Source organism: Melospiza georgiana, chromosome 1 (genome assembly GCF_028018845.1).
Source record: "Melospiza georgiana isolate bMelGeo1 chromosome 1, bMelGeo1.pri, whole genome shotgun sequence".
Taxonomy (NCBI): Eukaryota; Metazoa; Chordata; class Aves; order Passeriformes; family Passerellidae; genus Melospiza; species Melospiza georgiana.
In genome coordinates, this window is record NC_080430.1 from 32,008,974 (window position 1) to 32,072,126 (window position 63,153).

Sequence of the window (63,153 nt, forward strand, 5' to 3'; positions counted from 1 at the left end):
ATGAGCCATATGGTCCCCTAAATTACTAATTCTGCTCACTAAAGAGAAAAGCAGAAGCAGTGCTGAGGACTCTGGGTGAAAGTCCCTTACCTTCTGCCGTCGTCTGTGTAGAAGTGAGAGCGATGTTCTCGTTCCGCGGCCCTGACCCAGCAGCGCTGCCGAGCCTTCAGTGCAGGACCCTGGAGAGCGCCACCCCCGTCCCCGCGGGACCGCCCGCTGCTCCCGGGGCTCGGGGGAAAAGACTGCGAGAAAACATGTCTTCTGACAGGAGGGGAAAAGTGTATGGTCATGTCTTGTGAGAGGAGGGGAAAAGTGTATGGTTTCAGCTATCCATCCTGTTAAGCGGGAGACAAGGCAGATATGCGTGCTGGTGATTTATGTGAGAAATTTCCCTCAGGGAATGTTTTCTTTGTTCACTATACATTCCACGCTTCCTGCCTGTTCTTTGCCTGAATGGGAAAATAGTTTGTTGAAGGAGATTTTGTATAGACAGTCCTTTTTTTTTTTTTTTTTTTAAGTTGTATGTTGAAATAGGACTTTTAAATCTTTTGATAGCATAGAAATATCTCTGAGTCCTTCCTTCCTCCCTCTGAGGACCGCATAGAGACATTTTACCTGTCACTTACCTTTGCTTGCATTGTTTACATCCCTCAACCACGGTCACACAACTTTCTTGTGACAACAATAACAGCTGCACACATGGACAGAGTTTTACAGAAGGTACAATGGCAGCTACACTGGAGAAGGTGTTTTTACAGAACTACAGTTACTACAGAAGCTGTTTTTACCTGGCAGCTACACTGGAGAACGCTCCTCTCTGAGGATTGTTTGCCACACTCTGCAGATAACAGTGTGAATGAAACTTTGACATTGAGTTTAATTGTCTCTGAAGATGTACTCTAGACCCTATTCTGGTTTTGGAGTTTCTTTCCCTGAACGATTTTCCTGATAGGCATTTTACTAAAAATCTCATCTTTGGAATGACTTGATAGAATCCTAAAAATAGGTAACTGAGTGGATGTTAGCATACATGTTTGAAAATATGTGCTCAGTTTTTAAATTGAAAAGCATAATTCAGATCACTTTGCATCTCACAGTTTCATTGTGATGATCAGCTGGGAGAACTGAAGTGTCTCCTGCTTTTTAATGTCTTAGGAGAATAAACTATACAGAGAAAAGAATGCACAATGGGATTCCTTTTATTACTTAATCAGAAAACAAACCCACACTATTCCCTACGAGAGGTGTTATTCTTCACCAACACAAAGCACAGAAATTGCTTTAGGCATTCTCATAAAAGCAATTTCAGTTATAAAGAGAAACACAAGGTAAGGAGGAAATGTTCAAGAGCTAATGTTTTCTCTTATTTAACTGACAAGTTTCTTGAATACTTGGCTGGCTTTTTATTTCATATCTGTCAGAAAATTTATATTCCAGCAGGTAAGATTCCCGAATAAAAAGAACTTTGAGTAGAATATTTGTTTATTAATTAGGTACCAAATGGCTGACTCTTTATTCTTGCACATGCATTACATACACCAATACAGTGCACATGAAAACACGCATATTATACATATCAGTAAGCATGTGGGTGGAGGATCAGGTGATCATTTTACATCAGTTCCACCATTCTTTTTTTGTGACTCTGTCTGTGAGAGTGCACACATCCACGCATAAAACTCTTGTGGATGAAGGATAGGACATGACAGGCATTTAGTTACAGGTTATTAGTGATTTGAAAGAGTAGGTGTAAAATAGGGCTCTAAGAACAGCTGCAGAAAAGATTTTTTATTTTTGTAGAGAAAAAAGAGAATGCTTCATAGTATTAGGAAACAACAGATTTGAAAAACTTCCAAAAGAATATCTGAAATTCCAGATCCTTTTCTAAAACCTTGAGCAAAAACCTCTTTGTGGTTGCTGGCATTAAAGACATGCTATACAGCTTGAGCAAACCTAATGCTTCTATTCAAGACTGTCTCAAAGGAATGAAGCCAACTAAAAGATTAGATGGAATCTGAGTTTTAGACCAGAGATTCATTTGTAACAGGATTCCCTTTAATAGCAAACGCTATTTAATATTATTGATGTGGGTGTTACGGTCCCCAGAAGCATGTCATCTCCTTGAAGGGCTCTGTAATTCCTTTGGTAAGATGACTGTACAGAAGTCCCCTTCCCTTTTGATAACTGACCCAGAGGGCATTTACTCAGTTCAAAGAAAAGGCATATTTTTTTTGCCTCGCAAAGGCAATCTATATAGAAGAGAGAGCACAAAGAATATAACATTTTCCCCTCCTATAGACACTTTATTTAATATGTATATTCATGAATAATGTTCCTTTTCTATGCAAGTGATGGCATAACCTTTTATATTATATAGGCTTACCCCAAATAACATTCTTTTTGAGTCAACTGTCCAAGACAACAATAATAATGGCATAACAAAAGATAAAGATGATATGGGTGCCGACTTGAAGGCAAAAATAAATTAATACAACACTGCATGGAACTCAATACAGCAATTTTTTGTGATTCTGTGATTTTAGCCCCAAGAAAAACACAGGACAAAACCCTGGAAAATCAGAATGAATCTGTGATATTTTTATTTCTTTTCCTTGATTCCTGAATATTGGTTAAATCTCTGATGGGTTCAGATGTCCTGCTTTCCACAGGGATAAGGCTGATTTTTTTCCTAATAGCTAGTACAGTGTTGTGGTTTTGATTTAGCTTGAGAATAATGTTGATAGCACTGATGTTTAGCTGTTTCTGGATTTAGCACGAGAATAAAGTTGATAACACACTGATGTTTAGCTGTTTCTGGATTTAGCATGAGAATAATGTTGATAACACACTGGTGTTTAGCTGTTTCTCAGCAGTGCTCCTACTTCTTCAAGGACTTTTCAGTTTCCAGTGCTCTGCCTGAGAGGAGGTGCAAAAGAAGCTGGGAGGGAAAGCAGCCAGGACAGCTGGACCAACCTGGCTGAAGGGATATTCCACACCAAGCCCGGGATATAAACTGGGCAGAAGCTGGGCTGGAGGGTTTAATGAATGCTTAGGACTGGGTTGGGCAGCAGTCAGCTGCAGTGGTGAGCAATTGTATGATGCATTATTTATTTTCCTTGAGTTTTATTCCTGTTTCTCTTTTTGTTGTCTTCTTTTTTGATTACAATCATTATTAATATTATATTTTACTTTATATCAAATATTACACTCTTTAAAAACTTTATTTATTTAACTTTTTAAAAATAATTTAAAATTAAGTAAAAGTATATTGTGATTATTTCTTTTTGAAGGGAAATCTAAACTTTATCCCTTAGTAATAATCCCCCCATGCCTAATGTTTTTACAGCAAATCTAACATTGTGTGGCAAGAACTGCAGCATGTGTTAATCTATTTATGTTTTCCTAATGCTGTCCTGTGGCACATTCATCACATATGCAAGCAGAATTTGAATGGAATTAATTAAATTTAAAGGTGCAAAATTTCTACTTATTATTCAAGAACAGTACTCAATTTCAGAGTATTAATCTTACATTTCAGATTTTCATGTTTAAATTTTCACAGATCTCATTCAAGATTTATGCCAGAGATTAATTGCAAAAAGACAGCATAAGTAATTTTCAGTTAGTTATTAATATATCTTGTTTCTTCTCCTCTTCATAAATACTATATTCAACATATGTAACCCATGAAGGTACACAGGCAGTAAATTTTCCTGGGTCAAAATGCATTAAAACTCTTACTGTATGCCTTTTTTTTACAGGCAAATTAATAAGACTTTTTACTACTAGACTGTCAGATCAAGCACTAAAGCCACTTCAGGAAGAAGACTTTGTTTCAAAAAGTAATATTTGCCATTTTGCTAAATACTACAGATTTTATGGACATTATGTTACCATTCATGAATTTACTATTCATCTGCTTTAAGAGGGACAATTCTCATCTGAGAGATCTCGGCTGCCACTGTGGTTGTGTCAGATTTAATGGGAACTGGTGGTGCTCATCACCATCCTGGGGTAGGATTTGGAGAGAACAAAACACAAACCACTGCATTTTACTATAAACTCTGTAGGATTTTGAATCGGATCCCACATAATCTAAGGTAGGAAAACATCTTAATTATCTTTAAAAAGTAGGTTCTAAACAAAGAACCAAGCAAAAAGGTCACAGTAGTCTCAGTTTCTAAAAGGAGTCTGATGCTCAGCTCCTGGTCTGTGCTTAAGAATGTCCTGAAATGGATCAGCATCTTCCTAGTGTAGAATTTCCTGGAGTAAAATAATCACCTTCTAGAGGTGTTAAATGAGTCTGTACAAGTCTGCAGCTGCACCTTCCCCAGTGCAGACAGAAACATCAAGTACGAAAGAGCAGAGAGCTGTACAGTTAACATAGTTCCTTATCACCTGTCTATCCATAGGTGGAGACATAGATCTTCCAGGAATCTCTATGACTTTGCTGCTGTAACTTGGTTTTTGAAATGCAGAGGTCACACATGTCCTCAGTAAAGTTCATCTTCTACCCTGATGGTCCTTTCCCTGAAGCAATGACAGATCAGGTAAAATGGGGAGCACTGACTAACTTCCCCTACTTCTTCAGAGAATTCAGGCAGATAAGGAAAGTGCAGGTGCTCAGACATGTCTATCACTATCCTGGTCCTGTTTCCCATCCACTATGTGAATTCTCTAGAAAAGAAAAAGGCAATAGATTTTTATCATATCCCTTTCATATCTTCTTCACCTTTGAAAGACTTTCTATGGTTTTCCCAGACTTACTTCACGCTCCTACCCCTTTTTTGCTGTCCCACCTTGACATCAGTGAGCTATTTTCTCAGCAAGATGATATTTATTTCAATATTGGAATCAAATGCCTTAATACAAATTAAGCAATGATACTCAAATTAAAGAGGCATGCTGAAGACAGAAAAAATTTAGATGACTAAACTGAAAGTAATACATGTGGGTGGTTCATGAGTGATATGCCCTCAGACTATAAGGGCAGTTGTTGGAAAGAGCTGTCATTCTCTCCTGCTACAGCCTGAAGCAAGCCAGCTCATTCTTCTGCCTTCAGAGCTTGATTCAGTGACTAAAAGGATGCAGAAAAAGCAACGAGTTTGGGATTCAATGAGGAAAGCAATAGTTTATATTTTCCCAATTTTACAGTCAAATGTAGACTCTTTGATCTAGGCCACTAGAAGATAGTAACACTTTGAAGAAGACATTAGAAATTTATAAAGTATCTCAGAGATTTGATGTCAAATAACAGATAGCATTTATGTAACAATTTTAAAACAAATAATATTTCATTTCCTAACAAGCTTCCTATAGAAATTAACCCCATTGCTACTAAATTTTTAAAGCGCATTTGAGTAGCTTGTGTACCTTCTTGTACATCCATGTTTTCACATTATTCAAATGAAATGTTTGATAAATATTTATCACATAGTAAATACTAGCCAAAAAAGGCCCAAGTAACCTTTCAGTTTTATATATTATGTTTATAAATATATATATATATATTTATATATATATATATATAAATATTATATTCAACCTTCTAGCTTTATATATAGTTGTGCTGTGCTAAGGTTGACATAGATATGAGGCCTATAAAACCATCATCTTTATTATTAATTTTAGTCAAGTTTGCTCTGTTAGGATGAAAATAATGGTAACTGTTAAAAAGAAAATTGTTAAAAGAGAGATCATTATTTCTCTAACTTGTATAAATGTTGTTTGGTTTTGGTTTTTTTTTTTGCATTTTGAAGGGTAAAAATTGAGCTAAAACCTAGTGAAATGTATGCAGAGGTGTCTGTGGCAGACCGTCAGGTATAACACAGCATGCAAAAATTTAGAATAAAATTCTTGCAATGCTTATGCTGCTAACACACATGAAAAATACAGAAAATGGCAAGATTGCTTCTGCAGAAGCAACAAATAGTTGTAGTAATATTAGCAATCATCTTTCATGTATACATCAGCTGTTTGTGACATACAGTTCTCCAGTTGCACCCATGTTAAAATATACATTTATGAAAACCAAATGTTTTGTGTTTTGCCATGAGCTCTTTAGTTCCTCTTTCTGCTGAGACAATTTGTTGCAAAATTTGATTGGGAAGGAGATGTTTTCCTCTGTGGCCTCATGGTGCCTGTGACCATGGAAATTCCAAAGAGTTTCTGATATTCTATGCTACTAAATGGTTATAGAAGAATAATGTATTGTTCATCTGTCTTCAATATATTTTCCTCATCTCCCTGGAGTATACTGTAGAAGACACCTGTTTTCATTCTCTGAAATAGATGGGAATGTTAAGGCACATACTTCCAAGGGGATGCTGTCCTGGTTCTAGGTACTTAAAGGGGTAGAATTAGGTTTTCTTTCACAGAAACACAGAATCACATAATGGGAAAGGTTGGAAGGGTCATCCTAGAGCACACCACACAGAATTGCATCCAGACAGCTCTTGAATACCTCCAGTGAGAGAGGCTCCACAACAGGTCTGGGCAATCTGTTTCAGTGCTTAGTCACTGCACAGTAAAGAAGTTCTTCCTCATGTTCAGGTGGAATTTCCTGTGCAGCAGTTTCTGCCCATCACCTCTTGTCCTATTGCTCAGCACCCCTGAGAACAGCCTGGCTCCATCCTCTTTGCACCCTCCCTTCAGACACTGACAGACATTGGTGAGTGTCTCAGTCGTCACTTCCCAAGGCTGAAGCGGCCCAGCTCCTGCAGCCTTTCCTCACAGCAGAGATGCTCCAGTCCCTTAATGATCTTTGTAGCCCTCTGCTGGACCTGCTCCAGGAGCTCCATGTGTCCCTTGTGGCCCAGAAGCCCAGACCTGGATATATCACAGATGCAGCCTCACCAGGGCTGAGAAGAAGGGCAGGACCACCTCTCTCAGCCTGCTGGAAATCCTCTTCCTGATGCCCCCCAGGATCCTTCTGGGCCACAAGGGCACACTGCTGTCCTTGCAGTGGCAACAGATGCAGAGCTGTGGCTAAGGAAAGGCTGGATAGATCACCTTGCTGGGGGAAAGCTGGAGAGCCCAAGGGCACACTGTGGTTACTAAGAGTCCTGTGATGCATTTGCCTCAATGGGAGTTTCGTAGGGCCACATCATTACGTGCCTCATTTTCTCCTGACCACTTCCTTGTCTTTCAGCTTCTGCCACCTCCATCTCCTCACTCAAGACTACAATTACAACAAATGACTATGACTTCTGGCGCTCCTTTGCATTTGGCCTGAGACAGATTACTAAAGGAAGCTACAAGAAAGCTGTACATACCTACTGACTCTGAACAGCTTTTACTTAAGCAGCAAATCAGAGCCTATCCCAGCATCCAGGCTGTGATTAGAACTAGCTTAAGCCTAGGCTACTTTGGAAAGTATATCCCAGCTTGAATAAAGCAGGGAAGCACTAACAAAACTAAGCATTATTCTACATAAGAAGTCTTCATATTTGCCTTATGCAAAGAGTACAATCTGAAACTAAACATAACTCAAGATTGTGGTTTTTTAACATGGTTAGCTCAATCTCTCTGTGATTAGATGTTGCTTTTATAGCCACTGAAGAAGTGGCTATAACTGAAAGTGGTTTTGATATTCTCTGGAAGCATCTGCCACATAAAATTAAAACATAGTGTTTCCAGAAAACATTGGTAAGTTGGCTTTGCTATCTGTCATTAGAGGATAATCTTTTGTGTTATTTGCAATCTGATATACTTGTAACTTTCCTCTTCTTCATAATAATTGCTCTTCTTTCCACCTGAGTAAGCTAACAGAAGGATCTGGGGTTTGAACTTGTCATTCTCCCTTCATTCACTCTTCCTTTCAACCAGGCACACAGAAAAATACCTCTTGTTCAGTGCCAAAGTACTGGATCCTACCTTTTCAGTGCTGAAAAGAAAAACCACTGACTTTTTTCTTTTAAAAAGCCACACTTGTCATTCCTCCTGTTCAAGCTTCATCACAGATATTTAAGGCTTCTGACAGCCACAAGTGATATTGCTTACAGTCTCTTGAAACATGCACTTCTTAGCTTTAATATCCTTTCAAATAACTGTTACTTGTTACTTTCATTTAAAAGAGAAAAGTGCTCATTTTTCAACAGTACTGCATTAATGCAAAACGATTTTTTTTTAATCTGGATGAGATATCTATTTGTAAACCTAGCCCCTTCTTGTGCCTTCTGTGCAATTGGCAGGGAAGCTAGCTGGAAGGGGCCGAGCAGGTCACCTTTCCACAGCCCGTTGTACAAGGACCCAGTCACACAGATGAGACTCAGATGATCAGCTGCTCCAAACTGGTGCTTTGTTGCACTTATTTTCTACTTCAGTTGGAAAGCACCTACAAAGATCATTCTGTCCAATGGCCTGACCACTTCAGGGCTGAACAAAACTTAGAATATATCATTAATGGCATTGTTTAGATGCCTCATAAACACTGATAGGAATGGGTGATCCACCATGATCTACCACTTCCCCAGGAGGCAATAGAAATAGAAATAGAAATAATAGGAATAGGAATAGAAATAGAAATAGAAATAGAAATAGAAATAGAAATAGAAATAGAAATAGAAATAGAAATAGAAATAGAAATAGAAATAGAAATAGAAATAGAAATAGAAATAGAAATAGAAATAGAAATGGTTTGTGTTGGAAGGGACCTAAAAGATCATGTAATTCCAAACACTCTTCCATGGGCAGGGACACCTTTCACCGGATCAGATTGCTCAGAGGTCCATCCAACCTGGCCTTAAACACTTCTAAAGACAGGGCCTCCTTAACTATCTGGGCAACATTTTCCTGTATCTCATCACTCTCACGGGAAAGATTTCTTTCTCATCTCTAATCTAAACCTGCTCCCTTTCAGTTTGATTCCATTCCCCCTTGTCCTGTCACTATATGTTTTTGTAAATAGTCCCTCTCCATCTCTCTTGTCTGCTCCCTTCAGGTCCTAGGAGGCTGTAATTAGGCCACTATGAAACGCCTTTTCCAGGCTGAATGAAGCAAAACTTTGGCTCTGCTTTAGCTTGTTTTCATGCCTTCACTGATGTATAGCTAACATTTATCACTGCCTGAAGTTACAAACACCTTATCATTCTGAGCAGCAATGAGAGGCTAGTTTGGGAGGAGATGAAGGAGCTGCTGTTTCTAGCACATGGGTTGGAAGGAACAAGCCATGGCATTCTACGTGGAATGGAAGCTAAAGACACTGAAAATTATCTCTGCTTTCTTACAATTTCAATTTCCCAATTGCTGTGAGCACCAGCTATGTAATTAGCTCAGTATTATCCACGGACTAGGGATACAACCTGGTAGGTGCTCACTGTGCTTTGAAGACTACCCTTTGAATAGGTAGTGAGACTACTGGGAGAAGACTTGCTTAATCTTCAAAACTTTGTTAGGCTACTGTGAAAAGCTGATGTTGTCAGTGTGTACATTAACAGAATCCCAGAGAGCTAAAAATCACTTCTGTTAGGAAATGTGGGACAGCCTAATTAAAAAGAAAAAAAAAAAAAGGTGTGACTTGTAAAAAATTCTTCACTAGAGTATCTCCAGCTAAATAATTTCAGAATAAAGCTGATCAAACAATTTCTGAAATTTCTTATTGGGTAATTCAGTACCATATTAAATTCCATATCAACACAATGCCTTAGTTATTACTTAGTTATTAACAACCAATGCCATGGTCGTTATTACCCCGGGAGTCACTCAGAGGCTACAGTCCCTCTAGGGGTTTCCCTATCTGTCTTCACAATAATTGACCTAGCAAAAAACCACTTTCCTTTTTCACTAAATGAACTTGAAGTTACATTAAGCAGGGTGAGCTGATGAAACCACTCCTCACCACGGAAAAGGGAATAACTCTGTAGGAGCCAACAGTGCTTGCAATGAGGCCCTGTGAGCACAGGAGGAGCAAAACCTCCCCTTCTCAAGAGGCAGTGAAATTTTTGAAAAAAGGGATTATGGAAATACATCCCAGAAAATTTTACCCTCAGTTTCTTTCTCAAACATCTCAGTGTTTATTTGTGTGAGTCTTATCAGGAATACTGGTCAGGGAAAGGAAGAAAGATGAAATGCAGTGGAAACAGATAGTTATTTGTAAAATCACTGGAACAGCATTAATGTGGACAATATAAGAATAAAAAACTCAGTGAATAATTCCAATACGGTTTTCCTTTTTTAAAATATATGGGTGCTTTCTGACAATTTTCGTGTATTCAATAATTTTGTTGTTTCAAGTTGATCTAATAATATCTGTCTTTAATTCTAGCATTTAAAACTAGTTTTCAGTCATTAAATCAAATACTACGAACATCCTGAATAGAATAATTTATTATTATAAAACATATAAATAGTACATTTATATAGACAATAGAAGAAAATATTGTGAACAGAAAATACATTACTTGTGGAACTGCTAAAATGACAACACTTGAATACTCATTTTTCTCCATACAACTGTATAAAATCAGTTTTATTAATAAAATGTCATAAAATTAAAACAAAATTAAAATTTGAATACTACAGTATGAAAATATTAAAAGTTAATTGAGTGAAACTATATTCTGGAAATTAAAACTAGTCTGACTAGGTCATGCACAGACCTAAAGTCCAGTCCTGTTACCAATGACACTTAAATCTCCCAGAACAAGGCAGGTCATAATAAAGTATATTCTGTCTATGTCACCTGTTGAGAATTCACCTTCTTTTCTTCCTTTAGGGTGGTCTCTTATATCAAGCATAGGAGATTAAAGGTCCCCAAAAGAATTTCTTTCACGTCATGGCAAGTTCCCTTGGAAAATGTTTGTTCCTTATTTTATGCACTTAAATTTTAAATTTGCTTTCTAAGCCATAAAAACTGCATGCAGGTCCACTAATAATATCTCAACAAAAATGACTTCATATAAAATAGAGGTACAAAATTTAGACACATGATTATACTCATAAATGATCTTAAACACTGAGAAGTAATTTACCATCAATACACCAAAGCAACCCCATTACACAAATGCAGCATCTTATTTCTTCACATTTAAGACATAGGCTTAAAATTGATTATTTTATATTTTTTTCCTATACATTCTGAGTAGGCACACAGGCTATCAGCACAGTGGTTTTCTAAATAACAACATCTTGTTCTAGAGCAATGCAAAATTCTAGTTAATCTATGGAGTACCTCCTTTATTTTTCCAGTGGGATGACTATTCTCTACAGACTTCAATCCCTTGGGGCTTCAGTACAACCCAGTATTCCTTAACTTAAGCTTGGTTTTCATATCATGGATAAAGTTGGGTTTTTTCCCAAAAACATTACAGCTTTCATTTTCCTTGCCCATAAAAGCCATCATGTGCATGAGCAGCTATTTTGTATCCTTTCTGCCCTCCTGCGACCTACATTCAAAACTTACCTTAAAAAGAAAATCTTTCTTCCTACTCAACAAAGTACTCTAAACTCAGCTTTAAAGAACCCTTTATTGCAACCTTAGTGAGACAGTAAAGTCCAGTAGTAAGGAAGATCCTCTTGGATTTGGCAGATGTAAGTTCAGTGCTTGTTCCACAAAAGCTTTTCTTTGCATTCTAGGCAGGTCATAAAATGGGATCCATATCTTAAATAACTTTTTGAGTACAGACTTTAACATCTCCATGCTTTGAAATCCCAGCTGTAGTGGGAGAAATAAAACTCCCTGTTTTTACCTGAGAGTTGTAAACATAAGAATGTAAAAATTAGAGGGCTCTTACACATCCTGGAATAAACATTTAGTGATAAGATCCTCTTTATGAGCCTTGCAGTGATCTCATATATTACAGACTCAAGTAATTTTTCAGAATGTGTGTATACTGCAATGTACTAATTTTTTTCAAACAGCAGGAAGATCTTGATTAAATACTGGTGCAAAATGGGAACTGCTCACAAAAAAAGTGCTACACAAAAATACACTCTTGCATTATTAATTAAGAAATAGAAGTAATAACTAAATTAAATAGAAAAATGAATACTACTACAATCAGTGAACTTGGTACTATTAAATTATTAAATACCATAAATAGCTCAAGCTTTCCTTAGTGTTCCAATTAAGTTTCAGCTGCATATTACTCCATTATCAGTGGTACACCTGCAGCAAAGACAGGCTTGAAGAGCATTACCTTCCAGTTTTTGCCTTCATTAGTAATTTTAGCAATATTATTAACCAGAGTTTATAGAACCTTACTAGTTGCAAGACAGACTGTTCATCTTCAAGGGGTTCCACAGCTTTAGGAAGCCAACTCAAAACTCTTCCACAGCTGATGCACTAACTGCTACCTGCCCTTCCCACCCTTCCTTTCGGCCCCTTTTTGACCACTCACTCCTGGTGCTTGCACTACGCCAGTTCCACAGCTAATGATGTCTTTTTGGGAACAATTTCAGTCAGCAGTGGGTCACGTCAATTCACAACAAAGCCTGTTATAACCTGAACAAGGAAGGATGGGTGCTTGAGAGAAGAACATGTGGATCAAGAAGGAAGGAAGCAAGGACATGGGGAGCAAAGCCTTCTTGGCCACTGAGATAATTTACAGTCACTGCTGACTCTTGCATTCCTTCACATATAGGCTAAAAATTTCAAGTAGGTAGAGCAGGTTTGTTCATACTAAAGTGGTACTTTCAGTGCTTCTTTTCTGGAGCGCATTTGGTGTCTGCTGAAGAGTCATATCCCGGGTACATTCTTCAGATGTTTGAGTCTTCTGCTGAAATTAGAAGATCAGACACTTGGGCTAACACCAACAAGTTCTTCCCAAACTACGGCACAGCTACACAACTTTTAGCATATGAATCCTCTTCCCGGAAGCCAAATAGCAGAATTGGCAACAATGGTCATTAACTTGTGACTGGGAGATACTGGGCTGATCAAGAATCTTTTTTTTTTTTTTTTAAGTTAAAAAATGCCTACAATGAAGAACAATTAAAAACCAAAAAAGGTTGACATAGTTCACACCTGAAATTCTTTAAGCATATGAAATGTCCAGCCGAGGAGCTTCTCCCGATTATAGAGTACTGTGAGACTTGTAAACCCAGTGAAATGATAGCACCTGATCACTCAGTTCAGCTTTTGTCTTAAGAGAAATGTCTAGGAGCAAGGCCAAAGAGGATACTAGTGCAACCTGTGTCACATGCCATAGTAGCTCTCCAGAGAGTGTTAATGTATTGCACCAGTTAAAGTAGCATTAGCCTCTCTTTGTAAATATCTGCATCAGCAGCATTATAGACAAGGGATCAACTTTCACAATTGTTTTGAGAATAGTAACTGTTTCATCCTTACTGCTTCTTTTTAAGCTCATCCACATATTCTATGAAACTTTAATTATATGCTTTAAAATCACTGCAAGGGCACCACATGTCCTGATGCTGCTCATATACCCTATCTCATGCTGAGTCCTTGTGAGACATTCCTCATGGGCTTATTTGTTAACTTATTATAACTTAAGGTAACTCTGTCCCATGTGTCCTAAGGTCAGACTAATTTCTCCTGCTTGCATTTCCTACTTATGTTTTCCCTCCTAGTACATCAGTCAACTTGTCCCTGTACACAGGTTGAAGCTGAAAACCACTGTGGGTAATTGCGGAGTCTGGGCTTGAAACCTGAGCTAAGTAACAACTATAAGGTGTTCATGTGGGCCATGCTGCCAGCAGAGGCAGCTCAGGAGTACAAATAGCATGCCTCTCTTTCCAGCTATGACACAAGCACAGCCTCAGAGCATCACTGAGCCTCTTACAAAGGAGAGAAAGAAGAAGGGGCCTCATGAAAGCAAAGAGAATAGGTGTAGATGTGTTCTGCTAACCCCACAGTGAAGAAAAGGTGTCACACCTCTTGTAGCTGATCTTCACTTCTGCTGAAAAGGTGCAATTCTAGTTTGTGCCTGGCCACATCTTCTCACCTTCCCCTTGTATCAGGGGTGTGCTGCTTCATCACCACCATCAGCTGAAACAGCTTAGCTGAGAAAATATCTTTTGTGTGAGTGTTTTTTCCAGTTGGATTAAGTGAGTTTTTCTGAGTTGCTGCATGGCCACACTGGTATAACCACAAGGAAATTGATGGTAATGCACACCTGGGCAAGAAGAGGAAGAAGAATCATTCTTTTTGGAAGAGCACCTTCTCAAACTGGCAAAAGGCAGTTGTGAAGACACACAGCTGCATATGAACCCGGCACAAGTAAGTACATAGCTGTGAATCAGCACACAAACTAAATGCCAAAACCAGAAGACTTTAATTAGTTAGTGTAGAATTGTGTTTGCTAATGGCTAGTGCTGCCATGACCAGTGAGATCAGTATAGACCACCATGATTTGAAAGATCATGGCTTTTCTGAGACAAGCATTGTCAAGAATAAGCAAACTGAGAGAAAGAACAGATGTTAAATGTTTCTGTAACTAAAAATGGTAAATTACAAACTCTGTCAAAAGAAAAATAATTTTTAAATAAAAGTAGAAAATAAAGAATCTACAATACATCCTCTAACACAGAATAGCAGAAGGGATCAAACTAGCATAAGCTCCAGCGTGCCAGTTTTTGCTTCCAGAGCTGCTACCTCTTTGCTGTGCCAGTTATCTCAGCTTTACACAGGGACTGCAGGAACTTTGCACAAAGTATTCCCTGATCACATGAAACAGAAGGTTTGACTTTGGTTATCCCAGTTGTTTCCCTTCTCACTCTCTGTTTGAACCAGGAAAAACAGCTACTGTCAGCACTTGGATGTGGACCAGGGAATTCTACTTAGAATAAAATTTATTGCCGAACTGACAAAATAGTTTAGTTGTTCATAGCCAAAAATTTCACCTGCACCACTGTATGGTTTCAGCAGCCACTGTCTGGCTGTTTTCACTGTCTGGCTGTTTTCCCTCCCTAGTGATTGAATGCATACTTTCCCAAAGAGGGAGAGTTAATGGTACCCAAGGAGTTTGGCACTTCATTCATGCTCTTTAGTCATCTCAGATAGCACCAATGGAGAGCTTACCTGAGAGTTGTGAAGTGCTCTTGTGAAGCTTCAGGACAGATATTACTTAATTGAAAATATCTCCCATTTTTAAATATGTAAAATATACATATTAAATCAGAACTCTCTCTCTCTTAATTATGTTTTAGTTATTATTTTTCAGGTAAGTAAAGAGAGAAGCCATTTGCATATTATATTTTATGTTTACCTTTAGTCATTTGTTTGGCAAGTTTAATGTTTCATCGTAGGGGAAAAAACAAAAACAAAAACAAAAACACAGAAGATATCTTTCACTATCTAGCAACTGAATTTAGCAGCACTCATACGTTTGTCTTTGCCAGCATATATTTCATCAGGAAACCACATGAGATGAATTAGATTTCCTGTTCAGCTTAGAGAGCAGCAGAAGGCATCTAGCCAGTGCAGAGTTGTTATCCACTGTTACAAGAGACATAACTCCGACATTACAACTCTTTAGTAGCTCTTCATCAGAACACTAATATGAACAGGCTGCATGATATCAGATTGGTTCTGTCCACTTCTGTGAGCTGCTTATTTCAATGTACAGTAAATTTGCTGCCTAGGAAAGCTGTCTTTCATGCCAGGCAACTTTGTCTGTGTTCTAAAATATAAATTTAACTATATAGCTATAAATCAAGGTGTTCCTCTAAGGCACATGGAGAGCTGCTCATGGCCATATTCTTCTGCTAAGAAGAAAAACTTGAACTCTGAATTTCTTAGCAACAGCTTCTTTGAACCCCACGTAATTCCAAGGAGTATCCAAAAGCAACTCTCTTTTTTAACTCTCTCTTAAACTCACATAATAACTGAAGCTTGACGAAAAGGGAAGAATTTTGTTATGATGTAGAATGTGACTTTCAGCTCTTTGGAAGTGAGTCTTGGCAATCTACAAGAAGCTCTTTACAAAAAAGAAATAACTTCTTTTCTTTCCATCATCATCAAAAACAAGGTAAAAAGAAAACACTAAAGAAACCATAAAAGTATGACCAATGTAAAATGGCACATTTTCTTCACTGTTTTCCTGGGTTTTTTTCCTTATTAGTGAAGAAGGAATAGATTCCAGTAATCACATCCCCCAAGGCATAGCATCAAATATGTGTACTTACAAGACCAAAAGCAAATGGGTGTTTTCCTCCAGAGGGGTTTAAATTTCACCAACAAAAATCAGTTACAATTGAAAGGTTACAACTATTTGGTGGAAGAAGGGTGGTTTGGGTTTTTTGTTGGTTTTTCCTTCTTATTATTATCTTGAGTGCTATCTGTGTCAGAAGAACTATTCAGTTGTGTGACAAAGCTCACCAGCACACCCACAAGGATGCTCAGAGAGACAGTGGAAGGATGGGGAATTAAATTCTACCCTGTTGGGCTGCCCTCAGACCCATCACAGAAGCCATCAGACCACTGAGGACCAATCTCCACAAGTCCAGAGGAGTACAGGGAAGGCAGAGTAGCAGGCAGGAACCTAGACTCATACAAACAAAGAAATCATTTACACTGGAAAAGATCTGTAAAATCATTGCGTTCAATTGTTAATCCAGCACTGACAAGTCCACCACTAAACCATGTCCTTAACTGTCACATCTACATGCCTTTTAAACCCTCCACAGATGGTGATCCACTACTTCCTTGGGCAGCCTGTTTAAAGTCCTAGCAATCTTTTCAGCAAAGAAATTTTTCTTCATATTCAATCTAAACCTGCCCTGGTGCAACCTGAGGCCTTTTCGTCGTGTCCTATCCCAGATTAGCTGGGAAAAGAGGCTGAACTCCATCTGGCTACAGTCTCCTCTCAGGCAGCTGTAGAGAGCAGTAAGGTTCCTCCTGAGTTTCCTTTTCTCCAGCATAAACAGCCCCAGCTCCCACATAAGACATGTACTCCAGACCCTTCCCCAGCTCCGTTGCCCTTCTCTGGACACTCTCCAGCACCTCAGTGTCTTTCTTGTAGTGAGGAGCCCAAAACTGAACAGATTCAAGGTGTGGCCTCACTGGTGCCGAGTACGAGGGGACAATCACTGCCTTGGTCATGCTGGCCATAGCACAATCTGAACCAAGGACCACCAAGAAACAAACACTTCATTTGGGCCCCTCCCTGGACTGTCCCAGGAGGGACCCAGTGTCCACGTGGAAAAGCCATCATGACAAAGTGCTGCAAGCAAACAGCTCTCTAGATCCCCTTTCAGACCAAGCAAAGGTGCTGCCTAGGGCCAGGATACATCATTCAATGCAGGAGAAAAGCATTCTCAAGTTGTGCAGGATTTACTACATAATGTTTAGGGGAGGATCCAGAGGCAGGAAAAGGGAGATGTTTAGGTGATTTGGGGAGGAGCAAGAGTGTGAAAATTGAGGGGTAAGGGGATAAACATGGCCAGTTGTGTGTAAATACAGTATATCTCAATATTTCTATGTCTTACTACCTCTATTCTTTTTTGTTCCTGTTTTAATTCTTTTTTAAGCCACTGACTTATTTCAAAGAAGCAATTTGGCAACCAGTAATTTATTAGAATGTAGTTTGGATAGAGAAAATTAGTAAGTATTTAACTAGCTTCTTCTAATAAGCTTCAGCAATATTTAGAAGGAAAAGTGTCTTAAAGCTACAGAGAACAGTAATAAAGTAATTATACAACTTTTCTTCTGAAAAGTTATTTTACCTTATTTTATGTCTTGCAAATTTTGTCTTTTAAAGTGTTTACATAATTTTCTCCTCTTGAAGCAAGTGTCAAATATTAATACCAAGAACAGAGACACAATTTTTATGTCCACACAGTATCTAAATATTTACCTCAGATATTTTCTGTGAAGTGGTCCTAGAATTAAAACATTTAAAACACTGCATTGTCATCGCTGTTTTCAAGAATTCTTGAACAACAGGTAGTCTGAATAGGGAAGAATAAAATATCATCTTCAGAAAGGAAAAATCAGCAGTCAACATCATTTCAACATCAAGAACAATAATCTAATAAATTATTAAATTGACACTTTTAAAGCACCTGGAGGGTCAGTGAAAAACAAACAGGCAGAAAAGATTTGTTGCAAAAAAATGTTTGATAAACTGCTGTGTTTTCTTCCTTTAACAGATTACCTGTCTCATAGCAAAAAGGCAATAGCAGAGATGTATATTGACTTACGGGAATCTTTGAGCACTACCTTACTTGGCCTTCTCATTAACAGGGCACAGAAATATTTTGTCCTGGGCTAACTTGCTGTACACAATATGTGCATAATTGCTTGCAGAAAATACTCCTAGACTTATTCATATTTTGTTTTCAAATAGAAAGGATATATGATATATCTGATTATAAGTCTGATAAGGTCTGGCCAAAATCTGATACAACACAAAATTTTCACTTAAGACTTGGTTGATGGAATGGAGAGCACACTCAAAAATGCCAAAGAAAAGGGGTGCAAGGAAGCTGAAAGATTAGAATTCAAAATTACTTTGATAAATGGGAGAAGTGGTCTGTAATCAATAAGACAAAACTCAATAAATACAGTGACCAAGTACCATATTGAAGTTAGAAGAAAATCAAACACATAAATACAAAATTGAGAACACTAACAGCTCTGTAGAAAGAGACCTGGCTGTTACATTAAACCACATATTGAATAGAATCAATGATACCACACTGATGGGAAAACAGAAAAACTCATCCTGGGACATTCTAATAGATATGTCATATGTAAGGCAGAATTAGTAACTGTTTTTCTTTACTCACCTTTCAGAAGCCTCTCTTTGGAGTAGTCTAATACAACAGTACATAAAGAAGAATACTTTAAAATGGTTTAAAATATGGAAAATTATTGAAAAAGGGATAGGTAATATTTGCTGTAAAAAATAGAGGCTGATGGAGGTGTGGAGGCAATATCTCAACCTTCCAATATGTAGAAAATTCTGAAAAGCAGGGACCCCTTTTCATGATTGTGCTTCATGACACTGAAGGCATGGCAGAACCTTGCTGGCTTTAATGACAGCTGGAAAGGTTTAGGGTAAAACAGGAAAACCTTCTGACTCTATGGATAGCTACAGACAGAAATAGGTTACCAAAAAGATGAGGTATAATCTCCACCATTCAACTTTCTAAGAAGAGGTTAGAAAAATACTCCTCAGAGTTTCTCCATTCCTTTGAGGAAGAGGCAAACAAGTGGATCCTGCTGGATTTTCATTCTTGCTACTTTTATTACAGTCTCAAAGAAACAGAAAGTTGTAACTTAAATTAGCAATTTTTTTAGTACTAAATATTTTCATGACAGTTTCTGACAGTGACTTGCCTTTCAGAAATTCATGCCCTGGTGGTCTGCTAGTTTTAAATAGCAACATCTCAGAGGTTAGATCTCTTGCTGACTTTGATCCATTCTCTCAAGACAGCTTAATGCATCTCTTGATGCCTGCAGGTCTTTGATTCCAAATATTTATCTTCTTTCAGATTTATTTCTGACCACTTGAATCTTACATTTCCTCACAGAACCTCTCTGACACATTCATCAGCTGCAGAATTCAGATGACACTGTTCTTAATGCTTTCCCCTGGCATCATGGGGGCTGCTTTTAACTCTTTATAGGCTTATTTATTACTCAAATAAACTATCTAATGCAGTATGTTAGTTCTTTCAATCATTATGCTATAGTGCAGTTAAATATCAGGTTGATTTTAAGGATTGTATTTTCTAAAGTACTTTGTCTTTGATTTCTTGGTTTTATGCCTGTGGACACCCATTCTACAGTTAAGATTACTACACTAATCTTCACTATCTTGCAGCTACTGTGACAGAGAGAGTCAGCTATAATTACTTCTTAAATCAGATCTCATTTGTTACTTAGCACTAAATCTCTTGCACACCAGCAAAGCCACCTACTGCTTAAAGCACTCCTTTGTGGGAACAAGAATTTGCTACTCTTACCTATATCCTTCAGTAGTATTTGAGCCATTAATCCTGGGTACTTGAAATTATCTATTAATACAAGTTTACTCCTATCTGGACCCTTGTCAATGCAATTCTTTTGCAAGGGATATTCTTCTACGATAAAATGCACTGAGACTTGGAGCTAGGTAAAAATTGAGTCTATGGATCGTGTTCTTGGTTCCCTCCCCTCAGAAATTTCATGAAAGTAAAACTGTATCCTATTGAAGAGTCAAGGTTAGAAAATATATTTGAGACTATGGAACGTCCTTGTTTCATCTGTTTTCTTTTTGATTAGAGTTCAGTGAGGAAAAAAATCTTCCTCCCATTCCCCCCTCCATCTGCTGTACCTGCAGACTTGAAATTCCAGGTACATTCATTGATTTCTCAAACAAGAACTGACACATGTCCCTCATGCAGCTTTCATCTACATTTATTGATACAAGACCTGTGCAGAACTGGGTCACTTTTACCACATAAAAAATTTGGATTACAAACTGCAAATAACACAGAACATAGGGTATCCTGTTTATGCCTACATTTATTACAGGCATGTTAACTAGTATCCTGGTTGAACTTCATCCCACTTTCCCATCTTCTGGTACTTTGTAAACTGACAGCCTGGTTTCACTGCAAGGAATAGGTAAGAGAGGTCATGAGTCCATGAGTTGGACTCAATGATCCTGATGGGTCCCCTTTAACTCAGCATATTCTGTGATTCTGTCCTTGAACTGTTTAAGTTGAACAGCTTTAAACAATTAATATTACATGCCCTGAACCTATCACCACATCTGCCATCACAGTGTCTCCATTTTTGGAAGATGAACTGAGCAAAAAACATGTGTGTGGGCAGAGCAGCAGTGCTTTCGGTGGCAGCACAGATGCAGGCAGACTTCCTGAGCCAGAAGGGTTTCCTGCACACAATGGGCCACATAAAATGAGACTGCAAACTTGGTTACATCAGACACAACTTTCTCTGTTGTCATATATTGTCAATGATGACAAAGACAGGATCTTTTTGAGCATCACTTCTGGCTCTATGAGAAGAGTTCTGCAAATGCAGGTGGGGGCAGCTCAGCAGCAAAAAGAGATTTCTAGAATGAGAAGTACAAGATTAATGATAATAAGTTCAGCCCTTTTTTGGTGAGAAGACTAGTGTGTAGGGATGTTGTTGAGCAAGTCAAGGAAATAACTAGTCATGCAGAGACCCAAAGTAGAGTTCTCCTATCTCAGTGCCCTGGCAGCATTTTGGGCTGGGAAAATCAATAGCAGGTGAGATTATTTAGGAAATTAAAATAACCATTTTGATAGGAAGTGGTAGTAGACTTGGATACACACTCAACTGTATCTGATGGGGTCACTGATGGGGAAAACATGCTCTCTGCTATCCTGGCTGAGATAATTTTTCTTTTTCCTAGTAGCTGGTACAATACTGTGGGGTTGGCATTTAGTATAAGAATAATGTTGATAACACATTGATGTTTTAGGTGCTGCTGAGAAATAATTGCTCTAAATCAAGGACTTTCCAGTTTTCCAAGCTTTGCTAGTGAACAGGTGCACAAGCAGCCAGAAAGGATCATAGCCAGGACAGCTGACCCAAACTAGACACAGTGATTTCCATACCACAGAATACCATGCCCAATACATAAATGGGTGGAGTTAACAGGAGGAGACAATTGCTGCTCAGGCTTGGACTGAATGTCAGCAGGTGATGAGCAAATGTATTGTGCATCATTTGTCTTTCTTGGGTTTTATTCTTATTTCTCTCTCTCTTTGTTGCCTACATTTCCATTGTTATTATTATTATTAATAATAATTTATGTTCAGTGTTTAGTGTTTTATGTTTTATTTTAGTTATTAAACTGTTCTTATGTAAACCCAGATGTTTCTCCTCTCTATCCCACTGGAGGCAGGAGGCAGCCAGCCTCAGTGAGCTGAGTGTTCCTTACTTGCTGGCTGGGGTTAAACCACCACATCCACCTCCAGGCTCGAGATCAAAAGGAAGGAGTCACTGTGTTGCAAGCTTTTGTAACAACCATGGAAGACAACGCTAGGGTTAGGTGATTCATGGAGGTGTGTGGTATCTGCGCATCCTGCTGCTCTCTCCTGGCCACGCTGACACAAGAAGACTATGATCCCTCAAGCTCCCAGCACACTGAGATCAACAGACTGACCCATCAGGGCCTCTGGGGACTGTGCCTGGCAGTCAAGCTCATGAGCTCATCCATTGGCACTAAGGCCTTTTCAGTTACTGATTTAATTACTTTCAAGTGGTCACTGGCTATGTGAACTTGTCTACCTCAAAGAAAAGTCCTTGATTTTCTGTCAGACTTTATTCTACACATGGCTTTCCCACTTTTTTTTTTTTTTTTTTAACATATTTAAGAGTATCTATGTCCTCATCAGAAGGAACTACATCTCAAGGTTTTTCCTTCCCTACTTAATCTAGGATTGATGATGGTAGGGTATGTCACACACTTAGCCAACAGGGGATCTCTGGCTTGGGAGAAAGGAGAAGGCAAGTTATCTGCAGACACTTACACTTGACAGGAGCTTGAGACAGGAGGAGAGAAGCCAAAAATACTTCATAGCAATGACAAGTAGAATCAAGTAACTCCCTGAGTTCAAACATACTTCAGGCAAGACTTGATTTTAGTTTTTAAACTTGTGATAGATTGGGCATAGAAAAGGATACAGAAGACAATTATCACTCCCTTAAGGTAAGCAGATCATCTCTGTGCTGGATGACATGGTCCTGGGTGTTGGAAAAACACATTTTTGACCTGGTGGGGAAGGTTCTCAGTGAATGTCCTGAAGTCAATTTCTACACTGTGTCCTTGGATATGCTGAAGTCCTTGATTGCAGCTGTCTCCTGTTACCGTGACAAGAAACAAAGTCTGATGTCTTGAGCAACATCAGGTAGATTTCACTTCTCTTCCTAAACTAAAAGCTCACTTTCACAATGTCTGATACAATGTCATCCAATAGTCAGAGCTGATACAGTAGCAGAGTCAGAGTGCATGGGCCCTGTCTAAGAGCCACATAAACCCTGTTCAGAATAAGTGTTTGATTCAGTGCCTGAGACATACCTGCTTTCTCATAGTAGCTGCAACACAGTAATGACATGAGAAAATCCTAGGAGAACATCAGGCGAGCGAGAAGCAGGTACAATTGAATGCAGTACAAAGAAAGGAAACTTTGTGTTTCAGGCCTGGAGAAGTTAGGGCCATGGCATTCAGAACTGAAGCATTCATTTTTGCTACTTGTCTTCCTGAAGGCAGGATTCCAAATCCAGTCCTGTGCTGTCTGAGATTCCCCACGCTGATGCATTTGCAAAGAGAGGATGCTACAAAAGAAATCACTGCTCGAGTTCCCCTGGTGTTGTCAATAGATACTTTACATAGATTCCAAGCAGGTCAAATACCTCTTGCTTGGTTCACTTGGGATCATGTGGAACAATGCCGAAGGGGCTTGCTTGCCAAGTACACGATTTCCACTGTGGCTCCAGTCCAGGCTCTGTCTGATCAGTAATGCTATGCCATCACCAAATTCTTCAAAGTTGCTGTTGATGGAGTTGAGACAGTTTACAACAAACCCACCAGAAGCATAAGAGTAAATATGCACCCAAACCTGTATATTTATTTCTTCGGAAACATTTGAGTTCCATGGCAAAGCAACAGCAAGAGCACAAAGGGAGCATGAAAGAACTGGCAAAGGAGCCTTTGGGCTGGCAAATAAGCTCCATTCAGAAATATGGTTATCTGATACTTTATCTTACGCAATCCTAGCAGACAAAAATGACTCCTTCATATGCTGATACTTTATCTTACGCAATCCTAGCAGACAAAAATGACTCCTTCATATGTTTATATAAATATTGTCACCACACCCCCAGCTTCAGTCAAACAATGTGGTCTTATAGTAGTTCAGCACCTTGTGTCTAAGGGCTGCAGCATTTTTAAGGTAATACAAGCTCCCCTACAAGTGGACTTACAGTTTTGTGAAGCCACCATGTCATTACTGTCTCTGCTGTTTGCAGCTGCCGGCCTCTCGTCTCTCTCTGTCCAAATGCAACCTATGCAAGGGCTGGCAGAGAGCAGGGAAGGGAACCAATGAAACTGGAGCACGCAGACAGCTGTCTTTCCCTCCCCCTTCACGCCCCCTCTTTTTTTTTCCCCTTTGTAAAGATATTTGATGTTGTTCTGTTCAGCATTACAAGCCCCACCGTGCTCTAGAGAGTCATGCCTAATAGGCTCAAAAATATCAGTCAGTGTGTTAGGTGAAAAATCAATGAATGCTAAAGACAGCTTAAAGAGCAAGCCAGAAGTGATAAAGAAGAGAGTTTGGGAGCTTAAAAAGGGGGAGAAAAAAAGAAAAAAAAATGCAACATACAGGTGGGGATTTAGGGTGAGAGAATATTTTTGAGGTGGAGAAATGGGTGGCTATTAGAACAAGGAAATAAAGTAGCAAAAAATAATGGGAAAAGCAAGACACAGGGAATTAAAGTCACACAGGAAAAAGTCAGAGAAAATAAAGAAAATTAAAATATAAGAAAAACAGAAACAAAACATAGAAGAACTAACAAACAAGAGAGACAGAAAACTGTACATATGGATAGAGAGAAAAGATAATTAAAGTATCAAAAACAAGGAGCTAAGCTCTTTGTAGTTAAAATATATACACACTGTGAGAGACACAAAGCAATAGAGACTCCGCATTAAGTGGATTTTCTTAGTTTGGGCTGTTGTGCAAACCAGCCACCCTCATGTGATACTATGCCTGAGCTACATCTTGCCAGGAACCTCATATTTCAGTAGGTCTCTGCTCGCCCACACATTTCCATGTTGTGCTCTTTTCCTGGGTGACAACACACTTCTAAAGTTCTGAGCCTGAAAGAAAGTGGTAATGAAAGCCGTTTGCTTATTTTTTTCCTGTTTCTGATGTTTTACTTTCATAGATCCCCATTAGCAGTCGGAACCCCTGTGCCAACAGAAATACATCCTCAGACCTGATTGTTCTTTCATGTAACTCAACAGGTGACTGCTGCTGACTTCAATCAAAACCCACAGAGAACAACCATGTCAGTGTGCAAAGGGAAGGTGTTGGTTCATGGGAACAATGCTGAAAGGGGCAGACTCAGAAAGCTTAAGCTGGCAGAAAGAATTTGAGCAAGAGTGACATTTGGAATTTGGGAAAGAGTAGGTGGTATAGGAGTAACTATGGATGGTAAAAATAAAAAATTAAAATCATGGTGCCCCTACTGAAACCACCTACACCACCACCATCTTTTATCTGTCACTTCAATCACTTGCTGAGTTGAGACAGATTTTACTCTTTGCACCCTAGAGCAAACTTTTCAAAAACACTGTACCTACAGCCTCAGATGGAAATCCAGTGAAAGTTTAAAAGATTGCATAGGACTTAAAACTTCCATCTCTCAAAAAAAAAAAAAAAAAAAAAAAAAAAAAAAAAAAAAAAGAGAGTGACCTCGATAGCACATTTGCCTGTTCTTCATTTATCCCTTCCTTCAGGAGGTGCCCCATACTCTGCTTCCTGACCATACACTCCCACACACCGTCCAGGGGCTGGAGCTCTCATGGAGCTCAGCCCCAGGGCTGAGCCCTATGAGCTGGAGGTGGCCCTGTCTCTGGCCCTGTGCTGGAAGTGGCCCAGTCTCCTGCTCTTCTGATAACCACTGGATCACCAGCAGGTCCTGTCACTGCCTCAAAGCTGCTTGGATGTGAAGGGTGCTGCCCTGACCAGAGGGCACTGCCCTGCCTTGGCAGTGGACTCTCTAAGGAGGAAGCCCTAGTCTTGCTGTTCCCTGGCACTGACTAGGAGGCATTGGGATTTGGCTGAGCTATAAACTGTGAGCTACTACCACTTGCTTGTCTAAACACAAATAATTCAGCATTTGTGGGGTCATGATCCCTTACCAACTGTTGTTGCTGTGAAACAAAAAGAAAAATTGCCATGAAGATAGAGCAGGAATTCAAGCAGTTTTGGGGAATATATAGATGAAAGAAGGGAGCTTTAATTACATTCTTTAAAAGTACAATAGTGGGATGTCCTTAGAATCTCAGTTCACAATAACTGTGTTGGACAGCTTGGGGGAGCAAGAAGTGAATATTCATTTTCACTGTCGAAAACAGAGAAGAAGCAATCTTAACTAGTTATGTGTGATACTTTTTTGTGTACTTTTCTTTGGCACATTGTTAGGAAATGGGTGAATTTCAGGAATGTAGTTTTTAATTTTCACTACTACAGTGGGTAAGCCTTTCAAAAGTATGGAGCTATGCTCTGGGAATAAAACCACACCACAGTGACTGACACACAAGAAAATTGTCTCTTTATAAAACAGAAACCTTTGTAACTACAGAATTGTGAAGGAGTTCAGAAAATTACTCTGTCCAACCCTGCACTGAGGTGGAATCAAATACTTCCAGAGCAGCCTGGTACATGCACATCCTAGCTTCTCAAAAACTTCCTGTGAAGGAAGTTCCTTTGCCCAACAGTTGGTCTGCTCTGGTGCCTTGCCACTACAACACAACATAACAGAGCAGAGATTCAGAGCATGGCAATGTTATGTTCATAGTAGGCACAAACATCGTTCATTCACTGACAATGTAACACTTGAATTGGATTCAATGATCCTTGTGGGTCCCTCCAACCCAGACTGTTCTGTCCTGTAGTTTTCTACTTGTGACCTGTGTTTTCTGTCTGTACAATGGCTGGAAACAGCCTGTATCATGTTTATGTCTATCACTTTCTTACTCTGCAATGGTATTTCTACATTTCCTCTCTTCCAAAGGGTTTGTTGGAGGCCTGGAATAGGGACTGAGGGGAGGACGGCCTCCTCCCTTTGAATGATGAAACTGTTGAACAGCTGGTAAAGACCTGCTTTGGTACTTTCATCTTTGACTTATCCTAGAATCATAGAATGGCCGGCATAGGGAGGGAATTTAAAGATCCATCTAGTTCCAAATCTTCTGCCATGTGAGATTCATTCCACTAGGCCAGGTTGCTCAGAACTCCATCCAGCCTAGCCTGGAACACTTCCAGGGATGGACCATCCACAACTCCTCTGGACAACCTGTTTCAATGTCCCAGACCTCCAAAGTAAAGAATTTTTTCCTTGTATCTAATCTAAACCTACTCTCAGACTGAAGCCATACCCTCATTGTCCTATAAATAGTTCTTGCAAAGAGTCTCTCTCCATCTTTCTTGTAGGCTCCCTTTAGGTACTGGAAGGCTGCAAAAAAGGTTAACCCTTAAGCCTCCTCTTTTCACTACTGAAAAATCCCAAATCTCTCAGCTTTCCGTTGTAGGAGAGGTGTTCTGTGCCACTAATCATTATGGAGGCTGATGATTATGCACTTGACAAAGAGCTTGGGCATATGGCATAGAAAATTTTAACGGACAAAATTTGCACCCGTGCACCATTTTTTTTTTTCAAAATCTGAGTAACAATAACAGGCTTTGCCATGGAGGTGGTTATTGTAGATCCACCATAGCTGCCACGACCAGCTTCGGACCAGCCAGGCTGAGCGGGGCCGAAGCCGCAGGGAACAGCGGCACAAGCATCGGAGGAAAACAACAGCACCACGGTAATTCATCTGGTTTTAATCCAGCAACAACGCGCCTAGTCCAGCACAGCGCGCCGGGGAGCGCCTCCCGCTTTGTGAAGCTGCAGCGAGGCTGAGCCCGGGTGCCTCAGGGCTGACCCGCCCCGAAGGCACCTGCCGGGCACCGCCGCCACGCATGCGGGCTCGTCGCCACCACGAGCCCAGAACTACATATCCCGGCGTGCCGCGTGCGCCCACCACTGCGGCCGAGCCAATGGCGAGGGAGAAAGCAGCTCCCGCCTCCACACAGCAGGTGCGGATGCAATCGCCGAGCCACCCTTCCCCCGCCCGCAGGCGGAGGGCTGGCGCGGGAGGCAGTTACAAAGGAGCGCAGAGGCGGCCGAGCGAACGGGCCCCGGCTGCCGTGTGGAAGCCGCAGGGGCGTCTCCTCCCCGCTCCCTGCGCGGCCAGGGAAGCGGGTGCGGGGGCCGCGCCTCAGGGCAGGCGGCGGCTCGGGGGCTTCCCGCGCGCTGTCAGTTACGAGCGCGCGAGGCGGGCGGGCGCCACCGGGTTGGCCGGCGGCCGCGCGCGGCCCCGCCCGCCCCCTCGCCGGATTCGCTGGCGACCGGGACGCGCGCGCCGTCCATCATCGGGCCCAGCCACGGCGGGACCCGGGGCTGAGGGCTCGGCCGGGCCCCGCCCCGCCCCGCCTGAGGCTCCGCCCCCCGCCCGCCCCTCCGCACGGCGCTGTCAAGCGAGCGGAGCGACCGCGGAAACCCGGGCCTCCCGCACGCCCCCGCGGAGCGCGCGCGCCTCGGCGGCCACGCCCCCTCCCGCGCGGCGCGGACGGGCAGAGGGCCGGGAGGAGGAGGAGGAGGAGGAGGCCGAGGGCTCCGGGCCGCGGCCCGCCCCCGGCCCGCCCCCTGTGCCTGCGGCGTGGGGAGCCGGGCTGAGGCGGAGCGGGGAGACCGAGGGGCCGGCGGCTGGGCTCGGTTTCCTGCTCAGTGGGCGTCGTTGGGGCCCCGGCGGGCCCCGCCCCCGCGCCTCCCACCCCGGGCCCCAGCTGTCACTCAAGGCGGCGGGCTGAGGCCGGCGGCAGCGGCGGGCGGAGAGAGAGGCAGCTACGCCACAGCCCAGCGGCGGCCATTCGTGGAAAAATAGGCCGTCCCGCTCCTCCCAGCTCCGGCTGCGACCGGCCTTCTCCCCGCTACCCCCACCCCACCCTCCGCCTCCTCCTCCTCCTTCTCCTCCCCCCTAGAGCGGCGCCTCAGCGGGGCATTAATGCGGGATGAGCGGTATGTAACCCCCTCCCTCTCTCCCTCCTGTGCACACCCCTCCCTCCCTCTGCTCCTCCCTCCACCCTTCATCCCCCCTCTATCCCGCCCTCCCGGGTTCCCCCTTTTCTTCCCTCTGTTCTCCCCCTTCTTACCCCGATCTTCTGTCGCTGCCCCTCCGCCCATCCGTGCTGCTTCCTCTTATGCCCCCTTTCTTCTCCTCCTCTCCCGCCTGCCCCTCCGGCTTGCCTCCTCCGTACCTCCCTCCTCCATTCCCCCTTTCTTCGCTAACCCTCCCTCCTGAGCACATCCTTCCCTCCTTCATTCCTCTTTTCCTCCCTCTTTCCCTCCCATGCACAACCCTCCTCCTGCCCCCTAAAGCATCGGCGGCCACTCAGTGGCCGTCGATGCTTTAGGGGGCAGGAGGAGGAGGAGGGTTGTGGGTGGTTTTTTCCTGCTGTCTCTGGGAGAGGAAACCAAACCTCCCCTTTCTGGGTGTTAACTCTCCAGCCCCCATGGGTTGGGTTTCAAACCACGTTTCTTAGGACTCGTTCTTTTGTAATAATGATTTGTACTGTTGTTTTTATAAAGAGGCAAAAGCGACAAGCTGGGAACGGAAAAGGATATGCTCGTAGGTTTTGTTGTTGTATAAATGAAGGTGAATAATTAACCTGTTACGCTTGATATTTTTGCAGATCAAAAGAAGGAGGAAACTATGCCCACAGAGGGAGAGAAATCTCCCGAGGCAGAGAATAACAACAATAATAATAAAAAAGGGAAAACTGGAGGCTCACAGGTAAAGAACACACACCCGAATAGGGAAGTGCCCAAACTATTAGCATTTAAAATGAAATGTTCAGCTAACAGCATTTCCTGCTCAGGGCATCTTTCTTTGGGTTGGATGAAGCACAGTTGGTTGGGTGCAGTGTTTTTACTGCCTGGACATGTTTGCTTGGTTGCGTTTTGCAGTGATCAGCTGCTTTCCATGTTATAGAAGCGTTTTTAATTTTTTTTCTTTATTTTGAGGGGGAAAAAAGACTGAATTGATGATGCAGTTGAGGTCTTGGCTGTCACATAATCATTGATAATTAAAGACTTTTAAGAGCATTATGTTTAAAGATTATTTACAGCAATTCATACTTCCTTATTCAGAGCTGTATCATTGGTCTCTGTGCAGAAGCGCCTTGTTGGGGTTTTTTTTGGCTTCCTGTGCAAACCTTAATGCTCACTTTTGATGCTTGATACTTGCACTCTTGTCCTGAATCCTTTCTGTTTTCTCTTTTTATGGATAGGATTCTCAACCTTCACCTCTCGCTTTGCTAGCAGCCACTTGCAGCAAAATAGGAACTCCTGGTGAGAATCAAGGAACTGGACAGCAGCAGATTATTATAGACCCAAATCAAGGTTTGGTGCAGCTTCAGAATCAGCCACAGCAGTTGGAATTGGTAACAACTCAGCTAGCTGGAAATGCTTGGCAGCTCGTTGCCGCTGCTCCTTCTGCTTCAAAAGAAAATAATGTTGCTCAGCAAGGATCTTCTGTTGCCTCAAGTGCAGCAAGTCCCTCCAGCAGCAACAATGGAAGTACATCTCCTTCAAAAACCAAATCAGGCAATTCTACAACGACCCCTGGACAATTCCAAGTCATTCAAGTGCAGAATCCAAGCGGTAGTGTCCAGTACCAAGTGATTCCACAGATTCAGACAACGGAAGGTCAAATCAATCCATCCAACGCTACTGGCATACAAGACATACAGGGTCAAATTCAGCTTATTCCTGCAGGGAATAATCAAGCTATCCTCACAACTGCAAACAGGACAGCTTCAGGAAATGTTATTGCTCAAAACCTAGCAAATCAGACAGTTCCAGTCCAAATTAGGCCCGGTGTTTCCATACCACTGCAACTGCAAACTATTCCTGGTACTCAGGCACAAGTTGTAACAACGCTACCTATAAACATTGGTGGGGTAACCCTGGCTTTGCCTGTGATTAACAACGTTGCCACTGGAGGAAGTTCAGGGCAAGTTGGCCAGTCTACCGAGAGTGGAGTTTCCAATGGAAATCAGCTGGCGTCTACACCTGTCACTTCTGCCTCTGGTAGTACCATGCCAGAGTCTCCTTCCTCATCTTCCACTGCTACAACCACTGCCTCAACATCTCTGACTAGCAGTGACACACTGGTCAGCTCTGCAGAAACAGGCCAATACACAAGCACAGCAGGCAGCAGTTCAGAGCAGGCGACTGAAGAACCTCAAACAACTGCTACAGACTCTGAAGCCCAGAGCTCCAGTCAGCTTCAGTCCAATGGACTACAGAACGTCCAGGATCAGTCAGGTTCCCTTCAACAGGTCCAGATCGTAGGTCAGCCTATTCTGCAGCAGATACAGATCCAGCAGCCTCAACAGCAGATTATTCAGGCCATTCCTCCACAGTCATTTCAGCTCCAGTCAGGGCAGACTATACAGACCATCCAGCAGCAGCCTTTGCAGAATGTTCAACTGCAGGCAGTGAGCCCAACTCAGGTGCTCATCAGGGCTCCAACTTTAACACCATCAGGACAGATCAGCTGGCAAACCGTGCAGGTTCAGAATCTGCAAAGCCTTTCAAATCTGCAAGTTCAAAATGCTGGGTTACCCCAACAACTAACCATTACTCCTGTGTCTTCAAGTGGTGGCACAACCATTGCCCAGATTGCTCCAGTGGCTGTTGCTGGTACCCCCATCACTCTGAACGCTGCCCAGCTTGCTTCAGTACCTAATCTTCAAACAGTAAGTGTTGCCAACCTGAGTGCTGCAGGTGTTCAAGTTCAAGGAGTTCCTGTTACCATTACCAGCGTTGCGGGTGAGTGGTCTGACAAAGGTTTGGAGTTTTGCTTGTTTGTATGGTTGTTTTGTTTTGTTTGTGATAGTTGTTTGTGGCTTTGGTTTGATTTCTTTTTTTTTTTACTATTACAAGAATACCAGATGATTTTAGATTAGCACTCTTTCTTCAGAATTTTCTGTAATGAACGTTAAACCCTTAACTGTGAGCAATTATCTCACACTTTATTACTAAAATTCAGATTTTAAAATAGCTGACATTTTTGCTAAATATTGAATTAATATTGCCAGTGGTATCAGTTGAAATGGAACTGTTTGTATTTGATAAACTACTTAAATATTTCTGTCCTCTGTCTTACTAAAGACTTGTAGACTCCTGAAGTGAACATGGGACTTTACTGATAGAGCTTTGATATGTTTAAAAGCCAGCAAAAAAAAGCTTTTTCCAACCAGGCAGTATTCCAAATCTTCTTTTGGGGACATAGAATGAGAAGTGGCAATATGTCAGCTGGGATACCTTGTGTCCTGGCATGTATTCATATGAAACTACTCATTGCATTCTGCACTAGCTCATAAAGTTGTTCCCTTAAAAGTTTGAGTCCTGCAAAGAGATTGAGTGGAATAATGTGTGCTTGCACATGGTTTCTGTGGCTTGCTTTAAAATAAAAAGATAAAGCCAACTGGTGACTGTACTTCAGTACTTGCTGCTGAACTTTTGATATGTACTATGAAATGTCTGTTTGGTTATGCTGGTCTAATGGTTGGGAAAGGAGCTATTAAAAGGTTCTAGAATGGATAACTGAAGTTAGTTTTACAATAAACTCTGTGCAAGGTCTCTGCAGTGTCCCACAAGGACACCTCTTTATGTAAAATTTGCTGACTTTTAGTGTTTTAGATAAAACTTGATTTAGGCAGGAGTTATCTTTGTCAGCTTGATAACTACTTACCAAAACTTGGGTTTATGTCATAGAAGTAAAAGTCTTCTATTGTAGTGGTTACAATAAACTCTTCCCAACAACAGCCTGACTATAGGCACAGTTTTTTACTATAAAATTGTTAGAAAAAACACATCATGTTTGACTGCTGTCAAGTCTGCATAAGCAAACATTAGTATCATATAGACTTTTAAATGGTTTGGGTTTTGGTTTTTATAATCATATGCTAAGATGAAAAATGTTTACCTGGGCAAACAATTGTTCTTTTTGATTGAAATGTTTTTGAGGAGACATAACTACTAACATAGTTTAGTAGTAAGAAATTAGCTATTGGGAGAATTTTGTCTGCTGTGGTACTTCTCAGCATGGAATGGCATGCTGGAATACTAAAAGCTGAGTTAGATGGCACTAAACCTGGCTTGTTTAAGGAGTGTCACACAAGCATTTATGTGGGTAATTAGAATTAAAATCTTGACCTTGTGTTTAGCTGTAATGGTTCAAAGAGAAGTTTGGTTAGCTGTAGCTGAGCAACTGTAGTCCTATTTACCTTGGAACAATTTTTTCTTGATAGGAAGGTGCTGGTTGATGGTTTTCTTAGACAGAAGTCTCTACTTTGGTAGGGACTCCATAGAAAGCCTCCTTTGGGAACAGCCTAGATTTGGGGGTGCATGTAGGTTTTTTCTCTGCTTACTATTGGTGTACTACTATTCAGTACACACTAGCAGGTATTAGAGCAACAGATTCTGAATATTATCTTCGTTGGTTATATTGACCCTACCTGTGCTTGCATATGAAGTCTTTTGGAAAATAAAAGGATTGAGATTGGTAACTTGAGGATGAAAAAAGGGCAATGAATCACAAGTATGGTCCTGGTCAAGCCAAGACTTAGTCATACAGTGTTTGTATGCTAACTAGGTTACATTTTGTGACCATTGAATTCTTCTTCATTGTACCCACTCTCTCATGTCCTGCTCCCAGTAGGCCTTACAGCTGTTTCCATAATTTTTTGGCAGCAGTGAATCATAGAAACATAGAATAATTTGGATTGAAAGGGACCTTTAAAGGTCATGTAGTTCAGTTCCTCTGCTATGATTAGGGACATCTTCAACTAGATTAGGTTGCTCAGAGCCCCATCCAACCTGGCTTTGAATGTTTCCAGGGATGGGGCATCCTCCACCTCTCTGGGCAATCTGTTCCAGTATTTTGCCACCCTCATTGTAAAAAACCCTCTTTCTTATGTCTAATCTACACCTACCCTCTTTCATATTAAGGCCATTCCCCACTGTCCTATCACTACATGCCCTTGTAGAAAGTTCCTCTTCAAGTCTCTTGTATCCCCTTTAGGTACTGGAAGGTGTTATAAGGTCTCCCCAGAGCCTTCTTTTCTTCAGACTGAAAAACCCCATTTCTGTCAGCCTTTCCTCATAGAAGAGGTGCTCCACCCCTATAAGTATTCTGACATTTTTTCCTTTTCTTTTTCAATAAGGTACTATTTCTCCCGCAGGACTTGATGTTATGGATAAAGAACAAGCTTTTTGAATACAAGAGATTAGTTGTAATTTCCTTCTCTTACTTATCTCTGCTTCTATCCTATGAAACTTCCTGATTCTACACTCTGGGAATGGGAGACATGGTAGAATGGAAAGGAAAGGGAAGAACATGATGTGCAGTCTTTAATGCTAAATGTATTAAGATTCCAAGGAAGGAATAGTTATGAAATAGAAAATTGCAAACATGCTAAGATCTAAACTTCACTTGCCACCTAAATAGAATAAGCTGACTTGATCAAGGCTGTTAACTTCCTTGGGTTTGCTGGTTTTTATTTGAAATGTTGTTGTTTTGTGTGTGTGTGTTTTGTTTTTTTTTATTGTTCCCAGGCATCATTACAGGAAACCTTTTGAAAAACAAACAGCTCAGCTACCTCAATATCTGCAGACTGGTATTTCTTTTCTGCAGTACCTGAGCTTGCCAGTGTGAAGTGTCTTGAAAACAAGCTGAACTCTCTACAAGTAGTTCATTTGCCACAAATGAGCAGTAGAAGTAGGCGTTAGAAGTGAGCTGTGTAGAGGATGTCCAGAAAATTTTAAGAAGGCTGAGTGAAGAACTCATCCCATGCATTGATTCAGGTGCTCTAACTTTGTTAGGGAAAAGAAGTTATGTTGTCCTTCAATCAAGCCAGTTGAGTTTCTAGGAAAAAAACTTTTAAAATCACAATAAAAAATCACAATAAATAACTTCTTTTGTATTTGTGTCATATTTCTGTTCAATGAACAGGGGTTTTCCTAGTTATTTCCACAGTGAGATATTTAAGCACAATTTTTTCTTTAGTTTTTCAGTAGTAAATGAAGCAGTAAAGCAGGAAAATACTTAATTTAAAATTATAACACTTTGTTGATTTATAGAAAATTTTGAGAAATGGAGGAGTTGTGGTTTTTGTTGTTGGGTTTTGGGTTTATTTTATTTTATATTTTATTTTTGTTTTGCCAAATAGATTCTAAATTCCAAAAGAGAAAAATTTCACATTGGGAAGAAAAACCATAAGATCTTCTGGTAAACACTATATTTTGGTCTACCTTTCATAACTTCCTAGGTTTACTCTGCTGTAAACCTAGGAAGATGTACAAGTGTGTTTGGGATTTCTTGTTTTGTTTTTCCAGTTAAAAGTTCAAAAACTGATCCTGGTAAGTACCATACTTAGGGTTATATGTTGCACGTGGTCAAAAACACAGGGCAAAGCAGAGACGTTCTCACAATCTTTCACTTTCTGGCCTGAGAGAAAACTTCAATGTCAGTGATGAAAAGTATTTTTTTACTGTAGAGCTACTGAGTGCTCACACAGGTTGCTCAGAGATGTTGCAGACTCTCCATCTTCAGAGATATTCAGAAACTGTCTGGACATGGTCCTGGACAGCTTTCTGTAGGTGGCCCTGCCTGAGCAGAGTGATGGGACCAGATGATCTCCAGAGGTCCCTCAAAGTCTATGCCATCTGTGATTCCATAAAATTTTATTAAGGTGTACAGAGTGTCAGTCAAAGGCATAATTAAATGTACAGAAGAAAGCTTTATTCTCATCCAGTTCAGTTTCTGAGCATTAAAACCAGATCTTTAATCAATTGTTTAATTAAGAGGAAGACAAACAACAGGCTGCATAGAAACCACTGTGATTGCTTGAACATTCAGGGATCTACTAATACCTGCCTTGCTGTGAGATCAGTACCTGTCTTAGCCTTTTACCAAGCTACTTCTGCACTAAGTATTTCTTCTCTGCTGTCAGTTGTTGTTTTGCACATGGTTCCCTGTGGATGGGAATAGCCTGGAATGTTATAGATTGCAACTTCCTGAATTTTGCCCCTATGGTCTTGGGGAAAAGTAGATACTGCAAAATACCCTTGCCCTTTTTCAAGGCTTCTGCTGTGAGAGTTGCAGATGGAAGTTCAAAGGATTCCTGTCCCCAGCCCCTTTTTAAATTAAGGTAGATTTGTGTAGATGAGTTGAGTGACACTGTAAGAGACTAAGTGAAAGGAACTGCTTTTAGTACTAGTTGAGTCTAAGAAAAAGATACAATTTGTAAAATGGTTTCCTTTTGGTAAGTGGAGTTGTTTTGTTTGGTTGGTTCATTTTGATGTTTTTCTCTTATTCTTGGAGGGTTTTTCTTACTGGGCTTTTTGTGAGGTTTTCTGGTTGGGTTTTTTGGGGGTTTTTTGTGCTTCAGAAAAATTCCCGCTTTATGAGAAAAAAATTAATAGACCAAACTTATATCTACCTTAATGATACTTCTTAGAGTACTTTTGTTACATGATGATGGAGGTGTTTGCCCCATACAAAAGTGAATTAGATGATTTTGTTTTAAAATAATGAAAAATATTTTTTGTATTTTATGTATACTTGTTCCAAAATCACTTTTTTTAAGCAAAAGTAGTCAGATTCCATCACCTTGCAACACAAGTTCAAGCCTTTTTCTTGAACATGAGTGGTGACATGGTCTGAATTATGGGGAATTTTGAGTTCATCCACCCAAAATAACATGGGGCAATAACTTCTGTTCAGTGGAACAGGCTGTTGCCTGGCAATAGTAAAGCTGGAGAGTTTTAAGTCTTTTGTAGGGGTGTGCGATGGGCTCCAAAATAGTTCTTAATGACAATGAAATCCCATGCCAAGTGTTCTTATTGAGATACTTAAAAATATGTAATGAGCCTCGCCATTCTGTTTCATACTCTATAGTAATGTGAGCTACTAAGGCATTTCTCTCTTTGGCCAGATACTTTCACATCACTGTGACATAGTTATGCAATTTGTCAGTACCTTGAGGTCTCCTGACTTCTTGTGCATTTTTCGCACTTGTCTGCATCCAGCTTTAGCCTTTCTTCAAGGCTTTCTCTTCCCTTTCCCTCTTTATTAAGTCTTCTTGTTTGACAGGCACTAGTTTTAGGACTTGCAATTCAAAGACTCAATATATTGTTTAGACATGACTGTCTGGGTCAAAGTTTGATGAGGACTTGGAAGCATTCTATCCAATTCTTTAAACAGGAAAAAAAAGAGAAAAGGATTAGATTAACTCTATGTCGCTCAGTGACCGGAAAAAGGGAAACATCACACCATTTTTTAAAAAGGTAATAATTAGGCTCCTGAGAATTAATAAGCAGTCAACCTCATCTCTGTGTCTGGTACAATCATGGAACACACCTTGTGCCAGCTATGTCCAGGCATGTGTGTACTGAGGTGGTTAGAGACAGCCAACATGTCATCCCAAATGTATGCCAAACATGGCTTCACAGAGGGCAAATTGTGCCTGACTAATCCAATGGCCTTCTGTGCCAGAGTGACTGTATGGGTAGGTAAAGGAATAGCTGCTGACAATCTGCTTCATCTGCTGTGACTTTTTGTGAGGGTTTTTGACATAGTCCCTCACAGTAGCCTTGGAGAGATACGGATTTTAGGGAAGTGGCTGGATGGCCACATTCAGAGTTGCCATCAGTGATTCAATCTCCAAATGTAGATCAGTAATCAATGATGTCACCACACTGGGACCAGTACTGTCAGTATCTTTACTAATGATGTGGGATTCTGTGCACCCTTGGCAAATTTGCAGATGGCACCAAGATGAGCGGTGCAGTTGATGTGCTTGAGGGAAAGGATGGCATCCAGAAGGGTCTTGGCAGGCTTGAGAAGTGGGCAATGTGACCCTCATTGTACTTCAGCAAGGCTGAATAAAGGTCCCCCACCTGTGATGGAGCAATCCCTAATCTCAGTATAGATTGTGTGATAAAGTAATGGATTGAGAGCAGTTCTATGGAGAAAGACTTGGGGATATTAGTAGATGAAAAATGGGATGTGTGCTGGCAATGTACACTTGCAGCCCAGGAAGCCTATGGTATCCTGGGCTTCATAAAAACAAGCAAGGCCAGCAGTTCAAGGGATGTGATCCTCTTTCTCTTTGCCACTGCTGTGGGACCTTGTCCATTGGAGTGTGCTGGGAAACACCACTAGAAGATAGACATGGATCTGTTACAGCTGGTCCAGAAGAGAGCCATGAAAATGATCAGAGAGCTGCAAGACATCTTGTATGAAGATGGGCTGCAAGAGTTGGTTTATTCAAACTGGTGAAGAGAAAGCTCTGGGAGCCTTCCAGATATATAACAGAATCTTGTCAGAAAGACAGACTTTTTACCGAGACCTATTGAAAGTAACAGCACAAGGGACAGCAGTTTTAAGCTGAAAAAGGGTAGGTTTAGATGGGACATGAGGAAGAAATGCTTTACTCTGAGTGTGGTGAGACACTGGAACAGGTTTTCCAGAGAGGTTGTAGATGCCCTGTCCTTAGAAGTGTTCAAGGTGAGGTTGGGTAGGTCTTTGAGCAATGTGATCCAGCTGAAGATGTCCCTGCCTATCGCAGGGGGATCAGAGCTGCATGATCTTTAAAGGTGCCTTGTGATCCTTGTATGATTCTATGAATATAAAATTCAGAAGTGTTTCTGACCCTCTCTCGTGCTGACTGCAGGTGATACATACAAAGAGCAGTGCTCAGATTCTCTTCCCTCATTCAGTCAGCTGCATATTCCTGAGCCATAAGTGGGATTTTTTTAAAAAGAAGTTTAATAGCTATAGATGGATTTTTTTCTCTGAATTTGTCTTTTCTGAGTCATTTTTTATGCATTCAGTATTTGTCTGCAATATATTGTGTTTTAATTGTTGCATAAGACATGTTTTTATTTAAAGTTCTTAAGTTCCTCTATTATGAAAATTTAAAATACCTGATTCATCTTCATGCTATTTGCAGTCTTCTATTACTCTACATTATGTATGCTAGATTTTGAGGGAGGGGAAGGTGTTTAGTCTGAAGTCCTAGAATATTACACTTGCATTGTTTAACGAATGAAAATGCATTTTTGTGATGGCATATCCTGTGGGGCTCCTCTCGTGTTAATGTAATAGTGTCTAGAAACAGAACTTGGTGAGTGGTATAGCTAAGCAAGAAGGGATTCCTGTAGGTGGCTAAGTTGAAAAGGGTTTAAAATAGCCACATTACATACAAGAAAACTGGCAAGTATAAACACCAAAGGTGGAAGTCAAAGGAGCTGAAGGATAGGGGTTGCATGATTTATTTTTTTTTAAATAACATGCAGTATTTTCCTGGATGTTCATTGACAAGCAAGATGCAGCAAATATCTTGAAAGAAACAAGCTGCAAGCTGTGGAATCTGTAGTAAGAAGATAAGTATAAAGTACTGAGCTGTATTAAAAAAAAACAAGCAAAAAAAGGAATCTGTCTTGGTTTTTTACTTCATACTATGTGACTTGGCATTCTGAGAGTGTAGATGGGAGGAGTATAGAAATGTAGCATACTTTTTCCGAGTCATGAAAGGTCACAACTGTTCTCAGGCTGCCTTGAGCTGAGAATTGTTGCAGAACCACAGTGTTCTAAATATTATAGTACTGGCATCCTTTTCAAATATTTCAAAGTAATTACAGGAGAAGCATTTAGTCTCCTAATGAAAAAATTGCTTTGGTTATGGGATTTTCTTAAACTGAAATTCAATACAGTGGCAGAAACAGTTTGACAACAAACTGTAGTTGAAAACAAACATTAGCCATGGTGATGTTAGCATAAAAATAAAAGTGTCAATATAGTGGTTCTGAACTTGATCCCTAAGAAATGTGCAATCTGCCTGTTCAGATAAATTGCCAGTATGCCTCAGTAAAACCAGTCTTTTCTGCCTGACCTGTGAGTAGCAAGGCGTGACTTCATCATTTCTTCTAAAATACAGTGTGAAGGGGAAGCATTTCAAGTACCAACTTTACTCAAAATTGCAAGGTAAAATACTTTTATAATGAGCTATTTTTATGCTATAAACTTCAAGAACAAAATGTAAGCCTTAAATGTAAGCCCTGTCTTGAGAATTTTGCTATCCCCTCTCTCAATCCCTGTAGTCAAAAATTGGAGCATGTAGAACAGGAAAAGAATTGGCTCAGCTTTCTTGTTCATAAAATGCCAAGGAAGTGAATTGAGTGATATGGCACATCTTCAACAGCTAGTTAGTATTTTTTTCTTTGTTAAAGCATACTTAGATCTGCATTAAGCCAAACTTCTTGTTCTTCCATTGCCACCTGGTGTGAGGGAAAGACAAGAAGCATATTCAAAATTTCATTTCAACAGCTTCCTCGCTGTAACTAAAATTTTGGAGTTCTAAGTCTCGTATAATTTTGGAGCTGGTAGATGAAATAAATAATTTCTTACTATTTTAATATATTAAAAACATTTTAATAGCAGTGATGATTCTTGAAAAAAGCTAACTGTATATATGGAATGGGATGCTATATTCTGAGAGGAGTATTAATTTCAAGTGAAACAGTGTTATTATTGGGGGTTGCCGTGTGGAGAGCCAGGAGCTGGACTTGATGATGCTTGTGGGTCCTGCCCAATTCAGGTTGTTCTATGATTGTTGAAAAACAACTCTTTTTTAATGGTCAATGATTTTAATGGATAATTTAGTTAATAAAAGTAGCTTGATTTATGTGCTGTAGCTTTAGAAGTAGTCAGGAGTGCATAATGAAGTATAATTTTTTTAATTAATATTTTACTCTGGTTATGATATATAGCAAAACAGTAGCTCTGGACATCTGTAGCCTCTTGAGAAATGTAGCATCAGAGCACATGCTTAGTTTATTTTGGGGTAGGGTTACAGTTGTATTGATTTCTGTATGCCTCTGTTCCTGACAGTGCAGTCTCCAGTGCTGCTGAAGTTGATAACAGTTATACACCTTGATCAATTGGTCCTTGGAAAAACTGTATCACCCCAACATGCATATTTAATGCACATTTAATCTTCATAGATTGGAAGTCTAGTATTATTTTGTTGTAAAGAGAGAATTATCAGTTAATATCTTCCTGCTGAAAAAACCCTTGGGATGCACGTTAAGTACAAGCCTGAGTTTCCTTAATTATAGTTTCAAGTCATGATGTGACCGCTTTTCCCTGGAGAAAAATACTGAAGTTTAAGAAAAATGGGCCTTGATTTTCTTATTTCTTTGATCAGGGGGAAGTAACTGACAAAAGCATGAAGTCTTCAGTTTGTTCTGATCCAAAAAACAAGACTAGGTAAACAGTTTTGTAGGGTTAACAGTGTTAGAGAAAATGTCAGAACTTTTATGGTTTGGATCTTACAGATTTATGTGGCCCTTCTTTTGTAATTCTATAATATGTATTTTTGTTGGTCCTTGCCTGATAAAGGCTATAACAAAGTTTCAGGTTTTACATCTTTAATGAACAAGTTAGTTTTAATATTGGTCAGCCTATTCATCCATAGACTGTTAATAAAAACAAAGCTCGATGCTCATGTTTAGTCTTGCTGAATAAGATTTTTAAAAATGTTTTATGAATCTTGGGGTTTTTTTCCTTTAAATTCCTTTTAATCTCTTTACCTTTTGCCTTTTTTAAAATATTTACTTTTATCTTGATCAACATAATATTTCATACAGCCAAAATATTTACTTCAAGGAAATTCATGAACCTTCTAGTCAAGTGTAAAATATGTAAGCCAGCTAAAGCATAGACAAAATCCCATAATACCCACCCAGAAAAGCTCCCAGCTACCTCCCAAACTCCAAATAGATTACTGGAACCTTGGCTTATATTTTTTCATGTTAGCCTACTTCTGTCCTTTCAAGATTCAGTTATTACTACTTCATGGAATTACCCATAACTTGAATGGAGGTACAGAAAATGACATTTTCTGAGTGTGTGTTTTTATTACCATATGGCAGAAGTGTGTTAGATAGCATTTGATTTTTGTTTTGGGATTTTTGGTTTTTTTCAGTTTCTTAGTTATTGACCTCCTCTAGGCAGACTGGGGAGACAGACAGTCCACAGGCTTCTTCCTAGCCCTACCCCTGTTTAAGAGGTAGGGGGAAGAGTTGAAGGAAAGAACTGGGCCACATTCTGCTGTGGCTATAAGGTGTAGAATAATCTGAGAGTTGGGGCAAGGGGAGAGGGAGATGTTCCATAAAAGTAAATCTAAGAATCTCAATTTCTTACATCTGCTGCTACTTTCCGTGCAATGTGTCTGGTACTTTGCAGCACAGCTGGTACTTGGGTTTTCAGCTGTTGCTCTAAGTTTCAGCATGCAGGAAACTACTTGTGTTCATCTGCAGAGAAGTGTTCTTGGACACTCACTCTAAGTATACTTTTTGACTATTTATTCAATAATGATGAAAATCAAGGTTATTTTGGAAGAGTCTCTTTTCATTAGTATAACAAGTTACTTTTCTGATTCCATCTCCTTCTTTAGAATACTTAATAAATTGACCATATTTTCTTTTCATTTGAAGTCACAGTATCCAAAACAACCAGAGACATTGCCTTGCTTTGACTGAAATCACCAGTTAATTGTTCAAGACTAAATTTTGTGAAATTGTAGCTCTGTGTTTGATTTTTATATTGGTTTTGTATGGGTCTTTCTGTGTTGTATTTGTAGTAGCTCTTTCCTATGTTTATTAAAGTAATAAAAAGTAAAATTGTTTCCAGTTTAATGAAAGGTCTTACCAGCTGGGAAAACCTATTTTCTGGCTCAAAGTGCCCTCAGGTTGTCCCTAAAGCCCTTGAGTAAATCCTTACATTTTTGAAAAATTATTAAAGTAACTTGGTGAAACTTTTGGGACATTGGTTTGATTTTGTTTTGGTTACCAATATGATTCTTACACTAAAGGAAAAAAACTTCATCTTTTTAAAGATACTTAAACCCCTCTAGCTTTATTGCCACCTTCACTCTTGAAGCGGTAATTTCAACAGAAAGTGTAGTTATTATGCGGTTCAGTAATTTTTTAATACAATGAGATTAAAAAATCTCTTGAAGAAGAGTATAGCAAGTTCTTACAAATCTTGACAAAGTTAGTCACGGACAAAAGATAGAAACTTGCTGCAGTGCCCCTGTAGGGGGTAGAAAAGACAGATGTCTATTTGATGCTGCAATTTGCACTGGAGACTTTCTGCTTGTAGTAGCATCTGGACACAAAGCTGTGATTTGTGATGACCCTCGCAGTAGCTGGATGAATCCAGTTCCTCTCCTTACTCCAAACTGATCTCTACAGAATGTGTGGGTCCCTTGTATCAGTGCTTGCAGTTTCAGTTCTGGGGAATTCTTCTTTTGTCGCATATTGCTTCTTCATAAATCTTTATTAACCACTGCTTAGAGAAGAGAGCAGAATTGTCAGCACACTGTATCATCTTCTCTGTAAATATTTAAATTCAGTGTTGTCTTTACATATATGTAATTTTAAAATGTCATTTGTGTTTCTTTTTTCAGCATGAACCTCTTTCATAGTTTAAAAAAAAAAGAGGATCTTTATCTATATTGACACATACTTTTAAACAATATTTAAAACTTGACTATACCTTAATCGAAGCATTATATTCTATTATACAATATAGACATGTTATTATAAGTATATTGTATTATCAATATATATATATATATAAAGTATATAGATATTATCTTAGTGTAAATTACATTTATGTCTTTGTGGAAAAAGAATATTAAAGGATGTTTTCAATCTTAGAGTATCTGGTGTATGCAGGGCAAGGGAAGATGAGAATTTTTTCCCATTGCTTTCTATTAGTGAGTTGTTAATGGATGAGTTGCTGCATCAGTTCTGATGCCTGTAGAGCTTTGGAACTCTGCAGGCTGTCTTGTAGTAATATGCATTGAAATACAGATTCTAACTGCAGCATTTTCTTTGCTTTTTAGAATACATAGTTGAACAAATTTTCTTCTTTGCAGCATTAGCCACTGTAGCTCTAGGTACATTTTGCCAAGTGTTTCTCAGATTTTGCACCCAACTAAGGTAACTTTGTCATTGCTGCTCTCATCTTTTGACTGCTAAACATTGGTTGCAGAATAGCAACAGGAAATATATACATTTTTTTCTGAGGAACTATGTACCAGAACTGAGAAGTATCCTTTTCTTAGTCTTAAATTTCTCTTCTTTCCAACATCCAATTCTCTAATGCTTTACTCTCATGATTTCTATAGATCAATAAATTTAAGTCCTTTTCTCTCCCTTCTGCTCTATTAGCCTCAGAGAGTAATCTGAGTTTGTGTGTGCTTCTTCAGGTGAACAAGTGTAGGGAAGCAGGTGTAGTGTGTGGTAAAAGGAAGTTTGGTTTGACTTATAATGGATGGCCAAGCCTAATGACCGGTGATCAGTCACTCTGTAGAAGTGTTTTAGGTACCATGCATTAGCTTTCTGAAATCATTAAAGTGCTGTTATGGTTTTACAAATTAATTTTTAACTGAAAATGTGATTGGGGTGTGTGCAGATGTATTATTTGCTTTCATAGTAGTTACTTAAAGTTGCTAAATTTTCTTGCATGAATGTGTTAAAACTCGTGTAACTTGAGTACATGAGTAAAGTATATGTGGGAAAGTATATTTGAGTTTTACCTGCTAAGATGCAATTTTACTGCAGAATTGGAAAGCTGAGCAACTGATGAAGAATAAAGGATGTGCAAGCATTTATCTTGATAATCCTGTATCTCATGTTAATAAGTAATGCAGTTACTTAATGACTTAAATGGGAAAGATTAGTGACTAAACCCCTTGATAAAAGATCATGCAGGCTCTTTTATTTGAGAAGCTTAAAAATTTCTATTCAGTCATAATCATATTTGTAATATTGCAATAAGTGAGACTTCTGTTGCACTTGATTTGTAATTAAATACTATAACAGGTTTCCTTACTGTATTCATTTTGTCCTATGGTCAAATAAATAGTTACTATTCAATAGCAGGATAGAACTTAGGCCTGAGAGGAAATGAAAGGCAATTTAGTATCAATGTTATTTTGTATCAATGTTATTTTGTAACATTGGTTGTAAGTTACCATTATATCCTGACAGTTTGTACAACAAAGCTCAGATATATGCAAGTTCAGCGTTAATTTTTTTTATCAAGCTATTTCACAATTTCAGGAATCATTATTAAAGAAATCATGGGAACTTGAGAAAACTTTCTCTATTCCAAAAGCAGAGGTCAGTGTACAGTGACTGCTTTCACAGCTCATACAGAATAACATACATGAACTGATGTGTGACTTTGTTCCTTCACATAGTGACTTGTTTTAGGCCTCTTTCTCAAATGGGTGCTGAAACATGAGAGCTGTTGTTACTGAAGGGTTTGATTATGAATGGTGAAGTGTAGTGATATCAGGTCTTGTGGTTTGGAGTGTGTCAGGAAGAAGCAATTTCAAGTGATCTCCTGATTGTAGCAGCATTTCTGGAAGGCTTTAAATAGCATTTAATGCCTCTAGTAAGACTTTGAAAGGAATACTTTTAATAAGCCTTTTTTTCTCCATCTAGATAGTGTCAAGAGATCATTCTCTTCCTGTGTAGATAACATTATCTCAACCACCTGTTTTTAGACTAAGCAGGTTTGTTTGCTGGGTTTGGTTTTTTTGTTTCCTCCAAATAAGAAGCCAGTTTAGACCTCGATCCTCTCAACTGAAAAATCCTCTCTGTTTTAAACTTCTAGAAGTTGTCTTCATTTAATTTAGTAGGCTACAAACACATAGCAACATTAAGTTTTCTCAGTTTCTTTTCTTTGGCAGAGGTGATTTAAGAAATAATTAAATTCTCTTATTTTCCCTTCATATTCCCTTTGTTTTCCTTCCCCTTTAATAAGTGCAAGCGATGTAAAAGTTAAAGCTCCTAGTGATCCATAGGATTCTAGTATATAGTTTACAAAAAAATCCCATACAACTCAAGACTATAGCAGACTCACTTTGAGATTTTGAGCAGGTTCTGTCAGTGTTGTGAAAAAATTCTGATTTTTCTTCAGGAGAAAAGATATTTCAACTGGTCTAAAATACACTCCTGTTATTCTCAGAGACTTTTATGTAAAACGGCTTTAAAATGAGAATAGATGCATTTCTACCCTGTGCATTACTAGTGTGCTAGCTTGTTGGGGTGCTCTCTCAGGAGTTCAAAACAAAAATTAGGTCCAGTAATTACATTACTGAACTTCCCAGTGTTTTTTCATAGCTGTGTAAAGCTCTGACAAAGAATATTAATCATATATGTGTGCTTTCTTCAGTTAGTCTTTTACCTCAAAAAACTAGATTTGCTTATTGAATGTTGTGGCTTGGTTCTTCAAATAAGGCAATTTGCATGATATTTTGAGAGCTTCAGAACCTTCTGTTCTGAATTTAGTAAGTGGAATTCAAGGGAAGGGAGTTTAAAATAGTGACTCTATGAGATTAATTTAAAGAAGAAAAATCAATATGCACATTAGAAAATGTTATAACTAATTAATGCTAGCTGAAGAGCAGGTCATTTATTACTGTTTAACTGAAATCATGTGGGGAGTGTAATTGTCTGTCTGAGCAACCTGACTTGGCATTGTCCCTTTTGTATTTTTATTGTCATTTTTCTGGTTATTGTCAATAATTTCTACTCAAATGTGTCACTGTATTATGTTTAATAAATATACTAATTGTTGTAGCTCAGTAGTGTGTATCCTGTATTCCAAGATATGCCCTGTCCTTACATGGGAGAAGGAAAGTTCAGAAAGGTAAAGTGTGTGTCAGCAGTGGTATTTAATATTCTGAAGAAGTGTCAGAAGACCCTTCTGGAGTTGGTCATCTCATTACTTGGACAGTGAAAGTTGGCTCATACGGAATCAGCAAAATATATTGGATTTTTAGAAATGCTGAACAGGCTTCTCTATAAATATTTATTTGTCATATGCTAGAATTATATCCTGAATATTAACCAGTAATCATGGGATGAGAAAAGGAGTCATCCTTCTCAGGGTTCAAGTGTCACAATTCACATCTTACTTGAAAAGCCTTGGTTTGACAGCTGTCTTGGTTTAGGGTAAATTTAGGAAGGAATTTTTTGAAGGGGTCTCTTTAGAAAGCAGATTTAAGTGATCCTTCCCCCAGCTGGTTCAGGAGGTAAATTTTCTCTGAGAGAAGTGGAAGAAACTGTTTATTTAATGAGCAGAGTACTCACAAACATGAAAAGAATGAATAATATTAAGCAATAAAACCTCTCTTTGTTCTGAAAAGATGGTAGATTCAGATTCAGAGTCTAAAGTTTGTTTTGTAGGCATGGCTTTTTTTGGGTTAGGAGCTGCCAAGGCAGTCTCCAAGGGGGACATGATGTGGCAGTGTTGGTCTTCTGGACAGGAGCAGCAGAGTTGAGCAGTTCCTCTGAAGAAGCCACAGTCTAGAGAAAAACCTTTTGTCTCAGCTAATGAACTGGAAGCTAGTTTAAAAGTAAAGAAAGACTCTCAGTTGTCTCTTCCTGGCTACATGGCTGCAAACTCCCAGAGCACTCTGGGAGCTTTACTTTTCTCTTGCTGTCTGTGCTAGGCAGCTCAGTCAGTGAGAAAAGGAAGTTCAGGGGAGTAAAAATGAAGCTTCTGCAGATAAATGGTGTGCATCTTTTCCCTCTGCCCTTTGCTCTCTCTGGCTCTCTAGGCCTAGTTTAGAGCTACAGGGCCCATTTCTGAGCAAAAATACAGACTATGAGGATACCACATCATACAGTCACCTCAGGACAGCCCAGGGAAAGGTTGCATCAAGGCTTTAATACCAATTCAAGAAAATCAGAGAGCGAGATAAATTACCTCTTCAACTGATTTCTGACCACAGACTGATTAGGTCTCAGGACTTCTTTGCTCCAATAGGACTTTGTGGCATAAATGGAGTAGACCTTCTAACAGACTGTAATAAAAAAGTAGAATTCTTAACAATGTACTGTGACTGATAATGAAAATAGAATAGGAGGCTGCAATAGGTCACAATATCTGTTATATCTTTAACTTTTGTAGTGACCATTCACAGGTTCTTCATTTTTAGGGCTGCTCTGTGGATTAAAGGAGTTTGCACCTTGGGTATGTTTAACAGATGGGGAGTGAATTGTGCTCTGTAGAAGACTGCACATTAAGCAAGTTCTTCCTTTTCATTTACCTTTGGCTCACCAGAAAGTGTGCCTGGTTTTTATCACAAGCAGTCACAATTATCATATTAATATTATCATATTACGATAAGCATTAGATATTTTTTAAAAATTGCCTTTTTTTGACTCTGGCTGTTTATAGCACTCACTATTCCAACAGCTTAACAGCCTGACCAGGAGTTGCCCCAGGACTAGCACTTTTTTTGGAAGCTCTAGTATCCTCTTCAGCCACTGTTAGACCAAAGTACTTGATATTACTATTTGCATTTATATCATGATGTTCTTCTTACCCTATCATATTCTCCCTCAAGGATTATCATGAGTGCTTTTCTTTCCTATTAAAGTATGGGAAATAAATATATTTCCACTACATTGCTATTCTGAAAATAAAGAGTTGGTTCTATCCTAAACATATGGGGATTGCACTCAAGGTTAAGCCTGTAATTATTTTTCCTTTGCTGCTGATACCAGAATCCTTTTAGATTTTTTGTTTGTTTGTTTTCACTATATGTCCAATCGCAAGTGGGGTTCAAACGCTATCTCTTAGGGGCTTGTCCTTGTTCTTTTCAGAGAACTGAAAACATTCAGTGTCTCTCACTATTTCTGGCCTTCTTAAGAAGACAAGGAATTCATGTTTATTCATATCTAGGCAGGTCAGATGCAACTTCCAGTCATAAACTAAGGGAAATAACTGTGTAAATTTGATCAGTGCTTCAGGTGAAAATAACCTGGTACTGACCTAGGCAGAAACCAGATTTATTCTATTTCCTGTAGCCAGCAGTAGCCTTTAGATGACAAATCAAGTCACTTTGGGAGGTTCTCTGTATATCATGTTCTTCAGTACTAACCTATGTGCATGTATGTGGTGCTGTTAAGTGGTGTGTGTTAGATTTCACCTCTGGCTGTTACACAAGATATTCTGTGCAAGCATCTCTTGCCCCTCAGTAGTCATGTGAACCAAGTAGTCATTGTCCCATGCTGGGCTGTGTGTCAACTCACTCAGTAGCTGGGTACTTGAGGCTTCAGAGAGAGTGTTCTTCCTATCCCCATTGGTGGTGCCTGTTATGTTATGGATGCTACAGAAATCATTAAAACCCATTCAAATATCTCTGAACCATGTTATCCCTGAGGAATTTCTAAATTTTAAGTGAATGCTTCAATACTGAGGACTAGTATTTATACAATCTTAAATATTGTATTCTGCTCTAAAGAATTCTGGTTGACTGTTACACTCTCTAAATAAGGTGGAAAAAGGGTATTTCCTTTAATTTCACAGTTGTATGAAGACAGTGAATTTTTGAAAATGGCAGCATCTGATTATATTTTGTCCCATTCCTGTTACTAAGAGGGCTGGCATGCAGTCATATTGTCATATTGTGGCTGGAAGTCATCTCTGTGTCAGATTCAGTTTATTATATGTATTTTCTAAGTCTGTATACTACTAATTTTTAAAACAAACATAATATGACTTTGTTGTTCAAGAAACTGCACTTCTTACCTATGTTGGAATAGTTTCCTTTGCTTTAATATCAAGCCAGTAATCCAGATTTCCTTAGATCAAGAAAGCCAATGAGATAATGGACTTACGCTGTCAAGCTGAATTCTTCGTTCATTGATTCAGTCTTGGAATTATGTTTGATCCCTTCCCTGGCGATTCTGTTCTGGTGATCAACTACCTTCTCAGTGAAGAGTCTTTTCTTAATGTCCTACCTGAACTTTCCCTGGTGCAGATTCATGCCATTCCCTCATGTCCTATCACCAGTCACCAGAAAGAGGAGAGAGGAGATCAGCACCTCTCCCTCCACTGCCTCCCTTGAGGAAGGTGTAGACTTTGTGGAGGTCACCCCTTCTCTTCTCCCAGCTGAACAAACCAAGTGACCTCAGCTGTTCCTTGTACATCTTGCCCTTGCGACCTTTCACCATCTTGGTCCCCTCCTCTGGACACACTCTGACAGTTTGATGTGCTTCTTCCACTAAGGCACCCAGACCAGCTCAGAGTGCTCGAGGTGAGGCTGCCCCAGGGCAGAGCAGGGCAGGAGTCACTTCCCAGTCACTTCCCTCACCTGGCTCACTCTGCTCTGCTGATGCACCCCAGGGTACAGCTGGCCCTTTCAGCTGCCAGGGCACACTGTTGACTCATCTTCAGCTTGCCATCAACCCAAACACCAGACCTCTTTCCCCAGGGCGGCTCTTGCTTCTTTTCCCCCCATTTATACTTCTAACCAGGGTGACCCCATCCTGAGCAGAGAATCATGCAAAACAACAATCTCAAAAAAGCTTTGGGATGCTAGTTTGTTCAAGTCTAGTCCTAAGTTTCTTTTTCATTCAAAAGTTCCTTCCTGGCTTGATGTTGATTCTAGTCAGATTGTAAGAGAAGTGACAATTCTGTAAGTGCCATAAAACAACTTCTTAATTAGCTAATTGTAGTTTTCTGAATGCTGATATAGTTCAAAGGTTATTAGGGAGACATTAATTGGTAATTGACTGAACTATATTTCTGTGTAAGATTTTGCCTATTTCAGCTTTTAAGAAAAAGAATACATTTGTTAAACTAGGTAATTTTTCTTAGTATCAGTCAGTAATTTGGAGTCTTGTGCTGTTTTAATAACAAATTACATTAAAATAACAGGTAGGTAATACTTCAGAAAAATTACTGGCTTTAATATTTTGTTTGTGGCTTCTCTTAACATTAGGTGGATTTTTGTCCACCTAATGTAAATGGGTAAAGTTTATTTGTGCATTTCACTTATTGAAATGACTAATAAAAGGTACAAACAATTTTTATTTTACAGGTCAACAGCAAGGACAGGATGGAGTAAAAGTACAGCAAGCCACAATAGCTCCTGTAACCGTAGCAGTAGGTGGCATTGCTAATGCAGCAATTGGTGCTGTTAGTCCCGATCAGATAACACAAGTGCAGCTTCAACAAGCTCAACAAGCTTCTGACCAGGAAGTGCAGCCTGGCAAGAGACTGAGAAGAGTTGCCTGCTCATGTCCTAACTGCAGAGAGGGAGAAGGAAGGTAAATGTAACTTTTATCAGTATATATTTAAGCATCTTATCACAGCTTGCCTCATTTGGGAATGAGATTGTCCTATGTTGCCTAGATTTTGAATGCTTTGTGTGGGCTTTTTTAGACGGGGATTAAAATTGCCTCTATTAGCATGAAATGTTTCTCCTAATAGCTGGTAATGTTTTAGAATATAACTACTTAGCTGTTTAAATATGATCTTTTTAGAGGCAGCAATGAGCCAGGAAAAAAGAAACAGCATATCTGCCATATTGAAGGCTGTGGAAAAGTTTATGGCAAGACATCTCATCTTCGGGCACATCTGCGCTGGCACACTGGTGAAAGACCATTTGTGTGCAACTGGATCTTTTGTGGCAAGCGATTCACAAGGAGTGATGAGTTACAAAGGCATAGAAGGACCCACACAGGTTGGTCATCACTCTGTGTAGCCATAGTACAGCAAGTCTGATTTGTAGTGACCATAGTTAAACAATGGTATCAAGGTTCTCACTTACTAAGTTAGCTGAAAATTACCCTTAAATGTGAAAAAAGTAACTTTAAAATAAGGAAGTGGTAGATTCCAGTTTTCATAAATTTAGGCTGACTGTGAAATCATATAAATAAAAAGGGATCTGTTCCAGTTGTTCTTTTGTATGTAGGCTAGAAAGAGAGGACTATTTCATCGTAGATAGCTGATGTACATTAGCTAGTGCCTTATCTAAATGTAACAAATTTAGGTCAGGCACATAGGATTGGCCATGGACCAGGGTTATTGTTTCCTCACTTGGTTTAGCTCAGACCTTAAGAAATTTATTAACCTAGTCCGTACATTGGATTTGGTCTTCTTGGGAAATTTCCTAGTTTCAAGTGGGAACTGATAAAGCGAAGTCTCTTAACAGTTCAGAATGGAAGAGCTGGTGTTTTAAAAGCTGAAAAATTTTATCAGCCTTCATATTTTTATCCCCAGGAGAGTATCTCCCCCTCCTGTCCCTTCTCCCCAAACTTAGAGCACCTCATGTCTAAGTACTAATTACATTTGAACAGTAACAGTACCTTTTGGTAAACTGAATTTGTCTCTCTTGGTGTAGATTTCATACATCTTCTTGGAGCATTGGAATTCGTGTTTCTGAATTTGTTTCCCATTGGTGTAATCTAAATTTAAAAAGCATTATTATAAAGTTGTTCTTTGAGTGCTTTTACCTTCCTTGCTCTGGTAGATTTATAGAAGTTTATGAAAATTCTCTGGTGTCCTGAAATTCAAACTTCTCGTCAGATGATCACAGCATAGCAAATACTTGTTGAGAACATTTAGTAGTGGGCAGTAGGTGGCCAAAAGCCTATGACTGAACAGAACACACCTGGAAATGAGACAGGTGGAAAAGGTGTCCTTATAAAGACACTTTGAGTGTTGAATAGAATAGGGTGAGATTCAGATGATCAAGCAGTGTTCAGTGCTCTCTTTCAGTAACATGTTGGTTTTCTTTTTCTTTTTGAAAAGGTGAAAAGAGATTTGAATGCCCAGAATGTTCTAAAAGGTTTATGCGAAGTGACCATCTCTCGAAACATGTCAAAACTCATCAAAACAAGAAGGGTGGTGGAACAGCCCTTGCTATTGTTACCTCAGGAGAACTGGACTCTTCAGTTACTGAGGTTCTTGGTTCTCCAAGAATTGTCACTGTTGCTGCCATTTCTCAAGATTCAAACCCAGCAACCCCTAATGTTTCAACAAACATGGAAGAATTCTGAAAGGATCATTTATATGGACACCTAGTGCTGCACTTAAGTTTACATACCTTTCAGGATATGGAAGTGGGCTGGTAAAGTGGATTACAGAGCAGGAAATCTTTTTTTCAGTCATGACTTCTGTAAGTGTTCCAGGTTGGAAGGTCAGCAAGGGAAGTGTACACCGGTGCAACAAGACAAATATTTCAAAAATACAAACAGCGCAAATTGATGACTGGATAAACAGATAGAGGAATAATATTTCCATACTGTACTTTTTTAGTTATATATCTGTATATTCTGTAATGATTTTAAGTGAACTTTACCCCCCTATTTTACCACTGTATGTTAATGTGTTTATAAAATCTGATAGTATCAATGTAAAACTGGGTGGACCTTGACTAGGATTAATACCATTTGATGAAGGCACTTTGTTTTTAACATAAATTTGTAGTATTTTAATGAGAGCATCCTTTTCCCATAAGACGCAGCAAAACAGAACACAGGATGAACAACAGTGGACATATTTTGGGATTTTGCTCAGTCCATACAACACATCAGTTAATTTTGGCCATCTTTTCTCAAATTTTGGAATTACTCAAATAGCAGCTGAATGATGCATGCTGCAAAGTGATTCTGAGGTGGGCCTCAGATTAATTTCGACTACTACATTATAGTAGTGTGTATAAATGACAATCAGTGAGTTCTAATTCCTCTCTTCGTGTGGAGAGCTAGGCTACGTAGAATTAGTGTAAACAGTAGGAAAGATAAAACCATAGAAAGATATTAACATATGATTTACAAAAGTAATGGTATCTTTATGTAGAACAAAAGAAAATTGTGTCAATTTTTGGTAAATAGTTTCATTTTATATTTCCCTGCCCATCTGCCCATGGCAAGGAGGTTGGAACTAGATCTTTAAGGTCCATTCCAACCCAAACCATTCTGTGGTTCTATGATTCTGTATTTTAAAACATCTGTGGCCCATTTCTAACTCATAGATAACTTGAATCTTAAAAACTCGAGCTTAGGTGTTTGATTGTTTTAATTTTGTTAGAATTCATGGAAATCAATCTGACAACTGAGTGTTATCCAGTATCTCCTCTGTAAATACTAGTTTATTATGTTGTGGTTAATGTGCTGAGTTCTTTGTGCTTTGACTTAATAGCCAAAGAAAAAAAATTATCACATTTTAATAAGGAAAGAAGTAAGTAAACATTTTCTCTTTCCCCTCAAATATTACCACCACTTTTCAAGGATAGTATGTAGGCTGGTAATAAATATCTGTTACCTATCTAGTCTTATATTGATCCTCCAACCAAAAAACAAACTGGGAAAAGAGAAATATTATAATCTTTTTGGGACATGACTTTTGGTTTCAAAGGTTTGGTTAAATTTTCAGATGTGACAGTGAATATAGAGGAAATATTAAAAAAAAAAGAGAAAAAACAATAACAAAAATTGCATTTTCTGTGTGAAAATTAATAGTAGGTACAAGGAGGAAAGATGGCCAAATATTTCATACTCAGGATTTTTAATTACTTCCCCTAGGCATAAATACAACCTTTTACATCTACAGTCACTTGTTAATAAATTCTCATGACCAGTTTTTAAGGAGATTTATATACCAAAATATTTTAATGTAACTGAAGGAAGTACAGTGCAAGAAGAATAAGATGTTCTTCTTTCCCCTACAAATTATGAAAGGAAGAATGTATGTGGTAGCTGTTGGTTTGTAAGGCGTAACAGGTACCCTGTGCATTCCCTAAAGATCATATACTTCTCATCTGAACAATTTATCAATCTTGTGGTGTTTTCTGTATTTTTGAAGCAAAAGAAATGCCATTGTTTACACTGTGTACACTTTAGGCCAGCCCTTTGTAGCAAAATACTAAGCTGAGGGTATTTTATACTTTCAGTTTACATAAAAAGCTTTGAGATTAAAGAAAAACAATTTTACACTGTGGTTATAAATTTCAAGTTTCTTAAAGCTTTTTTAGACTTGTAACAGAGTCTTTAAATTTTAGTTGGGTTTTGTACATTATTTTGTATATTTTATTTAAAGTACTCTTAACTGATGTATCTGGATTTAAAACATCAGAAGCAATTAGGTGTTACATTTAATACAGATGAACATTAGGTAGTATTAACTGTTAATTTTATTATAAAGGAAATGAAATGTCAAAGATATATTTTATCATTATGCTTCACAATCAGTGCTCTACATTACTTTATGCAAAGAAGAACTTTCCTAATGTTAATATCATATTTCCTAAAAGTTAACAGTTTTGTAAACTGAAGTTACAAGCATTCTGCACAACCATTTCATATGTAATTTTTTCATGCATACTTATGTATGCAGATAGGAAACTGAAGTAATTTTTAATCTACAATGAATCCCTGTTATAGATGTATCCAAATCTAAATCTGGTTGGCTTCATAGCATCTCAAATACATTAACTTGTGTTAGCAGGTGCACATTTTACCGCTGGAATTAGAAACATTCTGCCAGTCTGTTCTGCATACCATTCTGAATCCACTTTTCTGTCTTAAAAGGATCGTAAATTTCAATGTCCTTTATTTGACTCAGTGGGATATAGCTGTTGTAAGTAATAGGGCACAGATGTGCAGTAGTATCTTGTTTAATGGCATTTCACTGTTCATTCCCTTTGCCACCATTAAAAATTTTGCTTTATTGTAATTATCAGTGCAAAGTGTATTTACCATGGTAGAACTCCAGTGTTAGAATAGTTTTTTTCTTACAATATACTTTCTTTGGTTAGGTTTGTGTATGTGTTGCCGATTACATTAGCAATTGGTGTTAAGTCATTATTTATCACATTCTTTCACGAGAGCAGTAATAAAAGTGTGTAATCTAGGAGAAAAAGTTAATTTGTCAAAGTTAAGTAAGCATGATGTTTAGGTCCTATTTTTCAATTTTATAACTGTTTTATTGCAACAATATTTGTATTTAAGTCTTCATTTTAATGCCTTGTGGTGTTTTTTTATGCATGTCACTGAATTGTCATCCCGCAAGAATTGATGTGCAGCATAGGGTATTAAATCTACATAATGATTTTGAAACTGAAAAATAGTTGATGGTAAAAATGTAAATGTTTTGCAAAAATTCCTTATAAAAAAAAAAAAGTTTTGTAGTAATATTTCACTTGTAAATTTTTCTAAAAAAAATGGAAAAGGAAAAAAATGAGAGTAATGTTTCCCCACATCTAGAATTTAGAAATTAATTCTGCCAGCAAAGCCTGTAAGGCATTAATCTGACACTTTTACAATGCTGATTTGTATAATTTTTTGGTGGGTTTGGAACTAAAATCATGTACAAGTTGTTGCCTGCAATAACATTTTGCAAGTAACCTATTAAAATTCCCTTGAGTTTAAAAGGTTTCTTCATTTAATTGCTTACAATATAAAGCAGCAATAAATAATGTTTGTATGATAATCTGTTCATCAAGAAGAACACTAGAAAACAAATGCTTCTCAATGGGGAAAGGTTGGCAGCAGCTTCTGGATTTGTGTAATTAAGACCTGTACTTGCTGGTCAGCGTTTCCCAACTGGCAGACTCCCAGCAGGGAATTAAACCAGCAGATTCTAGCTCAGCATGAATTCTGTGGGGTTTGTTCAGCTCTTGCGAATGGAAGCTGCGGTTGTTCCTGAACACACCAAAGGAATAACCACAGGGAAAAATTTCCTAAGGTAAGGAATATGTGCATACACACACACACACAGACACAGATAAAATACAAATTTAGAAAATTGAAGATAATTCAGTTTGATAGAGATAAATAATCAAAGTGTCACTGTGTTGCACACAGGGAATGAATATAACAAATAGGTGGAAACCTGAAAGTACTGACTTCAACTCATAGAAAATATATTGAGCTTTTCTTAGTGAAATGTCATCAGGCTCCTGCATTGTGTTATACTAAAATAACTTTCATGGTATGCCAAATTGCTAATGATAATGTTATACTCATTTTTTTTAATGCTAAAATTTTTAATGTACTTTACTGTACTTTTGCAGTAAATAAGTAATGCTGTTTCACAAAGGAGGAAATACATAGAGAATCACAGGATCATTTAGGTTGGAAAAGACCTTTAACATCATTGAGCTCAAATGAAAAGCTAACACTGCAAATCCCACCACTAAAACAAGTCCCTGACCACCACATACACACAAAAGAGGGCCACTTCCTTCCATTTTCCAAAAGATGAATTTATAATTTGAGACTTCTAACCTTGTACTGCAAAACAGAATAATCTTTCCCGAGTTATAAAATATATTATCTTTATTATATGTTGGATTAAATACCTGTTAAAGTCTCAGTAACTTCTATTTGAATGTCAAACTTCTGAAGTCAATCTATGTTGTAATTCAAAGTAAATGGACATCTGATCAACTAATATGTCTTTATTGACCAATTTTTTAGTATTGTGGCAGTGGTATGTTTTGAAGCAAATTCTACATTACTGGTGAGAGTAGTCCTCTGCTTACACCATTTCAAATATACAGTATCAGAAAATAACAAACTCTTACATAACGATGAATGTGCGTGTTACATTTTACCCTTTTAGTCCTTCAAATGTGATCGTTCTACTCTGGGAATCATGAGGTGTGATACCAAACTGAGTATTTCTGTCCACAACTGTAAATTCTCTACCATTGCTAAAATTATCTAAAGTTACATTTTATATTTTTTCCATTAGCTTTATTTTCTGTCCAGCTAGGTAGGAAATATCAGGATTAATTCATATTGAACTTCCTAATGCCTTCTGTGTCCCTGCTTCCCGTTCCTTTTCCTTTCCCCAAAGCTATTTGCATCATTTCCTGATATCCTGAGATTTGACAATGAAAATGGAGGTGCTGTGGGGACCTAGAGCTGGCATACGCTATCTTTGCTTGCTAGAATACCTTCCATGGAGACAGGCAGCGAGATACCTTTTCTAGAACAGCCTCACTAAAAATGACCAGAAGTTATCACAAGCAGGTGGATTGGTGCTGTGCCCAACTAATGTTGATATAGTGATGGGCATTTTTCTGTTCAGTTTAATATGGTTTGTTGGATGGTTTTCATAGCAAGTACCAAAAATTGCCTACTTCTACATTTCCAGGTCAAGAAACATAGACATTTATTGACTTACATGAGCAGCAATGTGCAATATAAGATTCATAATATACAAATTCAAAGTTCTGTCTATAATTTCTACTTCTGTGTATGGATAATACCTAGCCTTGAGCATTTAATAATTTTTTACAACAATATTTTAGCACAACCCTTTAAAAAATAAAAAAATATTTCAACCTTTATAGTTTTTCCTGGGAAGGAGAAACTGTTCTTAACTGAAGCGTAATGGAGACTATAAATATTCAGAGATTTCTTTATCACGTACGTATTTTACAACATTTCTGGAATTTTTCACTTTCTCTCTTGCATCTGTTCCCTCATGCATCTGTGCTGTATCCTAGCCTAGCCTAGGTTGCCATGAAGTCCTCTCTCATTGCCTGTTCAAATGCTATAGCTTTTTATTTGAATAACCTTTTGCTTCTTGCTAAACACATTGCAGAAACACATAGACCAGACAAAAGAAGTACTCTTTCCTAAATATTTATATTGGAAAACTCCTTTGGAAAGTATTTGAGTTGAATGAGATCTCTGTTCCATCCCCATGATTATGGAAGCTTAGTCCAAGTTACAGTTTAAAATAAAAGTTTGCTTGGCAGGGAGTGTTTATCAAAAAGTGTTTGTGCTGCTGATCTAAAATTCTGTTAAGCATTTATTTTTGTATTGTTTTTAGTTGAATGCAAACTTTGTGTTACTTGTATGTATTTTAAAGTAAAGTCTTGGACCAAATTCAAGGAAGAACCCAGTCTTAAAGCTGGCTGACCTTTTGGTGTTGACACATTTGTCAAAGTTCTGAAAGATTCTTAAAACTACTGAAAGCAAGTAGCAAGAGAAGCATTCTCTGCATAGACTTAGACACATTCAGATTTTTTTTAAAACTAAGTAAATTAACAAGGTATTGATTTACTTTCACAACTCAGTTTCCTAACTTAAATTGATGCTGATATGTGTGTCTGCTAAGTGGACACATGTACATCTTTCAGGACTTAAAGATTCTTGAGTTTGTACATCAACAAGTATATAAAGCACTCTCCACTTGCTATCTCCTTTTTGTCAGTTCTACTTCAGTCTTGCAGATAAAGATTCTCTGTTTACAGTTTTAAAAATCCAAGGGATTAATATGCAAAACTAAACAGGTGAGTGGAAAAAAGCCAAGCAAGTGAAAGCCAAACCAAGTGAAGTAATATTCTCCAGTCACACATTTTACTTTTGTACTGTTGCAATTTTTGTTTAAGCATGCCAGTTTTTTCATCATTTTATGCCAATTCCTAAAAGGAAACTTCCATAACCGGATGTGGAAGAGGTGTTTATTTAAAGGAGAAAAAAAGTTAGCTAGAGCATAAACACGATGATGATTGGTGTACCTTTTCCCCCTAAAGTCTTCCGTTTTTATTGACAGCAGTCACTAAAGTTTACTGCTGCTCATAAAGGGAAAAGAAGTCAAGATCATTGAAGCAGGCAAGAATTACCTGAGAGTGGGATGAGAAGGGTGATAAAATATTTAATTAGGGGGAAAAAGAGTACATTACAAAATAGGAGACTGAAGAAAAGAAATCTGAATGAAGTCTAAAATGATAGTACCTGAACAGGAAAAGCAGTAGTTACCATATGGAGATAGAAGAAGGTGGAGAATAGGTAGGATATTCCCTTTGCAAATATATATTTTTTTAATGCTTTTGACTTTTGGCACAACACTGGTCTTGCACGTGATGCTGGCAGCTTCTTTCTATCTTGAGCAGAAGTCACAGAGTACTCAGCAGAGTCACTATTGAAAGGTCTTTGAAAGTGGAGATCCTTGATAGTGTTTATTTTTCTAACTGCTGGACTTGCAGACAGAGTAGCATATGGTTAAAAGTAGATTCCCCTGGGAGCTGTGCATGGACATAGTAAATGTCAATCATCCTGGATGTTACCATCTGTTTACATTAAGAGAAGCAATCAATTTTTACAGATTGTCATAAACCAGAGAGATTTTTCTACATACATAGAAAAAATTCTATTTCCCTCAGATTTTTTTCTCTTCCTCTTTTATAACAGCATGCAACTACACAGAAATAAAGTTGGTAGCCTTGATGGAATAAAAATACACTGATTTAAATGGTAAGAGCTTAAGATATGAAATAATCATACATTTAAGCTCCTGTTATTAAGTATGAGCAGAACTGATTTCACTGGCATCCAACGTCAAGTTACTGAAAACATTCAAGTGGTGTAATTCAGATGTATTGTAGTAAATGTGACTTTTGCATTAAACACAATCCACACTTCTACATTCGCATATCTAAGTTTCACTTTTGTTGAAATAAGTGCCTGAAGACTTTTTCTGAAACTAAGATTGAAACCTTTGGGTAGTCTTCTGTTTTTACACTTGTAGATTTCAAAATCAGTTTGGCATTGAGGATCACCTTGCTACTTATTATTGCTATTTAGCCAGTAATAATTAGTGATTGCACCCTTGTTTCTCCTTTAGTTGTGACTGTTCAATAGCCTCTATGTTCTGCTTGTTTTAGCACAGTAGTCTGTTACCACACTGTTAGAATAAAATTTCTCACTCTTAAGAACTCTAGTCTATATTAGATTGTTATCTAATTAATTGTGGTAGCTGACATGTTAATACGCATGTGAAGAGTAGAGAGCTAGAGAAAAATGGAATATGTAACAAGCCAATACATAAAGAGGCTTTACCCACAAAAATGCTAAATTTAATCCTGTCTCTATTTGATCTCTTCCATTCTTTCAAGTTTTGCTTGTGCCCTGCAAGAAAAAAAAAAAAAAAAAAAAAAAAAAAAAAAGAAATCGTCATCAGTGGTCTTGAGGAGATATCTAGCAAACACACACGAACATATGCAGTGAAAAGAAGCTGACTGAGACAAATATTTATTGCAACAAACCCCTAACAGTTGGACAGCAATGATACATGGAGGAAAATCAAAAGGGAAAGTTATTGTGGAAGATGATAACAGATTTCAAACAGGTTCAGAAAAAGAATTTGGAGATTACTTTTTTGTCATATTGAAGAAATAAAAATACATGTACCACAATAATCTGTGTGTACCCCTTCATTTGAATGTCAATTTCATTTGACAGAATGTACCATGTGATCCCTCAGCTGAACTAAACAAAGCTTTCCATGAAAATTCTACAAGCAATTTTTAATAAGGATTAGAAAATTACTTTTTGAAGGTGCCAACCATTTTAATTTCAGAGAACAAAAGCATCTATTATACTACTTCACTGAAATCAATATCTTTTTCACTTATATCTAGTCAATTGTCACCTCATATCCCTCAAAATGTACTATTATGATCTCAAGTTACTGTTGAATTTGTCCGTTAACAATCTGTTAATTGTCCATCTGACTGGCCAACTAAGAAATTCAAATATCTACTCTATATATTGGGTTGAATATATGCATTTATTGTGCTACAGCTGCAGTAGCTAACTAGAAAATTTGCATCAAAGCTTTTACCCATACTCTTGCTGAAGTGCACTCCTAGCAGGTTTTCTGCTGAATAATTGAGATAAGATTTAAAGAAACAAAAAGATTATCAGAAAAGAATAAGGCAAGTAAATCTTGAGGACATATTATGAGGACAGTCACTGAGGTTATAGAAATCAGAAAGAGACTTTGGGTCAACTTTAAGGATTTTTCATCCTTGTTTAACTATAGATATTTTAAGTTTTCTTCAAAGCATGTTTTCTTTTATTTCACCACAGGAAATTGGGAAATTACTTGCCTTTAATCAATAGGTAGGTAGGTAGGTAGGTAGGTGGGTAGATAGATAGATAGATAGATAGATAGATAGATAGATAGATAGATAGATAGATAGATAGATAGACAGATTTTTTTCATCAGTGCCCATTTAAGTTTGTAGACTCCTCTGGCTATGACCCAAGAGGCAGGTTCATCTGGGGAAGCCTGGAAAAACCCCTGTGCTTACACCAAGACAGGTGTTTTCTCTGCCACTCTGTGATTCCAGAAAAGAGATGTAGCTCAAGCTTAGCTGTGAGGAGCTATATCACACAGATCAATGTCTCCAAAGAGCAAGAGAAGTAAAAAAAAAAAAAATTCTCTTTCTGTTTCCTTGAGAAAGGTGAAAAGTGCTCTGAAAGTTGGTTGCATGCTGAATGTTGACCAAGTGAAGCATGAAAAGCAAATGGATGGCGCTGGTGAGAGAGCCAAGCTCCAAGCCCTAGCAACACTGCTGAATTCTGGCTGACCCCTGCAGAGGGAAAAGTAATCACCTTCTCTTAGAACATAAGAACAAAGGTTCTCACAGAAAAGAAACCAGGGGAAGAAATGTAATGTCCTGTGTGCAGCAAAATAAGGAGAGTAAAATTCATCAAACAGCATTGCAGTTTTCTGCACAAAGGAAGCAAGCCAGCTCCAGAGGTCTGTGGGGCAGCAGCCTGGCACAAGGTGGGTTGCTGGGCATTGCCTCACTATTAGTGCTCGGCTCCTGAGAGAGCTCCCATGCAGCAGCACAGGGCTCTGTGCGCTCTGAGGTACTGATTTCTAAGGCACATTGGCAGTAGACTCAACTCACAATTCCATCCTAGATGTTTTCTTGAAAATAATGCCATGATCACAGAGGTCTCCAGATGCTCACGCCAAGAGCAGGCACATATTTTAAAGGGGTGTTTTTGCATTAGTCATATGACAGAAATCAACTTTTTCTGGGATGAGTGGCTGTCTACAGAGATGCTCTACAGCTTGGCAGACCACCATGAGCTGGTAGAGACATGAGCAGTGTCTAAGTGCCAAACTGAAAAAAACTCAGAGGGAAACCTGTCACACACCAAGTGAAGCTGGCTTTCCTTGCAGCTGGCGTAATGGATGTTTTACTCAGGCATCCACAGATATTTTGCTTTCACTGGGTTGAAAACATGTATTATGAAAATATCTGGGTTTTGTTTGTGCTTAGTCAGATACAGTTAGGCAGCTTCGGCAGCTGTGAATGCAAACACTAGTGACCTGGAGGATTTTTTTCTGCAAAAAGCAAGCTGAGGAGCAGTTTTAAATCCCGGTAGGAAATGTTTGTTGCACAGTGAGCATAACTTCAGAAAGCAGCTGTCTTCCCACCGGTCGTGGAAGAGGCGGCTGCTGCTCTCATGGCCTGAAGTTTAACTAAGAGCTGCCCAAATGGAACCGCTGTCGGCGCATTGCTTCCTCCTGAGCCCCTTGTCCTTGCGTCCCCGCAGCAGCGAGAGCGGGATCTGGTGGGACCTGTCCCAGTGGTTGTTCTGGATCCCCGAGTGGGAGCCGGACATTTGGGGTCTGGTTTATGTCTAACAACTCCCACCGGACGCGCTGTGCTGTCATCCCCAGGGCGCGCCGGGGAGCAGGTACGGGCAGGCAACAAACAGTT

The 63,153-nt window shown here is 39.0% G+C and overlaps 1 protein-coding gene across 1 annotated transcript; it reads left to right on the top strand.

The window, feature by feature from the left end:
* The first annotated feature begins 28,462 nt into the window (after positions 1 to 28,462).
* SP4 (Sp4 transcription factor) lies at positions 28,463 to 56,043 on the top strand. Its single transcript, XM_058018730.1, has 6 exons — positions 28,463 to 28,732; positions 29,407 to 29,507; positions 30,004 to 31,549; positions 50,707 to 50,935; positions 51,152 to 51,351; positions 52,422 to 56,043. Exons 1-6 carry the CDS (start codon positions 28,726 to 28,728, stop codon positions 52,667 to 52,669), a joined length of 2,331 nt encoding a protein of 776 aa, XP_057874713.1. The 5' UTR covers positions 28,463 to 28,725; the 3' UTR covers positions 52,670 to 56,043.
* Positions 56,044 to 63,153: the final 7,110 nt, after the last annotated feature.

What these genes read in the sequence shown, in the direction of transcription:
- SP4 (XM_058018730.1), top strand. An exon ending in TACCATTACCAGCGTTGCGG is followed by an intron (nt 31,550 to 50,706) that starts GTGAGTGGTCTG and finishes TTTATTTTACAG; the next exon opens with GTCAACAGCAAGGACAGGAT. An exon ending in GCATAGAAGGACCCACACAG is followed by an intron (nt 51,352 to 52,421) that starts GTTGGTCATCAC and finishes CTTTTTGAAAAG; the next exon opens with GTGAAAAGAGATTTGAATGC.